Source organism: Paramisgurnus dabryanus, chromosome 2 (assembly GCF_030506205.2).
Source record: "Paramisgurnus dabryanus chromosome 2, PD_genome_1.1, whole genome shotgun sequence".
NCBI classification, from domain to species: Eukaryota; Metazoa; Chordata; class Actinopteri; order Cypriniformes; family Cobitidae; genus Paramisgurnus; species Paramisgurnus dabryanus.
This window is the reverse complement of record NC_133338.1, coordinates 15,100,946-15,173,034: the sequence shown is the minus strand read 5'-3', so window position 1 is coordinate 15,173,034 and position 72,089 is coordinate 15,100,946. Positions and strand designations below refer to the sequence as shown.

At 36.6% G+C, this 72,089-nt stretch overlaps 4 protein-coding genes and 1 non-coding gene across 10 annotated transcripts; 3 read left to right on the top strand and 2 right to left on the bottom strand.

Moving 5' to 3' along the window:
• Positions 1 to 5,919: 5,919 nt before the first annotated feature.
• On the bottom strand, positions 5,920 to 9,986 carry b4gat1 (beta-1,4-glucuronyltransferase 1). Its single transcript, XM_065294365.2, has 2 exons — positions 8,320 to 9,986; positions 5,920 to 7,922 (listed from the first exon to the last, which is right to left on the bottom strand). Exons 1-2 carry the CDS (start codon positions 9,421 to 9,423, stop codon positions 7,731 to 7,733), a joined length of 1,296 nt encoding a protein of 431 aa, XP_065150437.1. The 5' UTR covers positions 9,424 to 9,986; the 3' UTR covers positions 5,920 to 7,730.
• Positions 9,987 to 10,561: 575 nt separating this feature from the next.
• trnas-gcu (transfer RNA serine (anticodon GCU)) lies at positions 10,562 to 10,643 on the top strand. Its single transcript has one exon. It is a non-coding gene; the product is annotated as a tRNA-Ser (tRNA).
• Positions 10,644 to 12,994: 2,351 nt separating this feature from the next.
• On the bottom strand, positions 12,995 to 21,542 carry pfdn2 (prefoldin subunit 2). Its single transcript, XM_065294364.2, has 4 exons — positions 21,386 to 21,542; positions 20,693 to 20,781; positions 13,906 to 14,029; positions 12,995 to 13,795 (listed from the first exon to the last, which is right to left on the bottom strand). Exons 1-4 carry the CDS (start codon positions 21,458 to 21,460, stop codon positions 13,607 to 13,609), a joined length of 477 nt encoding a protein of 158 aa, XP_065150436.1. The 5' UTR covers positions 21,461 to 21,542; the 3' UTR covers positions 12,995 to 13,606.
• Positions 21,543 to 23,213: 1,671 nt separating this feature from the next.
• nit1 (nitrilase 1) lies at positions 23,214 to 28,637 on the top strand. Of its 2 annotated transcripts, XM_065294363.1 has the most exons (7): positions 23,214 to 23,297; positions 23,534 to 23,614; positions 24,106 to 24,336; positions 24,799 to 24,902; positions 25,415 to 25,551; positions 25,665 to 25,790; positions 26,702 to 28,637. In XM_065294363.1, exons 3-7 carry the CDS (start codon positions 24,107 to 24,109, stop codon positions 26,960 to 26,962), a joined length of 858 nt encoding a protein of 285 aa, XP_065150435.1. In that variant the 5' UTR covers positions 23,214 to 23,297; positions 23,534 to 23,614; position 24,106; the 3' UTR covers positions 26,963 to 28,637. The 2 variants fall into 2 exon arrangements, with proteins under 2 accessions (XP_065150435.1, XP_065150433.1); XM_065294361.1 differs by having other exon boundaries at positions 23,219 to 23,614.
• Positions 28,638 to 29,091: 454 nt separating this feature from the next.
• On the top strand, positions 29,092 to 70,038 carry clcn3 (chloride channel 3). 5 transcript variants are annotated; one of them, XM_065294359.2, is made up of 16 exons: positions 29,092 to 29,244; positions 36,438 to 36,613; positions 46,778 to 46,944; positions 47,226 to 47,325; positions 53,205 to 53,392; positions 53,488 to 53,610; positions 53,851 to 54,057; positions 54,194 to 54,274; positions 54,851 to 55,103; positions 55,317 to 55,606; positions 55,922 to 56,108; positions 56,213 to 56,611; positions 59,708 to 59,924; positions 62,235 to 62,310; positions 65,014 to 65,059; positions 67,960 to 68,088. In XM_065294359.2, exons 2-15 carry the CDS (start codon positions 36,454 to 36,456, stop codon positions 65,026 to 65,028), a joined length of 2,463 nt encoding a protein of 820 aa, XP_065150431.1. In that variant the 5' UTR covers positions 29,092 to 29,244; positions 36,438 to 36,453; the 3' UTR covers positions 65,029 to 65,059; positions 67,960 to 68,088. The 5 variants fall into 5 exon arrangements, with proteins under 5 accessions (XP_065150431.1, XP_065150428.1, XP_065150430.1 ...); XM_065294356.2 differs by lacking the exon at positions 65,014 to 65,059 and having other exon boundaries at positions 67,960 to 70,038; XM_065294358.2 differs by lacking the exons at positions 62,235 to 62,310; positions 65,014 to 65,059 and having other exon boundaries at positions 67,960 to 70,038.
• Positions 70,039 to 72,089: the final 2,051 nt, after the last annotated feature.

The window sequence follows — 72,089 nt, the reverse complement described above, 5'->3', positions numbered from 1 at the left end:
CTGCTGACTGTGTAGCCATCTTTACGAATCAGCTTAAAACCCATCTTTTATCCACTTGCTAATGTCTGTTTTCCTATCTTTATCTTTTCTGTCATAAAAAATAACCCTTGATTAGTATAGTGTGTTAGACTTTATGAATTCTAGTGCATTTATGTATTGCTGTTCTTGTGTTGCTGTAATTGCTTCTATTGGACAAAAAGCGTCTGCTAAATGGCTATGTAAATGTACAGAATACTTTTTGTGATCAAGCATGTTGCATCATTCGTATTGCAAGATAGCTATGTTTGTTTCTAGGAAATAAACAGTTGCACTTTTTGCAACTTATTCCAATCACATGGCAATGCAAGTCTACCACAGAGGGATACCATAAAGCTTATAGGATTTTGGATATATATAGTAGAGTAATGCCATGAGGTCCATAATACAAACTGCTGTCTATTTTATCAGGGGTCATTATATCATATCAATTGTTTCTCCAAAGGCTCGATTTAGCAGCCCAAAAGAGGAATTAGTGTATCGATTGATCCACAGACTGTCAGGTTTGCTCAGGCACTCATGTGTGTTTGGGTGTGAGAAAGAGAGAGAGAGAGAGAGAAGTGTTAATGCCGTTTCATTTAACCAATTATCCTCTATGCATTCACAATAAAATGACTTAAATAATTCAATATTTTAAACTATTAATGTGTTGGGTCAATGGACCTGGGTGTCCATCTGTGTTTGTGTAAAATCCCATGAAGCAAAAACTATAAGACTGCTTGACTTTTCTCGTGTGTCGCTCCTGCTGTTTTAGTGTCATGTTTCATTAGAGCTGCCCTGCACATGATCACAGTATTAGCAGGATCGGTTTAAAACACAGACAGCCAAAGCATCTATTGACACATGTCTCAATGCCCTACTGAGGTGAGACTTGATGTTTGTTGTCTAACATGGCTGAACTGTGGAAAGGTTATAGGTTTTAATTAAGTAGCCTACATAGACAAGTAGATCAATCTATTTAAAGATTTGTGCATTGTGTTAATAACTCATATCCATTTACACACAGTATACACAATGTAAAGTTATACTGTTTATTTTAAGTAAGGGATAATGTATAGGCAGCTGCCTGTACAATATACTACTTATTACACGTCTTTTAACCTAAAAAGTAAGGTAAGGAACATTAAATATTTATATATTTTTAATGAATACAGACCTTCCGTGAGGAAAACCCCTTTACCATTGGTTTTAAGATAAGACGAGTGTTATGAACACATTATATGGTTTAATAATTTGTAATGCAGGATATGTTATTAAAATACATAGTTTGTGTAATATTCATCTGTACCTGTCAAAATGATTTGCAGCAACTGGCCAATCAGAATCTATAATATGATATATACCATGGGGCTGTTGAATGCTTTATTCTGATTGGTTGGGAAATGATCCTTGGGTGTTGATCATATCTCTGTAAAACACACACATGGTATAAGAGTTATAATTGACTCCAGTCCTTGAAAGGGGACTTTTTTAAGATGTCAAATAAATCTTTGGTGTCCCCAGAGTACATATGTGAAATTTTAGCTCAAAATACCATATAGATTATTTATTATGTTAAAATTGCCATTTTGTAGGTCTGAGCAAAATGTGCCATTTTGGATGTGTCCTTTTAAATGCAAATGAGCTGATTTCTGCACTAAATAGCAGTGCTGTGGTTGAAAAGTGGATATTAAAGGGCGGTATTATCCCCTTCTGACATCACAAGGGGAGACACATTTCAATGACCTTATTTTTCCCATGCTTGCAAAGAATGATTTTCCAAAACTAAGTTACTGGGTTGATCTTTTTCATATTTTCTAGGTGGATTGAATCACTGAAGACCCAATAATAGCACTTAAACATGGAAAAAGTCAGATTTTCATGATATGTACCCTTTAAATTATTCGAAAATAATGCACTACCGCATTACCACCTTGGCTGTGCATTATCTTTGAATAATTAAACGGCCCATCGTCAATTATTCCTTATACTTATACCATGGTCCTGTTGAATGCTTTTTTGTGATTGTTTGAGAAATGTTCCACAGGTGTTGATCATTTTTCTGTAAAAAGCACACCTAACCTGTTAAATCTCCACCAGAGCTTAAGTGGAATGAATGACTCTGGTCCGCTTCGCATTGTGCCACATTACTGGGTGTGCACTATTTTTGAATAATTCAAAGGCCTGTCGTCCATTATTTCTTACATAATTTAAGGGCCAAACTCTTATGCCACGGTTACCACAAACATTGCTAACTCCTAACTCTGGTGGTTATTTTAAGACATTTGACAGGTCAGGTGTGCATTTATCAATAAATAATGCATACCAATTTGCTGAAGGTCTACTTGCAGTCCATTACAAATGTTTTGGACTTGATTGTATGGTTGCATGTGCAGAGAAACAATTCGGTCAACTGGATCAAGCTACTTGGCTCAAACCCCCTCACAGGGCTCAGAGGCACAGGGAGCGACCATCTTTTTCTCCTGGTTCAGGGCAGCTAATCTGAGGGCTGCCTCCCTCCTGCTAGTACCAGTGCTAATTGCTTGTGTCATAAAGCTCTGTGACCCAAATAAGCCTCACTCCCCAAAGCTGCTGGGATAAGCCCCACTTTACCTCACCAAACCTGCTTAATAAAACGCCTTATATCCACAGCAACCCCCTCACCCATCATGCCTTCTGCTTCCTTGCACACATTTCTTTAGGTCAGAGGAGAAAGAGCGAATACAACTCAGTATGGAAAACTATTAAAGCACAATAGAGTTTACAAGTTTGAAAAATGGCCATGTTTACAACACAGTTTGAGCACTGTGCCATAATGTCACTTACCACAGAGAAGATTTCTCATAACGTATTGATAAAACACAAAAACTGCTTATGGATTCAATCATGGAAATCTAATATTTAAAGAAAGAACGCTATTCCGTACAAGTTTTCAACAAGTAAAACACAGATTATAAACTTGTTTACTTTTGTGACATCATGTTAAAACAAAGAAAGAGGTTTGAATTTAAAGTTGTAAAATTGACTGTACTTTTTATATATATATATGAAGAGTTTTGTTGCAAAACGAGATAACTCTGTTTTTAAAATTTTTGTCAAAACATGTTTATTATTATGTTATCATGTTATTATTTTGTTTTATGGTGCTACTTAGCTGTATTTTTTTAGTTATGAAGGTTTAAATCAAAACAATACAACTGCAGTTAAATTGATATTAATTGGAATGCACAACCAAAAAACGAGATTTCTGAAAAAAACGGAGTTATTTCGTTTTGCAACAAAACTCCTGATATATGTAATTAGAAATGTTAGTTATGATATTGTCTTTGTAGATGTTTTACATTTAATAAAAACTTTCTGACTCTGACAGAGCAAACAACCATATGTTATTCATCCATGTTATGAGCATTCACTTGTTTTACAAAAGTTGTAGAAAAGGTTTAAAAAGGTACAAATATTTACTCTTGTCATCAAACACAACGGTTTACTTTAATTATTCATTTACATTTAGCAGCATAGATGTTAATTGCATTAAGCTGTTACTTTGCCCTCTTGTAACCTGTCTGTACTGAAGGCAGAGCTAATAAGCAGAGGTAAAGATAGCAAACATTTTGATGACACATAAATACAGACTGATGTGTGGACAGAAGACAAAGTTGCAGGTTGCAAACTTCACAAATGGAACCAACATCCCAAACACACACCACTATAGCATACTATAACATACTGTGCTGTAACATTGCCCTTCACTCTTAAAGGAGTAGTCCACTTTAAAGATGGGGCCCATTGACTTAACATAATATTTTTTTTCCTACTATGAAAAGTCAATGGACTCCATCTTCAAAGTGGACTACTCCTTAAATAAAGATGCTTAAAAGTTCTTCACATCGATGCCATAGAAGAACCATTTTATTTCATACTTTTTATAATCTAAAGAACTTTAATCACCTAAAGAATATTTTGTGAAACAGAAAGGTTCTTCAAATGTTAAAGGTCAGCCAAAAATGGTTCTTATAGCATTGGCACCCACCCACTACACCTTTGTGGCAAATGCCACTCACATTTTCAGCAAAACACAAAAGCAAATAATGAATCCCAATTGCAAATTCATCGTAAACCAATTCTTGTGAACTTAATTGGCTTAATGGTTTAAACTTAAGTAAATTTTCATTTATTTCAACTGATCAGAGTCACGCAATGAGCATTCAAAAGGTGACTGTCATTTTTCAGTTTAATTTATAATTGTACACTGTAAAACATTTCAAGCTGGTTAAACAAAAGTTCATCTGCTGCCTTAAAAATGTGAGTTAAATATACTTGAAGATATGCTTTGTTTCAACTCAAGTAGTTAAGCCAATGTGTAACTTTACGTTGAACTTTTTGGAAACTTACAAACATGAGTTTAATATCTAAAACTTTCCATGATTATTTGAAATAAATAGAAAGAGTAAGTACACATCACTTATTGAGGCTTTCATCTTTTACAGTGTACAGCCTTTTGCTTATAATGTTATGGTAGACAATTGTAACCAAGGAATTGCAGCATAATTGTGCATTTGGCATAAACATATTGTTTTTATTTGTATGTCACTCTGTGTTTGGTAAATTACTGAAATTCTTTAGATCAATGATAGTCATGTATGTTAGTGCCACCCAATCACAAATAAGGAAATTTCCGGCATCCCTTCCTCACTATACTCTAATTAATCAACACAATGGCAATTCTCATTTGTAAGTTGTTGTATACCGATGTTGGGTTTAGGTGTTGGGATTCATTATTTCTTTTCTCTAATAAACTTACGGTTTTATATGATTTACATCACAAAGTGATGTCACCAGTGCATTCATACAAATATAAAAGTTCACGTTCTCCCTGATCCCGACTTTAGTTGGTGTGTAATAATGTTGCTGTTAGAGCATAAATAATACCTGCAAAAATGATAAAGCTCAAAGTTCACTACCAGGCGATACATACATACATACATATTTACAGAAGCGCTATAAAACATTTCAAAAGATGTAAACAACACTGGTGCAGAAGCACTTCCTGTTTCAGTTTTTTAACACGAGATAAACGTTGGGATAAATTACAACCATCAGAACATATAGAACTGAATCAAAAAGTTAAACAAACATCATAAAGATTATGATATATGTGAAAAAAAAAACAGAAACAGAAAGTGTTTCTGGACCAGTGTTGTTTACATCTTTTGAAATGGTCTATAGAGATAAGTAAATTGTGTGAAACATACCATGTTTTTTACACGTGAAACATGAACACATGCTATATTGCGCACTGTAAACACAATCAATGCTTCAAAAACACAGAAAGAATGGGACCTTTAAATAAAGTTGGTCTTAGAGAGAACTCTCACACCTGACACACAGCTGGCTTTGGTTGTTGCGTTGGAACAGTGTGCCCCTTACTGGTTCACTGCTGTACAGCATTTTATTCGTAAGAACATGTGTGACTTTAAACTTTAAACATCAAGTTAAGATCCAATCGTTAGGCTAATGTTTTTTTTATTGATTTTATAAATGAACATTTATTTTTATTGATTTATAAATGGAGAGCTCGGAGCTCTGAATATTATCTTGAACCCAGAGTCTCCCCACTCTTTAACTGGGATAGGTGAGGTGAAGGACCTCCTCACATTGATTGGTTGGATAACATGACCATGGTTATAAACTTGATTTAATGTAGTCTCGGTTGTATTTTATTTAAACTTTTTTTGTTTTTTTTGATGGTTTTCCAGGATATAAGGGGAAATCTCAAACATGTTCATACTGTTATCTCTCTAATATTGATAACGTCAATAAACCCTTTTCATCAAAATAGCATATAGCTTGGTGTAAGTAACAAAACATATGTAGGGAACAGATCTCCTCAATTTATAAAACTGATAAAAGTGTTTTATTTTTGAAGATCACAGTTAATTGCAAACAATTTTTCCATTGCAATCCACCAGCTAAAACACTGACCTTAGAACAGCAAATCCCTATCAGTATTACAATAAATATTATTCACCTTAAAACCTGCACTAAAAGTAGTAAGACAAAAACAAACTTAAAACTTGCAGTTCACCAAAACAATTAAAGTTCTGTCATCATTTACTCTCATGTTATTACAAACCTGTATAAATGTATTTGTTCTGATGAACGTGAAGGAAGATATTTTGAGGAATGTTCATAATAAAACAAAAGGCTTGGTTACAAACATTCCTCAAAATATCTTCCTTCGTGTTCATCAGAACAAAAAAATGTATACAGTTTTGTAACAACATGAGAGTGAGTAAATGACAAAATGTAATTTTTTGGGTGAACTATCTAGATAAAGTGAACAAAAACCTAGTGGATTTATGTAACAAGATCAGAACTAACATGTCAGTAATAATAAATAACTCAGGAGTTATTTTCTTGTTCAGGTTAACATTAAGCGTTTTAGTTTTGATTGACTATACATTACAATATAGTCATATGAAACACTTTACAATCATTTTTTGTAGTACCACAAAAGTTCCTTGACTTACAGTATTTCTCCAGTGTTCAAACAACACAACATGCTTCATTATTACACGACACAAAAGTAAACCATTAAAAAAGCTGATATGGCAAACATACATTTTGGCAAAATAATACTACTAATGGAAACTATAAGAAAAATGCATTCAGTCAACACCAGGCTAAAGTTTTTCATAACACTTTATAATTAGGTTTTTAAAAAATAAATATTTAATGCATACCAACAATGAGCAAAGTGTTTTACAGCTTTCTTTAGAAACATTGTTCACTGTTAGTTTAGGTTAACTTATATAATTAAAGTTAACATATGAAACCATATCATAAAGTGTTATTGATTTTTAAACACTAAATATTGTTCATTTTGCCAGCAGAAACAAAAAGTAGGGTTAGTTTTTCAATTAAGCTAAACAAATCATTTTGTGTTACAAATAATCATTACAGTTCAAGTAAACATCTGCGTCACAGTGTGCGCTTAAACAATCACTAAGATCTCAACCTGCAAATTCCTGCATTATCTAATTTAGTTTATCCTCATCTACCTTTTAAACCACAAGTCAGAAATAACTAAAACACTCTGTCAGTATTTTCAAGCCTCTTGAGATCCATTATTAGCATAAAAGTGACCTATTAACCTTAATAGCTGTGAATCTATATGAAAGATGAGTGATGCAAACCAACATATGGATACAGTCACAACATCAGATAGCTGCACAAGATAAAAACTCTACATATACAAACTTTACTTGGCTGAAAGTTTAACAAAGGTGCAATACACCTTTATTTATGCCATTTGTGTAGTGTATGTGAATAGCAGAAATTGCATTTCTTGTGTTAAGAATGGATAAAAAGAAATAAAAATATGCTAAACTTTAGTGAACATTGCAATGGTGAACTTGCATAAAAATAAATGTAAATAAATTAGCTTTGACTCAAGACATCAAGATATAAAATAACCTTGTTGGCTGCTCTCAAATCCCAAAGGATCATGTTTCTAAACTTAATAAATAAAAATACTACATCTATACTGGTCATGTGACAGTCCAGCTGTGCTAGGCTGTTTTATGACTTTATAAGAAAAAATAGAAATGTGGACCGAGTTCCAGTTTTCTGCAGCTGTAAAATCCAAGCTGGAAGAATAGTGATTAAGGTTTGATTGCAGTTTAGTTGACTTTGTGTCTCTGGCAGTCATTTTCTTAGCAGCGTCGAGGTGAGTTGGGGTACTTGGCCTTTAGGCTCTCCTTAAAGCTACGGAAAAGGAGGCGGTTCTTACGGTTTTCCTCATCTTTCCTACTGTGGAACTCGCCGTGGACCTTAAACCCCTTGTGCACCACAAAGGCATTGCTCACCACAGAGAATCTGTAACCTGCTATATGAAGCTCACAGGCCTACGAAGAAAAAGAAGGTCACAAATGAGTAAATAACTAAGGCTAAGTTTACATGACAATGGTGTAGTAAAAAACAGAAAACATTTACCTTTGCATGTTTAAAAATTGCCACATACACATGCTGTCAAAAAAATCTGTGATTACGTGGATCTGTGATAGTGACTTGCATACCAACAATTAAGATGGCAAAATCATTGAGCAATTTTGTTTGTAATTATTATTACCTTGTACCTATTAAGGACAATTAGAAGACATTTTAAAAGGAAAAGATGAAGCCGAACCGTGGGAGAAAACGCAAACACACTAAAAGGCAGGCATGTGATTTTGGACCAGTATTGTGTATAGACACATATACACAGTAAGCCAAGCATGGACGTAAGCATCCCCACACACTCACCTGACTGATGCGGTTGAAGCCATATTGCCTGAAATTCTCATCGTAGAGAGGGACCGATCGAGCCCCAATGTAGAAAGGCTCCCATGGGTCCGCCCAGTTGATGGTGTATGCCACCTCCAGAGGCCCAGAGCTTTTGATAGGCATATTGACCCATTGGGAGTAGTTAGTTGGAGCCTGACAGCGAGGGCAAAGTTCATCATAGAACGGTCGCACCTCCCCAACCTGATAGAGTTGCAGCAGCTCAGATTTTGAAGCAGGCATTTTCCGAGTGTGTCTGATTTCGAAAGCAGGAAGCACGAGGACTTCATCCACAGCCGGTTCTCGTTTCATCAGCAAGGTCACAAACTGGTGGTGTAAATTAGCACTGGGTATCATGTCGATGTCTATCATTAAGATGTAGGCAGCATCTGTGCCGCTACGGGCCACGTTTCGGAGAAGATTGTTGGGATAGGAGACGTTGCCGCTGATGGCATAGTTCTTATACTTGTCTCGATAAGATTCAAGTTTGGCGAATACACCAGGACAACCTTTTTCCTCAAGCCCAATGAAATGCTCTCTGTCCTGATCTGGAAAGCTGGCCATTTCCCCTGAGTGGCAGACGAGATGGAAGTCCACCAGAGCTTTAATCTGAGGGCAGAAGTGGCTAAGGGCATAGACGAAGGCTGTGGCAAACTTGACATCTTGGTTATGGGCGAATATAGCCACAGACAGAGGATTCTGCCAGCGCTCCAACAGTGAGTCCAAGTGATGAAGGTTATTAATAGTTGTATGGGTGGCCAAAGCAAGGTGGTGAGATCTCGGATCTGCACCCGGCTTCTGATTGGTCGAGAAGTCACTTTTGATTAGGTTCTTATATACACGATATTGTCCGCTCTCATCAAAGATACCACCTGTGGACAACGAGTATCTGAAATGTTCTCGTCTGGGGTTCTTCTCTTCTTGCTGGGATGTCTTTTTGGAGCCGAAGAGCTCTGAATACTTGTAGCGCTGCTGTTTGCCATGCAATTTTGAGAGGAAGGACAGATAAAAAAGCTGCAATAACGCAACAATAAGAAGGGCACTGAGCACCACCTTAAAAACTGAACATTTTTTGGAGAGATGCATTACAATACTTGCTACTTTTCAGTCAATACAAATGAAATAGATCCAGAGACAAAGTGCTATGCTGTAAGTCATTCAGGGTTAGCCAGTGTGCTGCTATTTAGCTATGTATCCCGCGTGCATGCATCAGACGGGACTTGCATTGCAGCAAGCTGTAGTGAAGGTTAGCTTGATGATAATATTTAAGAGAGAATTCAGTTACATGTTTGGTTCCGTGAGAAATAATGCTCGTAAGCGAGAAGAGATGAGCGTTCTTAAAGATCGGACACTGCGCATGTTTATACGATGCATGCTTACCGTAAATACTGATGGGCGATTTCGAAGCACGCTTCATTAGGCTTCGAAACATTTACGAATCTTTTGTTTCGAATCATTGGTTCGGAGCTTGTTTCAAACTGGCCAAAGTCACGTGATTCTAGGCTTCATTACGTCATAACTGTTTCGAAACGTTTCGAAAATCCGACGATTCACCACTAGGGGGAGTTGGTCACAAATTACCAGTGTAGGTGAACTCGGGTCAGTTTTATTATAAAAGTTCATAAAACATTCATCCTTCTGACTAATAACACTACCAATTTGTCTACTTTTTGTTTATAGACAGATTTAATGACAAAATGTGCGGAATTAAAAAGAGAGTTCCTTTTAATGATGTGTTTGCCATAAATAAAACCAAAAACACAGAATACACGTTCAATTATGTCTTAATTAAATTAAATACTTTATTTTTCTTAAAAACATATTTTTAGAACAATCTTGATATTATTTTGTAAAAAGTGTAAAAATGTTTGGACATATCTTGCTGCTTTTACACTATTTTGACCAGCAGATGTCGCCAGCGTGTAGGGTGTTTCGAACGCTTCGAAAAACGGAATCAATTTGTGAAGCAAATGGTTCAAGTGATTCGAAGCTTCGAAAAGCTTTGTTTCTCCCATCACTAACCGTAAACTCTCTACAATTGGCTCTTATAAAACTTGTAGTAACTTGGTGGTGTTGCATTCGCGTGCGTACGATTTTGTATACACATATACTCTTCTTATAAACCGTCAGAAATACCATAAAATAAGTAGTAAGGAAAAGAAAAGCACCATTACAGGATACCATTATATATAAAATCACACCATTTCAGATCACGCCGTCGTGAGACGAGGTGGCCGAGTGGTTAAGGCGATGGACTGCTAATCCATTGTGCTCTGCACGCGTGGGTTCGAATCCCATCCTCGTCGAAAATCGCATTTTTTTCTCCGAGTCATAATATCTTGAAAATCAAGGCTTTTAATAATTTCTTCGTGCCTGACCGAACTATTAAAATGATGAAGTATTTTTCTGCATCCAAATTCGCGTATTAAATAGTATTTTGGTCGAAACTATATTTAGAATGTCTCATCTCTTTCGAACCACTCAAATGTCTGTTTTTGTATTTAGAATTCGAGGCGAGCGGCCATCTTGGTAAACCCAAACGGCAGGGGGCGTCATTGACTTACAATTCAAAATCATGAGCTAAATTCACCCGGCCTATCAGTCACACAAAAATATTTTTTTAGGATATTTGTACGTAAATTAATGGTTAATTCTGGTGTTATTTGCATGTTTTAATCGGACAGGAGAGATTCATAAAAAACCGCTAAGGTATCTGCTGCATTGACTCTGTTAATGACATTAAGCTACACGGTCAGCGTTATTTCTTTGAATAATTTTAGGTAACTTGTAAACACAACATAATTACAAAACCAGTTAATTATTACATGCACATACGGTACAAAGCATGATTATTTATTCAGATTTCAGAATGAGCACCTTTGTCATGAATACTAAATATGCTGCGGTCTATCCGCTGATCTGATACTGTAATGAAGATGAATGTATAGTAATTTACTGTTTAAAAAGCAAAATGTACAACATTCAGTAAATAACTATGTATAATAGGACGTTTGCCTTGTAATAATGTAGAGGGAGACTTCAGATTTAAAAAGGGAGACTAGTAAAGTGATGTTTTATCATTAAAATCTGATAATGTCCATTGACTTAATAGAATGTTTGGGCATACCAACATGGCCGGCGGTGGCTTCACAATTGTGACGTCATGCGCAACCCAGTAATTTATGTAGATCAGTGCATTCTAGGAGTTAAAGGATGTCTTATTTGGTTGTTATTACTCTGTTAAAAATTTAAAAGACAAGTATTTTCTTGTAAATTCATTTATTTTTCTAGCTAAGTTTTTTTGTACACAAGTGTAAATTTTTATCTGTCAAATCGCTTTTTATTATTTTCTGCAATGACCTAAAATCTTATTTGGGTATCCTTCTTCCAAAAATGCCAAAGCTTTAAAGTCAGTTACATTGGGAACCAAGTATAATATTTATTCTTTTCTATAATGAAAACCAAAGGATCTCGAGGCACTTTTATCTCTCTCGAACTTATTTCAAATTTTATCTTTCCCCTGGCTTAATTTTATTTTATATTATTATTATTTTTATTTATTTTTTTATATATATTACTTTTTTCTTATTTTTGTCTATTTTATTTCCTTTTCACTGTTCTTGTTCTTCATCTACTGTTTATAGTTGTTGAATTTGTATTTGCTGCTATGCTAGTTCAATAAAAAAAGAAATAAAAATAGATCAGTGCATTCTAGGATATACTTGATTATACATTTTACACAGTAACGTTAGCTCAGTGTAGTTTTTGATGAACTTTAGCTATGATTAAACTAAGGTAATTAATCTACTTGTTTATTTTGCTTTTCATCAGAAATAAAATACTCTAAAGGACTGTTGTTATTGATTCTTAAGGAAAGTTTCTCAGTTATGTTTGTTTATATTACTGGAAGTAGTAATATTAGGACATTTAAGTAATTTTTACAAACAAACCTTACAAAAACAATACTGGTCTGCATCTTGAGACAAAACAATAGCACTGATATAGGTTAAGAAACGTAAGCACAAGGCGGTTTTAAGTTAATTTAAAAACACCAGTTAATTATAGCATGTTATGTGTATTAGTATTCATTAATTTAATATAATGCAAAATAATTAATCGATAAGGCGTCTGTGGGTGCCAAGTGGGCAAGACTGTGCCTCCTTCAGCCAATCTGTATTATGTCCATTTTTTTTGCATGTGTGTCATCTGAACCCCCTTAATTTGAATTATTTATTTTAAGATTTTAGGCAAATATTTTAATAATTTAAAAGCACATCTACTTTTAAAAACACTTATTTTTCATTGGTTTAAAAATGTTAACAGTATATTTTACATACAATTAAAACATTGTTTTTATTACCCATTATTGAATCTTTGTCTGGTAATTGTTCATTGGTACATAAAACTTACTGTCCATTTAGGATGAAATCAGTTTTCTGATATATTGTACTGTTGTACTGAAAGTGAAAGATTAAACAAAATAAATATTTTTGATACCTTTTTTAGTTTTAAATATTTTTTTACATTTTATGATTTTATTGTAATCATTTACAAACCTTATGCAATTCCCCCGCCAACCACCAAGTGTTTGTGATATACTTATATTTGTGTGAATTTAGTGGCGGACACAACATACAACACTGTAATGAGATCTTGCTCAAGTTTGTATTTTTAATTCATTAAACAAAACAACCACAAAAACATAAAAAGGTGTCGTCCACACAGGCATACAGTCGTGACGTAATAAATGACTGAGTAGGGTCATGTTCAACAGTCCTGGTATGAGTCAGTCAGCAGTCTTTACTGTAATAGTCAAGAACAGCACCAACAGCTATATATTATTTCTTCCCGAGTGCAGAAGAAAGTGAAAGTCAAGAAAAAAACGATAAAAAAAAATAAAGTCGGCCCATTGAAATTCTGACTCAAGCATTTTGAATTATGTAATTTTATGCAATCCATTTAGACATGGCAGATTAATGGACTGAACATGAAAGTAAACATGCAGTTGCAATAAAACCACAAAAATGAGAATATGACTGCAAATGTGAACTGGTATTTATATTCAGACTGGTATAGGATATCATTGCAAGTGATGTTCCAGAATTGTAAATATACAAAATGCGCATAAAAAAAACACAAGACTTTCACTCTCTTTCCATGTACAGTGACTGGCATATCTAAGACAAAGTCATAACATGCCCTCTTAGTCTCTCAAATATTAAAGCGCTGACAAGCACAATTCCTAACCAGCTACTAAAGATTACATCCATTATGAGACAAGAACTCCAGTGCCACCTTTAGACCCTCCTCCTTCACTTTCTTTCGCTTGACTGGCATCTGCTTTGCCTTGCTTGTCATCCTCTCCAACTAATCGGATATTGTAACGTTCACGATATTCTGTCAACTCCCGTCCTTTTGCCTGCATCTGCGTGTTAAGAGACTCCACAATCTTCGAAATCTGATATTTAAAGAAAAATTATATCATCACACACAGTAGCCACAAACGTTTGATGCTTAAACTGCAATTAAAAAATGACTAAATGTGAAAATGTTTAAGCAGATTGTTACCTGTTCTTTATTGTTTTCTAACGCAGGCAGTACTTCTTTGACAGTCCTCTCCACAAGCACACCCCCGACTAAACGAAAGCACTTTCTTGAGGGGTCTACTTCCTTTAGTGTGTCAATCACAAGGCTGAAGAGAGAAAGTGATTAGCATTAGACCAAGAATGTACAAACAATGGGTGTATCTTTATAAAAAAATATATGTGTATCAGAAAATTATTTCAATGGCACTAGACTTATAAACATTACTTTGATTTTATGTTCTGTATACTTCTATTTTTTATTATTATTATTATTATTAAAATATGGCCTTATGTTGTTCCACACAACCCTGTATGATTTTTTTTTATTCTGCTGAACAGAATATAAGATATTTAATAAATGATGGACTTCCATGTTATGAAAGTCAGTGGGTATCTTCAACTGTATGGTTGCCATAATTTATCAAAATATCTTATATTGTGTCACAGAACAATATGTAGGTGAGTGAATTAAGACATAAAACCCCAACATTAACCCCTTTCACACATAAAGCCCTTCCCAATAGTTTTTAGCAAATGACAGGATTACCAGCATAATTTCTGTGTTTTTTACAGATTAGCACTAGAATGCTGGCAGCATTCTAGTGCTAATCTGTAAAAAACACAGAAATCGGCTGCATGTGTATTTGATCAATTTACAGTCAAGGTTAGGCCTTTATGTTATCTTCTTAGATTTCAAGCTAATACATTGGCATGCACTATTTTTTAATTGTTACACATTAGGCTTGTTTGAGATTCAGCTTGCCTTGCCTAGAATTTACATGAGAGCAGACGGCTGCAGTGAGGGGAGGAGTGAAAAAGTGCAGGCAAGCCGGACGCTTCATAAATCTCGCTGTGTTGTGGACTGCAAACGTCAGCAATGGAAGAGATTGCGTTTAACGTATTTTATCGTTGATTAAACAGATGCAACTGAAATACCAACAAATGCATTTACATTAAGATGTTTATAAGGAGAATCAACAAAGGTGAACTGTTCATTACTGGAAAAGGCTACTTTGTAGCCTAAATGTTGGGATGTAATCTCAGTCTAGCAAATTCGTTTCTGTGTGAAATATAAACAGCTCACAGTACAAATAATTCAACACCAATTCAAAAGTTTTAAAGGAATTTATTAAAAATATAAATGTCATAAGTCAAGAACAAGTTGAAAAATATAAAACTACTAGAGGAAGTGTAGTTTTTAGAATTAAGAAGTCATCAGCTGACATCCCCGGGCCAATGAGCATTAAACTGTGTCGTCAGCAAGCAGGGATTAAAGTGAAAAAAATTCTTCTGACTGAAATTTTTTTCAGGCCAAGTCATATTCCTTTAACTTACACTTTATCTAGGCGAGACCAATAACATTTTAGGGGAGATTTTTTTTGCCATTAATTCCATATTAAAGTCTCCTGTAGTATATAGGTAGCTGTAGTTTACAGGGAATTTCAGATTAAGGCGAAACAGCTAAATAACTCACTATATAAAAAGAAAACATGAATATCACCACCTTTAATGAATCTTTTATTAATTATTAATTAATTAATTGTAAATGTATTAATTTGAGCATTTACTAATATTTTTTTAAAATCAAAGTTGAATTACTGTAATGACATAAACAAGAATGCTTATATACTCTATATTTTCATTGTTTGTTCATGTTATATAATGCATTTACTAATGTAAACAAATACAACTTTTTCATATCATATTATTCAGTACACAAACAAATAATCCAGGGTCTGTTCTGTTCACAAAACAGCTTACAGTCACAGCTCTTATACAGTAACGTTATGTATGAATATAAATCCTAAACGAGTAACTGGAGTCAAACTCGTGTACAATAAGCACAGGATGTCTGTAACCATAGTGAAAGATGTAAAATGAATGACTGTACCTTTATCAACAAATTATTATGTTACAATAGAGGCAGCGCTGATGTGCTATTTTGTGCGCAATGTTTCTGCTGTTTACTTTCTCCTAAGACCTAAATGGCCGTGTTTATATGAGGATATTTGCAAAGACTGGATTTTTGACGCATATGTTTATTTAAGGCCAATAAAGCGGCAAAAATACTCACACAATGAGATGCGAATGCGCGACTTTGCGTGCCCATCTGACACAGAAACAGCGGCCGCATTTTGCACTGTTGTTTGACTTTGAATGGCTTAAATCACTTGTTTTTAAACTGTGGTGCTTAAATATGTGTACAAATGTTACGTTTTTGTGAACACACGCAAATGCAACTGCAAGAACCGACATGTGGTTGACATCAAAGTCCCGCGAAAGCATTTCGGAAGCAGTCTCCTCTTATGATTCCTCGAATCGCTCTCACGGGATTTGGATGTCATCTGCCTCCTGGTTCTTGTGGCGCCACATGAAGTTTACCCACGAGTTTAACAAACCCGTTGTATCAGCCACTGGTTAGATCAGCAGTCAAAAACGGGACGCGGGTGATCACGTACAGGGGAAATCATTTACCCCCAAAATACAGCACCCCTAGTCATACTGTGCAAAGACACGCAAGTTACCTGGCTTTTTGGTTTTCTTAGCCCACGAACTGAAAGCCTTGCCAATCTTCATCATTTCGCTAAGTCAATCTCCAGGTCTTTTACACCTTTATCAATCTCCAAAACATCGGAGCCTTCCTGCATTATAAGTTTGTCCATGCTAGCTGAAATAAAGTTTTACCTCAGCTTAACGTGATACAGCCAGAAAACCCGGAGTGGATCCGGTGCGTGGTGGTTACAGAACGCTTACAGTGGAGAGAGGAACGTGATTTGGCTCCACTCCAGGCTTTGATCACATCCCACTTAAAAAGGTGAATACACGTCGTCTTTATGAAAAGTGAATTTAATAATTTTTCAATTGACGGAAATCCGTCTAGCGACGGAAAACTTTAATCCATGAGCAAGTCTTTTCCCATCGTGCTTTTCGTCAATGCAGTCGGTGGAGAGCAACTGCGCCCGACTGCAGAATCCGACGAGAGTTTTTTGGCACACGTCAGCGTGACATCATAGCAAGTCGGACGTAACTCGGACACTTTTTTGGCGTCATGCATCTCACGGCAATCGATTCTGCACAGAATTTGCTCATCTCAAACAAGCCTAATGTTGTGTACAAGTTGGTGCAAGAACTGCAACATGCTAACATGTAATGTAGTGCTGCACAATTAATCGCATCGCAATCGCGATGTCAGCCTGTGCAATTATATGACAGCAAAATGTTGCAATTATATTACATAAATAAACTTGTTAACACAAACTTTCTGATAACAGTTTGATGATTTTCCTTGCTGTTTAAAAAAAAGAAAGAAAAATGAACAAAAAAGGCAGTGCACGTGTGGCATGCACGTGTGTGGTGTGCTTCGTCACTTATACCAGAGCGAAGATGGATGCAGAGGAGGTTGACCGTGATCTGGTAGCTAAAAAAAAACTCTATGTCTGTTGTATGGCGGTATTTTGGATTTAGGATTACTGACACTGAGCAGTTGCTACATCACGTGGCAATACGAAAACATTTCTAGTTTTACAAATACAAATTTTAGCTAAACTGTGTGTGGATTTTCTTTAAAACCCATCAAGTTGACTCATGATACCATTTAGTATAATCGCAATCGCACATCGCAATTTTAGCATCAATAACCGCAATGGAAAAAATTACCCAAATCGTGCAGCCCTAATGTAATAGAACCCAACATTGTTGCCTTTACAACACCGTGACTGTCGTCATGAAATCAAAATCTAGAATTCTTATATGTACATTTCTGTGCATTTCATTATTTTTTTTTTAAATCATGTGCCTTAATAATCTAAAATTAAATCTAAAAATAATCTAAAAATAAATAAAAACCAGTAATCTCCTCCCTTCCTCTTTACTTCCTGTCACGAGGAAAAGGACAGAGGGCAGGACTTGTTTCTGCCCCAAAAAAGATTGCAGGCCCAATTCCAACAATACAATCAGTTCTCGATGAATGCCACCATACATTTTGTCATCACGGGAGTTATCGGGAATATATGGGAATTAATGGGAATAAACTGGAACTTTGAAAACAAGGGACAGCTGCCTGTAACAGGTAACTTAAATATACTTAAACTTATTTTTAACTTAAAAATAACTTAAAAAATCTTGCAGCATCAATTTGTTTAAAACAACAAGACTTACTGCAATTTCAGTTAAATTTCTTCCCGGCACATTACTTAAGTCACATGCACACAGCACACTGCTTACTGAAGGGCCACACCCCCTCTGCATATACTTGCATTATTTCATAACATGCACACATTTCTTGATTCCTGCACACAAAATAATGTCAAAATATCCATCTTAGTTAGCCTGGTTAGCCAGACCTACATCAAGATGTAAGGTCTGGCAACTCTTCACACAAACGGCTCAATGCAAGGGGCGGGATATAAGGTTGTCCCTCAAAATGCCTCTGCACGCAATAGGATAGCGCTATGACGGATCAGAGCAACGAAGAAGGTGACGTAGTTACTGTAACCAGTCGGCAAAACTCCAAACACATCTTTCTTGCTTAAAAAGGACTTCAGTAGGGTTTATTTGCTCTTCTCTCAAAGAAAAACATAAGTCTAAGTCCTCCAGAGTCGCGGCCAAAGCCGCTTCAAAAGATAGCTGTTCGCCAGCAGCAGCAGCCATTCTCTGTTTTCAAGTAGGAACCGTTGCAGCTCTGTCGTCATCATGTTAAGCCCGCCCCACAGACGCTACACACGATGTGATTGGCCTGACCAAATTTTGGTTTTTGGACCGGTTAAGTGTATTGTGAGTGCCTAGACTAAACCCTGGCAGCAAATATATTTTGCGGCCGCTAGGGTGCGTCTAGATTTCTAGGCTACATCTTAGTATGTATTCTCGTAAATTACATAAATTTGTTTAAAACTTCTATGGTATTATATTTTGACTAGCAAATACCAAAATGCGTTTATACAGTAGCTAGCTAGTAGCCACCCATTAAATCAGATATCTTAAATTTAAGTTAACACTATTATACACATTGTATTACCTTGCATGCATGCATGGCTGCTTATGACCAAATAAAATGTTTATGTATGTTACTATATGATAGTTTATATACATTTCCCTAAATGTTCAAGTAATTGCCATAATTTCCAAGAAAAATTCCATAAATTCCTGTTAAGTTTCCAATTTGGAATATTTCCAAAGTTCCCCAGATTAAGTTCCCAAGGCAAATTTCTATAAATTTGCCCCTTTGTAACCCTACTTGTGGGTAGGCATGGGCAGGTATAAGATTCTGGCAATGTGATAACCTTTGGCAAAATATCACGGTTTCACAGTGTTGCGGTATAGCCATTGCAACACTAAAATGTGTTATTTTCAAATGCCATGTAAAAATAAAGCCTTTAAATATAATATGCTTTCAAAAATACATAATATTTTCGTAATGTATATTAAATGTAAACATCAAATCAAATCACATGATTGAATGAATTTTGTATAAACACAGCTCATACCTTAGAGACGGTATAACAGAATATTTTAGTGGTTTTGAAACCTTGACTGTTTTAAACCTCGGTATACCTTGAAACCGGTAACCGGCCCATGCCTACTTGTGGGTAATATCAGCCGTGTATTTGCACATCAAATTTTGACCTGTAGTAGTACACTAGCCGGGTATATTAAAGCACAATCAATTTCCAAATGGTCATATATTTCCAAATGAAATGTAATTGGAAGTGGAAAATAGCAGGAACAGCTTGTGTTTTTCACTGTAAATTGATTGGATACAGAAAAGTAGGCGTTTCATTCAGAAATGGAACTCAGCAGACTGCCAATTGGAGAGGGCGGGGTTAAGAGATGCTCTGGAGTCACACTGACTTCACAAGAGGGAGGAAGTACATTTTCAGATTTTGACCCACATGGATAAATTAGGGATGCATCGATACCGATACTGGTATCGGCCTCGATACCACATTTTCTAAAGTACTCGTACTCGTTAAAAGTCCCCCGATACCAGGGATCGATACCACGGTCTGAGAAATGTCTATGTTTGAGTGCCGTGTAAGGGGTTAATGCCTCTTGTGTTGTCCAAAGAGGCAGAGTTTACAAAAAACTGGAAAACTAGTCACTTGTTTTTTTTGTTAAATTATATGACTAAAGCTGTTACCTGTAAATTTGAATCATGTTTTTTATTAAGTACTCAGTATCGGTATCGGCAAGTACTGAAATGCAAGTACTCGTACTCGTATTCCAAAAAAGTGGTATCGGCGCATCCCTAGGATAAATAGTTTAAAATGAACACAGGAATTTTCAATAAAAAAATTAACTGTCAGTTTTTATTTCATAGGGACTTAAATGACACTAATTTCATACTACTACGATTTGGGACATACTAATTCCTATTTCAAACACTGTGTTGAACAGATATTCGGTAAATTGGGACTTTAGCTGGGGCCACACCTAATGATTTTTGCACAGATTATGAATATAAATTGACTAATTATGCCTTGTCTTTGTTTATAAAATCACATATAAAAAAATAGGCAAAACACTATGTGTGTGTTGAGTCCAATCTTAGAATGTTTCAGCAAGTTGTTAGGTGTGTCCCCAGCTTAAGGGTTTGTGTTAAACTAAAGAAAAGAAGTAATTTACATCTCAGATGAAATAAATGTATTATGAGAGAATTTTCATAAGTGGGTGAATGATTTCTTTGTTAATCCAATAAAAAAAAAACAGGCACAAATAAGCCACATAAAATATATAACAATAGTATTTTGTGAATAGAGAAAACACAAACACACCTGTGCTCATTGATCTCCATATCAAACTCGGCAGCCTTGGAGGCCATACTGCGCTGCTCTTGACGCATCCTCTGGAAAGTAGCCACAACCTAATACCCAGAGAACAATATACATTAATTATGGGAAGTGGAGACAAAATTACCACTAAATGTATATATTTTTCTAACCACTATTTTCTCAGGATCATGATTCATTTTGCATTAAAAAAAACACACTTAACTGACAAAACAATAGATGCATCCGTAATCTTAGCAATAACTAATATCCATTATTACAATAATCCTCATTTGGGAAGTTCTGCTATTAGCATGGCAAGAATAGTGGCAGACGTACACATGATACACATTCCTTATATAGACAACCAGGGACTGTACTTCCTCCTCATGAATGGACACTACCTTCTCTTAACTACCACAATTTGTTGGCGTTTATAGATTTACAGCATTATAAGCCGATACATGCTCATTTTCTTATACAAGAGCATAGGTTTTCACTGCTACATTACAACTTTACCAATTGCACCGTTTAAAACACAATGATAGGCACACGATATACTATACGACCAACGTAGAGTCGCTGTAGTGCAGCTTTCCTGTGTGCATCGATTTGAGAATTCACGATTTGACGCATCAATCATTCGCCAAGCAAATACGAAGTTAGTGAACTACTTTAACATTCCCAATGCCCCGTTACCTGCTCCGCGGAGGGAGTGGACTGCTTTCCCCCACCGCTTTTACCGCTCGTGTTGTTGCTACTGTTCGCTGCCATGATGAAGTGAACAGCACCTTTCTCCTTAGGACCTCAACACGTGACATTTGCGAGTGACGGCGAACATGCCTGTCTAAAATGTATGCGATCTCCGAATACTTATTTAAACGAGTTTAGTGTGCGATTTATTTAATATGAAAACCAAAATGTCAGGGCACGTAAAGGGATCGATGGACACCAGCCTCTATATCAAGCCGATTTAACATTAATCATTCTCAGATTATACATTTTTGACATCAACAATTCAATTTTCACTGGTGAAGAATAATTGTGATAGCAAAAATGCATATCCGGGGCGGATATGAGTGTGCGACCCAGTAGTCTCTCAGTCGTTTGTTTGTTTGTTTGTTTGAATTGTGTTCTGTAATTGTTTTTTAAACTACGTTTTAACTGTGGTGTGAAGTTGATATACGAGTAATGTCGTCCTTGATATTAAGAATTCGCATTTTACTACTGATGTCTTTCCTGATATCAGGAAATATAGTTGAAACATGGAAATTACTAATAAAGTCATCGCAGTGATGCTTCTTACTCCTGTCCAGTCTGTGGCGGTGATGCAGCAAAAGCTGGCTTGCCAATCGCTAATAACAGAAGAAGAAACTAATCCAATCAGAGACAACATCCGGGTTGTTATAGGCCGTTTCTCAATCCGAAGGCTGCAGACTGCGGAGGTAGCATATGCGGGCTGCATACGTCATAAAGTCTGGTTTATTTAATTTAACTAAGCAAGTCATAAGCATATTACAATAATTTACTTTTAACTAAGAATAATAGTCAACTGTATAATCGTTAATATTCTGAAAGAAGAATTATAAATGATGTATGCAGCCTACATATGCGACCTCAGTAGACTGCAACCTTCGGCCATATAATGAGAAACGAAGCACCATACACGCTGGCGACACCAGCTGGTCAAAATGTGTAAAGGCCCAAACACACTGTGATGACACCTTCTACAAACAATTGCAAATACACATGTTCACAACAGTGTAATGCTTTCCATAAATTTACAAATCATTAAATGATATCATTATTGCGGTATGTCAGGGGATTACATAGACTTAACAATATTGTTTTCCAAAATCTCAAAATGTTCCCAAACAATCGCCCTTGACTTTTATTTTATTATTATTTTTAGCGAATCAAGGGATTTTTCATCGAAATTAGGGCTTTCCGTCACTCGTTTTCGATGCCATATATTCAAAATGCGCAAAAAATCGTGGTGATGGGGGAAAAATAATAAATAAATAAAATTGGTGATGGAAACATGGCTACTGATTCGAGTTCATTTTTACATCAACACCCCCTAGTGGTGAACCATCGGAGTATGACGTAAGAAAATATGTGTTCGACTTTATGTGGCGCTGCAAGAACCGACTGCCGGATGACGTCGAAGTACCGCGAGAGCGATTGGTAATTAGACTTCTAAGTGTGATTTCTCGACTCGCTCTCGCGGTACGTTGACGTCATTCGCCTGTCGGCTCTCGCAGCACCACACGAAGTCGAAGATGCCTAAAGCCTCGCTAAAATCACGTAACTTGGCCAGTTTGAAACACGCTCCGATCCAATGATTCGAAAAAATCTTGGAAATAAGGATAATGTAACAAAAAAGCTTTAATAAATGTTTTACTCCACACTGGTCTTTATTCGAGGATATAAACTATGAGGGAAAGTTCTTCAAATGAACTGTGGAGGGCAGTAATACACCATTGAAGTGTCTAAACTGCCGCAAATTATACAAGAAGAAGAAGAAGAAGATTCGCAACAAATGATTCGCAACAAATGATTCGCAAAGGTTTCGAAGCCTCACGAAGCAGTGTTTTGAAAGCGACCATCAGTAGGTTGTTTTAGCAGTACCCATTTTATGTCCCACTTGGATCTTCCAATTTGTGTTTCGCCACTCAATTAAATAAAATAGTTAATGTTTATTTCTATGCGTATTGTGCCAGAATGGCTAAATGGTGTGTTTTCGCAATACGCCAGCAGTAAGATTAGTTATTAGCTTGGCAGAAAGTGCAATGGGTTTAAAGTGCAATCTGTTATAAAACAAAAACGGTTCTGTGTTATGTCAAGACTATTGTTCGCCGCAGTGAAGGGGCAACTACCACCGGGTCCATTGGCTTTGAAATTCTGGAGAGTGCAAGGACAAATCAGGTAACGTTACTGTTTCTCAAATATAGTAACTTAACAGCTCTCACAATATACAGCAGTCTACAAAATATAATATAGAGCAGAATAAAAAAGCAGCTGTTATTTGAACTTGACAAGCTTTAGCAGTTTCACATTTTCATAGGTTTATTTCATTAGGTTTTGTTTTTTAAATCGTTTTTTATAAACAACGCTTTATGTACATAAAGCTTAACTTTGCTTAAATGGATATGTTTACTTTATAGTATATGTAGTATATTCTCAAACTGTTGGCTTACAATGAATGTCATATGCTTGGTCCAATTTTTTGTTACCAAAGATCAGAGAGCCATTATTCCAGATAAAGCATCCAGTGACAGAACATATGTGGTGGTGTAAAAATGACTGATTAATAAAATAATATGCTTTCTTTTGTAATGTTGTTAAAAATAAAGTTAGCATATTTTATATAACCTCACTAAATAATACTGTACTCTTTTTATTTTTTATTTTGTCAGGATGTTGTCATCACTTCCAGTAGCAGCAGTTTGTCAAATGACTTCCACCCCAGACAAAGAAGCCAACTTTACAGCATGTAGGCGATTGGTTGAGCAGGCTAAAGAGGGTGGAGCAAGTATGGTCTTTCTGCCTGAAGGCTTTGATTATATTGGCTCAAGCCGAGAGGAGACCTTACAGCTTTCGGAGAGTCTTGATGGTGACATCATAACCCGCTACACTCACCTGGCCAAGTAGTTTGATGTTCGCTGAGAAAATAATTCATTTACTGTAAACTGTATTCTTGTACCAATGTAAGATGAAAGATAGAGGTTTGGCATTAAACATGAGGATTTAAAGCACGGTTGGGTTAAAATTTTCCTTTAACCTCTTAAGACCTGGTGTGTCCACATACATGGACATCACATTTGTTGTTGTTTACACCATAATTCTTAATTCTGTGTTATTGGAACCTTGTTGTACATAAACATGAAAAACTGCTTCATGTTCAAAGAAAAATATTATAGTGATTTTTATATTTATTGGGTCTTCCTAACCCCAAATAGCTGGAAGAAATCTAAAATGCAAGCCAAACCAAAGTCCGGGTCTTAGGAGTTTAAACTGGATGCCAAAGAAAATTTGTTATTGTCTCCGTCAATAATAATGACAAAGTATGCAATTCAGGAAACACATTACATGAGTTTTGTGTCTTTTAGAAAACTGGATGTGTGGTTATCTTTGGGTGGATTCCATGAAAGAGGTCATGACTGGAAAACTGATCAAAGAATTTATAACAGCCATATTATAATAAACGGACAAGGTACCCTTTTAATTTCTTTCTTAGTTACCTTAGTTGATACTATTTTTCCCAAAATAGTTCTTTTTGTCACATTTTCATTGCCATGTGACACTTATGTCCTTTGACCTATGACATAATCAGAACAACCTTAATCATAAGTTAATTAAGAACTGTTAAACCTTGGTTGGTACCTAAATAACTTAAAATGCCACCTGATTCATAGATTTCCAGTATTGAATTTTTCGTTTTTGGAATTTGGCGGCTCATAAGCTCGCGTGGCACGACAGGACTGTAAAATTTCCATCAAATGGACACTTAAAAATCCACCCGGAAGTTAATGAAATGAGAGTAGACCTTTCCAGTGCTAAACCCGCTGCTGTGATGACAGGCTGTTTGGCGGTTTTGTTGTGGTTGCTAGGTGGTTTCCTGGGTGGCTCATGGCACAAATGCTTTTCGAGTGTATTTTTTATTAGCATGATGAAACCAAATAAAAAATTAAGAACTAACAACGTGCTGTGTTTTCCTACCCCCAGGTACAATTGTGTCTGTGTACAGAAAGGGACACTTGTTTGATGTTGAGTTAACAAGTAAAGGTGTGTCCCTTAAAGAGAGCGCTTTCACTATACCTGGACCCCGCCTAGTCCCTCCAGTACAGACACCCATCGGAAAGGTTGTACCAGAACAATCATAGCACAACAAGTAGTAGAAATATACCTTAAAAGTTTATATTTTTTAATACTTCTGCTTTTTTTTAAAGATTTTAATGATTTATATTTATGGTAGGTTGGCCTTGGTGTCTGCTATGATCTGCGTTTTCCTGAGCTGTCGACAGCCCTGCAGAGACAGGGTGCAGAAATCCTTACATACCCTTCAGCCTTCACTGTTGCAACAGGGACTGCACACTGGGAGGTACAACACATTTATGACATCATCACCAATTAATGCAGTATGATGTTACAAAAATTTATTTTGTCCAAACTTTCATGAGTGGAAAACTCAATAAATCTTTGTTTTGTCAAGATTTTAATCGCATATAAAAAAATGTATGTACTGTCTGAAGTTAATACTAAAAGCAAAACAGATCAATGATGAATGGTCTGTTCATGCCAAGAATGTAAAATTTGAGTCCTATTAAGGAAAGTCTGTTCATTTGACCTTCTTGGCAATGTTGCTGGACAGCTTTTTTCCAGTTACACTAGTAAAGCTTTAAACTACCTAAATGGGGAGAATCTGGAACCCCTCCCCTCAGGTTAAAAAAAATCTGCATTGGATTTCCTCATATGCATTTCCGCTTGCAAATGTAAAAACAAAGATGGACCGAGTTGAGTAGCTATATTTATTAACTTTAGCTGCACTGTCCATTTACTCCATCACTGCTGATGCATTTACAACAACGTACACAACAAGCAGCTTCTACTTCGGCTTTTGCCTTGAAACTGTAACATGCCCATGAACATTGCCTACTAGCGATCGGATGTATAATTGCAATTTATGCGAACAACGATGTTCTAACCTACGGCGTAGAGTCTAAAGAGTAGGGCAAAAGTATAAACTACGGTTTACCTATGCCGTAGATGCAATGCAAAAGTCAGACGCAAAAGTATCAATCATGATTTTGACCTAATCACTGAGAATATTTATTGGGCTGCTTGGGTTGATCAACAACCAAAATTTAAGGTGCATTTTTTAGCTGATAATTTTTTGAATGTTTATGCACAAATATTTTTAGTGTGTTTTTAATCCAAAGACCTTCAGTTTAAAGGAATAACTCGATAAACTGTGTGATTGAGTTTCCGGAATCGTTTTTTTTTTTTTTGCAGGTGCTTCTTCGAGCCAGAGCAATCGAGACACAGTGTTTCGTTATTGCTGCTGCACAGGTTGGGGTTCATCATGCCAAGAGGACGTCTTATGGACATGCTCTAGCTGTGGATCCATGGGGCGTGGTGCTCGGGGACTGTGGGGGATCTGATGTAGGCATAGCTATGGTTCAGATTGACCTGCAGGGACTACATAATGTCAGGAGAGACATGCCGGTACAACAGCATCGAAGAGCAAAGGAGTATTACTGCAGCTTGGATTAAATTGACTGTAATACACTGAAAAAATTATAAAATCAGCACTTTGTTTGCCCCCATTTTTCATGAGATGAACTCAAAGGTCTAAACAAAAGGCCAATTTCTCTCAAATATTGTTCACTATTCTTCGCAGAGATAATCCATCAACCTCAAATGTGTGGCATATCAAGATGCTAATTAGACAGAATGATTATTGCACAGGTGTGCCTTAGGCTGGCCACAATAAAAGGCCAGTCTAAAAATATGCAGTTTTATCACACATCTCAATGCCACAGATGTCGTACGTTTTGAGGGAGTATGCGATTGGCATGCTGAATCATGCTTAATCAGAATTTATTCGGCAAATGCATTTCCATCTCCCATTATTCGCATTTACTCTTTTTTCGCAAAAGTCTAACGGTACATTGGCATGGGGCGTAAGTGTTAAAGCTTCTCATTAACTTTTAACGTGTGATGTCATGTGTTGCCGAACTGAATTGTGGATCTGTCAACGTCGCGTCACTACCATTGCTCGAGAACTTTAAAATTTTATACTTTTCAAGCGCCAACGCATGCGTCAGCCAATCAGATTGCCTTATGCAAATAATCTAATGCAGGCCAGCCAATTCTGTTTATGCAAGACCAGAGCATGTGTTGCGGACACTGTGATTGGCTGTTGGCCAGGCTTCAGACAAGCCTTCCGTCGAACGTTAACGGTTTCGCCCCCGTGTGAATGTAGCGCAAAAACCTCAAGCGAGCTTAAAAACGTTTTTTTATTTGAAATCTTACATTTTCATCACTCGTTTTTGATGCGATACTTTAAAATGTGCATAAATTATGGTAATGCAAACATAGCTAGTGTTATAATTTTGTTCAGTGTAAATATGTCAAATGGAACATGTTGTATACATATTATAGCCAGCGCAAAAACACCTCAAGCGAGCATAAAAACGGTTTTGATTTGAAATCGGCCTTTTTCATCCCTCGTTTTTGATGCGATACATTAACATGCGCATAAATTATTGTTATGGAAAAATAGCTAGTGTTATAATTTTGTTCAGTGTAAATATGTCAAATGGAACATGTTGTATACATATTATACATTATTATACATACATCAAGGTATGAGTGTGCATAACCTTTAAATTAATTTTTAAAAATGCTTTTCATTAGGTTACAAGTGTTGCAGGGTTGATGTTCTAGGGGGTTTCCCAGACAGGACTTAAGCCTAGTCCCAGACTAACATAAATGTTAAAAAGTGTTGTCTTGATTGAAAACAACTTGCTCTGACATATCTTAAAATATATCAGTGTTGTGTCTCAAGATGCACACTAGTAATGTTTTTTTATTATATATATATATATATATATATAAATTATGCCTTTGAAAATGACTTAATGACTGATGACTGATTTAACTAAGGCATAGTCATGGCTTAAACTAATCCCTGTCTGGGAAACTGCCCCCTAGTGTGCATTTGGATATAATTGAATCTTTAATCTCAAATAAATATTAAACTAAATTATTTTCTGTATATATTTATGGATTTTACATGTATTTTTAAAGAATACCATAGAACCATGTCAAAAATATGGTTATATCACTGTATGGTAAATTTTTGCCTGAGTATTTGATCAGTTCACATATGAAACCTTCAAATACACAAATGAAACCTAAAATATAAAAAAATGCTAAATGTCAACTGCCTTTTGACTCTCTTTGTTTGTTTATCCTATTGTTCATGCTTAAGATATTATATTATACCAGGAGCTTTTAGTCCCAAATCCTTTTGATAGACAGAGAGAATTTAATTTAGGGCTGGCCTATAATAGCATGCAGACAATATTGTAATAATATATTTACATTCTTATAATGCTTGCGTTGGGAAGCCTTAAACAGTAATATTTAAATCATATATTTGCCTTCATTAAATTTTACATTGTGACACTAGCAATGAAACAAAACTTTTAAGCCTAGATACTGTTGGTTATTACTAAGAAATTATTAACTATATATAATATTTGTTGGATATCATAATTATTTAATGAATCAGGTGGGTTACGTGCAAAATAACAGCAATAAAGGCATTGAGATGAAGCTGTAAAGATCGGATCACTTCAAAGCTTCTGCGCTGTGCAGGAGGCGGAGGGGGCACCGGAAGTGAACGTCACATACACAGGAATGGCCCAAAACAAGCCGCACCGGAGCAGAATGATAAACAATTTTTAGGAGAAAAATGCATTTTTACTTTATGTTTGTGTTGAAGGGATGAGTTATTTCTTCAGAGGTCGTTTCGAGACATTACAGAGGTAAGTTTGTCACGTCCGTGCTCAAGCGCGTGCGATACACATAGCTTGCGCGCAGGTTCACATGATCAGTTTCTCTTAAAACGCATTTAAAAGCCACTGTCACTTTGAGCACTATATCGTGCTTTACTATTTGTTGCTGTAGAAATATTATTTTGGTGTAATTTTGTGTTGTTCTAGCGCATGGCTATTTTTCATTCAGTTTATTCAACACCAGTGAGATACACTTGTAGTCACTGCTATTCTTTTATGACGTTTAGCTAAGCATTTTAGTTTGACGTGGGTATTTTTTCATTAAGCAGAATATCACTTTACTGTGTTTATAAGATGCCCACATATAATGATTCTTTATATACACACGCTTGTGTCAGTGTCATATGGCTTATTGCATGCATTGTCACTTAAAGTATGTCAGTCTGACTGCTTTTCCTTTAAGTTACAGCAGTGCACGTGGACACACACAGACTGCTTCAGATACTATATTTACATTAGACATCAAGTGATGACTTAACACAGTAAAATGAACAAAAATGTCCTCAAAAATCTGAACTTTTGGTAAACACAATATAAAATTAAATTTTCCAGAAAATCTAAATTAAAGATATATGTTTAATAACTTTCAAATCTAGGAACCATGCCCTTGAGAAAGTAAACCATGGTAACTCTATTTAAACCATGGCTAATACAAAATGACCATGGTTTGGCAACAACAAAACACGGATTAACCACTTTTGTTGTTGTAAAACAGATATTGCTAGCCGATACAATGAAACATGATTACCTTGTGTAAGGGTGGTTGGAGACGAGAACCCTGATCTATCTGCTCGTGTACTCATACAAGTTCACAACATTATACTTTGGTAGATATACCCATTTATAAAACCGTTAGTTCCAATCCTTGATTCTGATTGGTCAATAGATGTGCTATATTCAGGCTCATACACGGGAATGACCATAGATATGTATATAAAGGCTAGATGGCTCAAGGCGGAGTCAGCTGTGTCGTCACTTGGCGGCCATCTTAGGTCAGTGCTGCCATAGTGCTGCTCCCTGCTGCTGTGGACGGAAGGTGAGTGACATACGCCAACTAAAATGCTCGTAACTTGCTGAATTCTTGACGGATTTACAAACGGTTTGGTTTTTTACAAACGTTATTAACGTGGCTATAATTCTGGATGCTTTAACATGTTTCATGAATTTTTTATTTATTTTTAGTATACGTATTCAGTGTCATAGGTACATCTTTGACGTTTATAACAAACCAATCCGTTTGAAAATCGGTAAAAAATTAAGCAAGTTATGGTCATTTAAAAGTACCTGCATCATTAAAACTCAATGCTACGAGTGAGCGAGCGCCCTGTCCTAAGATGGCCGCCAAAATGCGGACGTTCCACTCAATTGGCCATCAGCGCGGACGAGCCATCTAGCCTTTATATACATATCTATGGGAATGACCGCTTCACTCAATGGTTCTATTTATCACTGCGCCTTTAGCAACACCCTTAGCAACCACATGTATCAGTTTGAGAACAATTTGTTGTTTTTATTTGAGCTTTCATGCATATTACACATTGAAATGTTGTTGTTCACGGCCAGGGACTATTTTTTTTCTAGCGGAAGGAATGCTTTTATTGATTTATCTTCATGAAAGTTGCACTAATAATTATTTTTTACGTTAATATAGTGAGGTAACCATTTTATAAAAGCAATAAAGTGCTCGAGGCAAGTGCTGTATTGTGAATAAGTAACGGCTGACCTTGTTGCAGGCACTCTGCTTCGCGTTACTTATTCACAATACAGCACAGCCCTTGTACCTTATTGCTTACTTAAAATGTACCGTCTTCTGTTGAGATGAATGTACATTTTAATGGAAAGCTCTTTTAAAGTATTACAGACGTACTTGTTTTTTATGTTCTGGATATTATATAGATGAATGAAAACTTAGCCGTAAGCTGTAAATATGACCATGTTCCTTTTTGAGTTGAAACTTCCTTTTGTAGGGAGTTTCATCTGACAGAAATGACTGAAAACGGCAAAAGCTGCAGACAGAAATCTTGTTACTGCATATTCTCCTCAAGGGCTTTAAACTTGGCACAGTGTTGCTGGTTTTGAACACAATTTGAATGCAATTTAAGAGCTCATAATGCAAGAAATTCTCCCAAAAAAATCAGTTGTTACTGAATTCACAAATATTTAATATTTTTTTTAAATTCAGACTGTGATTTCATTTCTGGAGCTATGCCTGTGTGTAATAAAAGTGCGTTCTCATATAATTTTTAACTGCTGCATAAAACTTTTAAAAAAGTCAAGAAAGACTGCAGCAACAGTAAAAGTGTGTGTCAAGTGAAGTTGGATAGACTTCAAACATATGATCTGCACCATATAGCACATCTGACCTGTTACATTAATATTTGACATCACAAGATATCGGTCTGTATATGATATGGAGGTATTTTCTATGACTTTTTGTTTATGCATATGTTTATACTTATATTGTTCATCTTTATTAAAACTATAGTGAGCATTGACTTGTAAGCATAACTTTTTCAAAAACAACTGTCTACACATAATAGAGTTAATTTTGCTTACTTTTTTGTATTCATTTTAGGATGGGTTTAATGACAGACTTTACAATGTGACTGTTTATAATCACTTTTTGTGGTATTGTTTATCAGCTGTATCAATGTTGTCTTAACTAGCAGTTAGGAAAACAAGTGATAGTGAGAACCCATCATTTCATGCAGATCTGAAAATGCTGATTCATCTCTAAGCAACTATCACCTTGGCAATACTACCATGACAACGGAGTGAAAGCGAGTGATGGTTAAAATTGTGTAACAGTGTTTGAGGCTTTATGTTTCAAAATGCAGTATTTTTTTTAAACAATAGGTTGTGTACAAACCAGGGTTCCCTTAGACATGGAAAAAATACACATATTTTGACAGTAAACGTGTACAATTGTAAAAGTCATGTCTCATCAATTTTTATACTAAAAATTTAAATGCATAAACCCAAAGGATTGTAACCTGACCCACAAATTAAAGTCCCAGAGGAATCAATAGGATTTCTTAAAAGAATCCTTAGTTATCGTTAACAACTGAAAAATCATTAGAATCTATTCATCAAAAAGTGTGTTAACCCTAATCATTTTTACGTAAAATCAGGTCGTAATAAACAAAAATATTGATAAGGCATTTAACTGTTTTCTCAGTATATCTCCTATCAGCATCATTTTAGCGTGTTCAGCTGTCGCCGCACTATATTTACAATCTGTTTACCCACCTTTCTTCTTGCTGACCTTAAGTTGTGGAATTGTTGCTATGGTGACCTAATTGACTCGCCTGTCAGAGATTTTGATTGATGCTGATGTCACATGCACAGCCTGTCAGTCATCAATGTGGCGAGATCTAGAAAGCTTAGGCAGCTGACTTGTTGCCTTGCTTCCTCATGAGGCAATGACTTTGAAGACATGAAGGCAGCTACGAGAAACGCATTTGGACATCCTTCATAGGCAGCTTAAATGGAATTCTGTTTAAAATATAAACAGAGTGCGCCTTTCTAATAACTGATCCAATATTTGAAAACTACCCAATTTGTTTGCTAGAAATGCAATCAAAAGGTGTAAAAAAGTGAAACTTTATTTACACAAAATTTGTGCTCCATCCGCTTTCTTGTCCGCCATCTTATTTTTTGAACTCGACCAGGCTCGACCAATCACGTTCCCCGCGCAAACACACGCATAGAATTGTGGGACGATGAAGGTATCTCAGGAGTCAGGAAGTAAAGTAAGCATTTGATTCGCATGTGCCTTGATGCATTCCTGCCTTTGAATACCGTCTCCGAAGGCAGCATTTTAGAGATTTTTAATGACGTTATTTCACACTGCTGGGCATGACCTGCTTAATTTAAATATTTGAAGTAATTTTGTTTTGATTCAACATTAATACTGACGACACACCTAACAACTTGCTGAAACATTCTAAGATTGGACTTAACACATTTAAATAGTGTTTCTTGCATGATTTTTAACTGTGATTGTAAATAAAGACTGAGCACAACTAGAAAAGACTAGACATGATCAGTCCTTATGATCGAATTTCATTCATAATCTGTGCTTTATTTAGTCTAAATATTTGATTTGTGCGCTTTTTATAACTTTGACCTTAGAATAAAAAAACACATTGAAGCAAATAAATTGAATTTCTTGTTGTAATTTGATACAACTTAAACATTTCCTCAGATAGTTGATCAATTGAGGCTATTGTGCCCTGTAGCTACTTTTCTGGGTTTCATAATTTGTTTGTGAAATCATAGTTTGAAACACAGATTTTAATTAAATAGAAATGAAATGCTTTAAATGATCTCAAAGAAATAAAGACAAAGTGTGTATTGATGGAATTTTTTTAAACCGCTTTGTGACGTATGAGCATGTTGCAATATAGCAACATAAGTGTATGTGTTTCACACTCTAATGGCCAAAGGGGTGCGTTTGCGGTGCATTGGCAGAGTCTTTGCAGTCCATGCCCATTGTTTTTCACACCGGCTGCACGATGACGGCACTGCTGCTGTTTGTGAATTTTCTAACCTGTTAACATAGGTGTCAAAGGTGCAGGACTATCTGTTTATTTGACCCATGAAATAGGGGTGGCTAGGGCTGTTGAGGGATTTCTTTAAGAACAGTCAATAGTTTTGCAAAACTTCAAACTTTTCTGTTTTCAAACGAGTGTTGAGAGAAACAGATGCTGCCATTGTCGAGTTAATTATTTGCAATATGTGATCTCAGTTCAAATAGAGCCCTGTTCACCACACCGTGACTCATGACTCATGATTACAGATCAAGAGATTTCAAAAACAGACTAGAAAGGAAATTAAGAAAGGAGAAAAACAGAGACAGGATGGAGGAGTGTTTTTTTAAGCGAAAAACTTTGTAAAAATGACTTGGAAATTATGCGAATATTTGTCATTTTGTGAAACGATTAGAGCAGCAGGGAAACTTTATGGCCTGTTTCTCTTAAATGGCTAGAGTACAAAGAGCACTTGATGTTGTAATTTCCCATATTAATTTTTACTTGAGTGTTGCATCAGACTCTCTCTCTTTTGACTGATGTTTCAATCTCTCCAATAGGGGGTAGTAGTGATAAGGAATTCTAGTACTATTACTATGGAAATTCATAGCACAGTAACTCCATAAACATATCTCCATAACAGTAGGGTTCCAAAAGGGTGGTACATTTCCTAAAACTTTCCATGGTAACACAGTCTTGGGAACTTTGGAAATATTCCAAGTTGGAAACTTAACAGGGATTTATGGGAATTTATGACAATGTATATACATTTTATCATTTACAAATGTAAATATAAACATTTTGTTTGGCCATAAGCAGACATGCAACTTAATGTATAAAAAATACATATTAGATATTGATTTAATTGTAAGTAGAAGTTTAATTGATTCTTTCAATGAGCAACCTGAAAGCATGTTGAATGTAATAAACAAGCTCAATATGATTGTATAAAATAAAACCATCCCCCTTCCAAAAAAGTCCCATTTATGTAACTATTTTGCAACCTGTGATGCATTTTTTTAGGACTCTTTGAAAAGTTTCAAAGAAAAGCAGATAAAAAAATTTTTTGCCATCACACATTCTTGTTAAATTTACTCACAAAGGTATTAAATGTACTCAGCTTTGAATACATTATATTTTAAAAAGTGCTGGGAAAAATAAAAGTGATTTTTTTTGCATAATATATGAGTGTGTGCTGTGTGTAATTATTATGTATATATAAATATACACACACATTCATGTATGTATTTAAGAACCATTTACGTGTGTGTGTGTGTGTGTGTGTGTGTGTATATATATATATTTATTTATATTTTATATATTCTATATTATATATAAATAAATAAAAATAATATATAAATAAAAAAATCTGAAATTACTATATGTATGTGTGTGTGGTTGAATATACATAATAATTACACTCAGTACAAAGTGTTGCAAAAAATCACTTTTATTTTGAATGTGATTAATCGCAATTAATCTATTCCCAGCACTAATTTTAAAGTATATTAATGAAATAGAAAACTATTATTGTAATAATATTACACAATATTATTAATACAGATAAAATAAAGGCTTGAACTTTTTACCTGTATACTGTACTTCTGTATGTTAACAAAAACTGCCAAGCAAATGTATGTAAAATTTACGATTATCATTAAAAAATTAACAAAACCCCGTCACAGGGGCAAAGCCAAATCATGTAATGTATGAATGTGGTCATATGAATTAATACGACTTCATAAAACCCGTACGAATTTCCATGAGATAGCGTTGGTGTAGCCACTTTTGGACAGTTTAGTTCTGGTACTAATTTTTAGGAACTAGTACTGGAGCAATTACCCAAGAACTAAATAGCTGCAGCATTCACACAATGATGGGCGATACAGAAAGCATACAGACAAGAATCTTCCCTAATTTTTAAGCTTTTGTTCCTATAATACACATTGGCAACTTGCTTTATACTGTCGCCATATTCATACTGTTACCATATTTTGTCAAACATATTTGTTTATTTATTTTGATAATATCATAATCCCCTGCACAATTAAGGGGACATATCATGAAAATCTGACTTTTCCATGTTTAAGTGCTATAATTGGGTCCCCAGTGTTTATGTCAACCTAGAAAACGTAAAAAAGAACAACCCAGTTACTTTGTTTTGGTAAACCATTGGCATGTGAAAAAAAGATCATTAAGATTTTGCTCCCTATGTGACATAGAAAAGGGATCTTATTATAATAATAATACCGACCCTTAATCTGCATTATACCAGATGCCTGCAAAGAGGGAGAAAGAGAATAATTGACAGCACAATTGAGTTTTAATTTCAACACCGTTATGGTGATCAGTGTTTGCATTTTATCAGCTCATTTGCATTTAAAGGGACACACCCTAAAACGACCCATTTTGGGGTATATTAAGCTAAAACTTCACATGCACACTCTGGGGACACTGAAGACTTATTTTACATCTTAAAATAAAATAAAATGTCCCTTTTAAGTAACAGTGATTTTTGAGCTGATGATGCTTACTTTTCTTTGTCCAAGATTGTAAAGTGTGGTTATCCCTAGCAGATTATTGATTCTCATGACCTGATTTTCTGTGTCTATTTGTGTTATGGTTTCTCAGGGTGTTGTCTTGCTAAATGGAGTCTGAGCAGTTGTTCAACAGAGGCTACGGCAGGAACAGCTACAATAGCATCACCAGTGCCAGCAGTGACGAAGAGCTCCTTGATGGTGCTGGAGTCATCATGGACTTCCACACCACAGAGGACGACAACCTGCTCGACGGGGACGCGTCCCCAGGTAGGCCATTCTTGACGTAGATTGAGAATTAGGTGAGATTCTCCTAATTTACATTAGTTGTTATTCACTTGAAGTAAAGATGGATGATATGACATTAGCAATTTTGGATTTTTGCATTTACTTACTGCTTGCCAGAGCTCTGCTTTCAGCTAAATGTATCCATTCACTTCCATGCATTTCTTTTTTTCCCTTCTTTAGTTAAGTTTGGTTGACTTATCCTTGTTTGTGATTTGTAATAGTTTGCCTCCTTTCTCTAAACCATATAAGAAGTACCTGCTTAGTTTGTAGTAATATTGTAATAATGGAAGGCATAACTGTCACGTGATGTGCGCTCACATAGATTTTGTCAAAATAAAATGTTTTGATTTTCTGTATAGATTCCTGGCAAATATATATATTTTTTTAATATTACAATTTATTAGTTTTATGATTCTTTGATTTTTTTAATGTAACTTTGTTTGACAAAAATGCAATAGAATATCTGTGGTGTGCAAAGACCTTACATCAGGGCTGCCCAGTCCTGCTCCTGGTGATCGACTCGACGGTCCTGCGAAGTTTAGCTCCAACCTAAATCAAGTCCTCAATCACCCCCTCCCGAAAAGTTGTAGATGTCTCCTCCTTATTTTACACACCTGATTCAACTTATCAGCCTCCTTCCAAAATGATAAACATATCTCCCTAACAAGCTGATGAGTTAAATCAGGTGTGTTAAATAAGGAGACATCTATAACTTTTAGGGAGGGGGTGCTCGAGGACCAGGATTGGGAAACACTTCCTTAGAATGAGCCGTTTTTTTTCTAGATACACAGAGAGTCCTACATGGAAGTTGCCATTATGGACCTCCCTATATCTACATTAGCCCTAAACTGCTCTATAGAACGCATTTTGTTACTTTGTTGTCTCTCAGATGGCATGTTTGTCCTGTGAGGGTTACTGTAGCTTCAGTGAACAATTAGTTGCAAATCGCAATATCACCGCTAGACGCTGCAAAAATCTACACACAGCACCTTTAAGAAAATTGTGGTGCTTCATGCAGGATCAACTGAAAAATACAATCATTCCAGCTACTTGAAGCCAACATGTTTCAACCAAAAATAAATGTGTTTTGTTACTAAAAAAAATGTGTTGTACTTTATAACAGCTTGTTGACACAGGACACAGATGCTACATAAACCATAGTTGTTACATTGAATGTTTTACAAGTCTGTGTATTTCATTTTGTGTTTTACTGAACAAATACCAGCAAACTTTAGACCAACAGTAAATAATGACAGAATTCTTGTGCATCTAATAATACAATTAAATTCTTCTTTTTGGAGAAAATAAAATTTGAATCAGACAGCATAAGCTTGTTGTTTTCTGTCCTTGGCCTACACAGCATTGCAAATGGGTTTCTAACTGTAGAACACAAAGCTCCTTGTATTAATATCTTATTTTTTTTTAGAATAGGGTGGGTGAAAAATGAAAAGTTTTAGCAACAAAGAGTTGATTTATAACATACTAATTTCACTGGATGTTGTGCAGTATTTGGAGGTCATGAAAAAAGTCCTGTTCTGTCATTAGTAAATTCATTATTCATTAGCATCTCAGTGCAAGCGTAGCGGTTGGCCTCACAAACCTTCACTGGATCACGCACACAAGTAGAGTCTTTGTAGCTGTGTAATGGGAGGTATCACCTTTCATTGTCATTCAACAATCTCTGTCCTATCAAATTCTTTGACTCTCTTCGGCCGCTCTGACACTGGAAAGTTACCTGTCCGACACAAGCCTGTGCTGACATCACAATAGAGGCTGATAAAGGAAACCAGAAAGTAGTCATACTCAAATTTGTTGCTTGACTCATGATACTAGAATGATGGATAACCAGAGGAATGTTCATGTCATTGAAAGGCTCTGTATGACATAACCGGCTAGTTGACCAGCAGGTTTGTACATTCAGTTTGTGTGAATGAAATGACGTGGCTTATGAGAGAGGCAACATATAGGAACCAGTTTGACAGACCTGCCAATTGAAGGGAACAAATAGGAAATTTGTACCGACTTACACCAGTTGTTGGTTTCACAGCTTGGTGGTTTCTGTTTTTAAACTTCGGGAAGAGTAGGGTCTCTAGGGCTGCCTTCTCACAAGTGTACTCTTTAAATACTCTGTGTTTCCAATGAGATGTGTGCATGGGACCGATGATGTCACTCGAACCTGAAAACTACAAACAAAACATCAGACTAAGCTATGAAAGCTGTTTTGATTTTCAACATAGTCATATTACATCATAACAGAGGCAATGACTGACCTCATCGCATGGTCCAGAACAGTTACTTGGCAACTGGAGGATTATTGACAAGGTAAATGGTAGAAGATAATGTGATGGTGTGCATGCGTGCAGTGCTGTAGTTATGTTTGTATACGCTACTCAATCTGGAGGCAATCCATGAGCTTATTTTGATGTGCTCTACTTTATACTTTATATTTCACATCTGATATAGAGTGGCAGATGTTTGTGTGTGTGATAACAAGTAAGTAATAATAGACTTGTCACCTGGTGAGCACAGCTAATGTGAAAGGTTTGCGGGTCTCTCACTGTACTAGGGCTTAAATAGTTAAATTTACTTCAAAATAAAAATATTAGAAACGTGCTCTTTTCTGATATGGATGTTATTTAAATACATACTAAATGAGTTTTCGCGTTTTAAGACATTGCAAAAGGGGAGAGATTTCAGCAGCTACTTAACATAGCATTCGTGAGTCTGCGTCGCCTTGTACGCGATGACGTCACGGGGTGCCGCATTGACGTGCTGGAGAGACGCACGCGCTCATATGCGCAAACGCAGCTACGCTGTTTATGGCTAATAACGCTGATGTGAGAGTTGATCTGTGAATCGTTCATTGATATGGAGGAAGACTCCGCCGACCCTTATTTACCGTACGACGGCGGAGGGGACACGATTCCCCTGCATGAAATAAGAAAGAAAGGTACGCGGCCATTTTTGGCTTTTTGCTTATTTACTCCTCACATTATATCCGCGACAGGTTGAATAATCGAGCCAAGTGTCGTCCAGTTAATAATCTGAGACGATGACGAGGGTTTTATCGAAAGCGCTTGGGAAAATATAATGTGGTTTATTTTTGTGCTGAATTTGTGTTTGTCATGAATGTGTTGCAATGCGAAGGACTGTTTGTGAAGACACGGGTGTGAACAAAACAGCAAAGATGACTATTATGGTATGTGTGTGTGTATGTATGTATGGACGTGTGCATGAACCATTAATGAATGAATGCTATGTATATATTTATCGGTACGTTGCATTTTGTGTGTTTGTCAAAGTATGTATGTATGTATGTATGTATGTATGTATGTAATGCTGAAGGATATCATCACAAATTCTTTATAGCAGCATTAGTCGTTTGTATGTACGTATACATGTATGTATGCGTATGCATGCATGCGTGTGTGAGCAGTCAAGTAAAGTAACGTTACTAGTCAAGAACGTTCTGTTGACACTTACATGATATTACTTAAATGAGATAAATTTACCTAAATTATTAAAGAAAGAAACTTGCCTTCATGTCAGTGTAAATATAAAATTAAATGAGGATCTGCTTTCAAGCTCTAAAACTGACAAAAGCACACAATTCAAGTTTCATAATTAAATGTATTTTATGTATTAATTTAATGTACTAAATGTATGTTATGGTTGAAGTCCAATCAAATCTGTTGATGACAACAAGTCTGTGTGAGTGTAAATGTATTGCACAGAAAAATTGTTTTGTCCAAAATTAAGAGAGTCTGGGAGGTCCTCACTAATATAGTCTCTAAAATGTTTGTGAGTGGTGAATTTCTTTTTGATCGCTGTGTAATTTATTGATGCGGGAAAAACTGGAACTTTTATTTAAATATTTTGTCTTACTTTACCCATGCAGTCCTGTTTATTAGATCTTTGTGTGCTAGTGAAGAAGGAATCAGTAAGCTATGAACTTATCACACGTTGTGTGCTAAGCATCTGATGCCCATCACCCCCTAGAGCCATTGAGGTTTTCTGCTTGAGTGCTGCTGCTGCTCAGAGTGAGACTCAGAGTTGAGCTTTACATTAAAACACACATAACAGGCAACATGACTCAGCAGCACAACTAATGTGCTTTACTTCAGAGCAATCATAATCTCTTTGTCTCTAGTACCTCTCTCAAATAGACGCAAACAGTTTTTTTTACTAATCCGTCATAGAAACCGAATACACTTAACTCCTTCATGTAATTGAATTTTAGTGCTTGAAGTAGATATGAATATAGATGTGAGGTTTATATATTTTCCCTTATTATTTAACATATTCTACATTTGTTTTTTACTCTTTTAAGGTGTGATGTTCATGTTAATGACTTCTTGACTCAGATGTTGTAGCTTCCTGAGTGCACTTGAATCTCTAAAATCTAGGCCTAACATTATGGGTTTCAGGTCATTGCATAATTTCTCTCATTTCCCTTTTTTAGACAGTTACAGAATCATTCAGTGTATTCACACTAATAGACTCTGATCTTTGTCTCTGTTGTGACAATATCTCAGATGCAAAAGCATCCTGAGATGTTTTCTTATAAATGAGCATTTTTTAATCACTCTCTGTGTATTCTGCCAACAAACCACTATTTCTGAATGTTGTTATCTAATTTTTGCCAGAGGGGGTGTTTAGTGGCTTTTGCATCTGAGTTGCTCCTTAGGGCGGTAACAACTAATTGATCAAATTGATAATGAAATTCGATGTCAACAGGTTTCTGTATTTTGATGTTTTTTCTGCAAGAGAGAGATTGAAGGATTTGGTTCATTAGTAGTTGGTATTGGGCTGTGAATATTCATTGGGATGCTTTTGTTACGGGGATCTGGCAACCCTGACAGGACTATGACAGAAGCAAGTTTACATTTCGTCCTTTAATATAAGTGAGTTTGTATTTGTTTAATTTTTTTGGGGTTTCCATAAAATTAGCATTGAACCACAAACTAAGCATCTATTTTAAAGTTTTATTTTTGTAATAATGCATGTATATCACTTGCACATCATATGGTTTGTTCATTTTGCTAATAATAATGTTAAGTCTCATCAAGGTCTAAAAATGAGTTTATTCATCTGTGGCAAGATTTCCTCATCACTACATCCCTTGTTTGTTTATATTTAAGCTGCACAAACTTTTTTTATTTAAGGCTTAAAATATCACAATCAAAAATATTATATTAGTAAAACACTGTAGAATTGTGTGGCTTTATCACTTTTTAAAGTACACTTCTGTGAATACCCTAATTTAGTTCCTTCTTTAACTAAAATAATAAGTGAAAAATCGAACTGAGTAATGTTTATGTTTTTTATCCGATTAGTGATTAATCCATTATGAAGATAATCATTAGTTGCAGCTCTACTCCTCATATGCTAGCCTAGCTTATCTGTCAATTTTTTTTTTTTGTCGGAAAATAACAACACCATTATGATAAAATTAAATGCAATAAAACAATAACAACTTAAAGGGGACATGCTAGCAAACAGAACACCCAAGTATCACCCAAGTTGGACAGGACAATGGCATGATGTTGCTTTATTTTCCTTTTTATAAAACATGGATGGGGAACAGTGCTGCGCATCTCATTAAACGTGGTTGTTACATGTTGACATCAGAAACATGTCAGAGCAGATTATTCTTGAGAAAGCATACCTTTTTCCTTGGTTCAGTGTTGAACATCCCGCAGCACAAACAAACACGTCTTTGTGATATTTAGTAACTACATAACAACATGCATCTTACCTGTCACTTTACCGCAGTTTAACATCTCACAAAAACTGAAGAGTTGTAGGCCTGAACTTTACAAGAAAACATGTATGAGCTGCAGTTGCCTGATGAAGTAGAATGAAAGTCGCATCTAGTATATGCATTAAATCTAGGTGCCTAGGAAATTGCTAGGTTTTAGTCTTTGTGGATAAAGTCCTCTTACACAATTATGTCCTTCCTTTATTGTATAGCCCAAGGTTGAAATTGGTGCTACATTTACACAACAATGATGAAATGATGTGAACTTTGATGTGAACTTTTGAGAATACACTTTGTATCTCTTGAGCAGTTTCGTAGGCCAGTATCGTTTTTTGGTTTATACTCGTGCATGCCTATAGACTAAATTAACATACATTATGTCACCTTTCTCATAGATTCGAGGTTATGAAGTTTAGACAGTGGCAACAAGGCATTGTTTTAAAAACAACTTCCAATTTTGCCATGGTTATACCTGGTATTAAGATGCGTTTTGTTCGATAGGTTCACAAATGGACAGCGCTAAATACAGATGTAAACGGGGTGTAAAAAGTTTTGAGCTCATCCACTTTCAGAGGTAGTCGAAAACACATTTGACCAGGTTGTGGTGTAGATGTGCATGTGGTGAAATGTGTTTGAACAGCCACAAAATTCAGCCTACACGCTGCTTATTGATTTAATGTGTAATGTATTGAGCACAATGTTTTAATATAGGACATGACTTCTAGCACAAACACACTGTGTGCAGTGCTATTTGTAGGCTTTCATTTATAAAACTGAAATGAAAGCTTCTTACATTTTGGTTTCATTTTGCTAGCATATGAAAGTTGCATGAGCTTATCTCATCAATTGTTCTGAAATATCAGAGAAAGATGTTTACTAACAACACAAGCAGCGGACTCTGACATAATATTAGTTTGCGTCAATTTAAACCTGCCATTTCTCCCGCTTGCATTTAAACGAAAGCAGACAGATTCGCCCACAGACCACACCAAGGCTTTGAACCGGTTCACGGAATGAAAACGAAAACCAGAAACTTTTGATGTTTTGCAAGGAACAGAAACGAAACCAGAAACTTTTACAAAATATAAGTTCCGGAACAGAAATGTTCATTTAAAATAATGGTAGCCGGTTAATACCGCTATTTTTTTTTTATTCTTTGACAAGATTTCTGTCTAATGACTCGGTGAAGTTTACTTCCGGTAATCGTTGATTCATCGGAGAAATGAGCTGCTTGCCACCAGCAAGTAGCCTACTCAAGCCCAAGTCTCTAATGCTCAATCATAAGAGGGAAATATTGTAGGCTAACAAGTTTCTTAAGATGTTTGTTTTTTAAATACTAGTTAGTGGTGTAACGGATCACAGTTCATCCGTGATCCATACAGATCACTACTTACAGTTTGGCTCGGATGTGATTTGCGGATTAATATGCAAATTTAAATTGGATGAAAGCTGATAATTTGCACGTGTTTCAAAGGCTTGCAAATGTTAACACCTAAGTGATTTTAAAATATTTAACCACAAAAATGGGCTACAGTGAGCAATTTTCTGTACGCACAGATACACATGCGGTTGAATGTGTCTGGTCCAACTCCAATCAAACGTGATCATCCCTATTCCCTTCAAAGATCAGAACTCTTGCTGTGTTAACTTGAGCGAGAGTTGCGCTACTGTGTCTCATACTGTAGTCCATTAAAATACATTTGCAGAATAAAGCAATAAAAAACAAGGTAATTTTCACTTTATGTGGAGCGACTGTTTATGCTGCATCTTCTTCCCGAAGAATTTTGAATTCGTCCTCCGTCTGTGTGTGTGCGCGTGTTTAAGTGTACTCAACAAACTTACATAATGTAGCCTTTTTTAATGTTTGATGACAAGATAGAGACTTTTTTCAGCAAAGTCACTGATTATTACGCCAGTTTATTTCAATTTTATTAGCACAATGCTAATGGTCTAATCAGATTTAATGGATTGTGCTAAGCTATGCTAAAAGTGCTAGCGCCAGACCCGAAGATCAGAATGGATTCCAAAACAGTAAGAATCAAATGTTTAACTCTAGGAGAGCTGGAAAATGAGCATATTTAAAAAAAAAATGTGGAATGTCCCTTTTCTTTTTGACTATTCTTTACAAATTGTCTATAAATTATGAAGTGTTTTAGCCACTAATCCACACAGTTCACTATAGCAATCAGCCACCTGCTAAAAGCATGCACTTCCACAGTTTTTGTATAAACACATTCTTTTCATTTTCTTTTTTTGCTGAATGCATGATCTGGAAGGAAGTGCTGGAAGTGAAATCGACATTTACACAGATGCAAAAGGCAGAAGAAAACTCAAGGCGCAGTTTTTTACAGCCAGTTAGCTTTTACAGCTTACAGTTTTTTTTTACGAAATTAGACAATAAATTGGAATAGCCTAGCATAGTCTTTTATACAGTATATCCACTACATTAGATACTGACAGTAAAAAAAATTAAAATACAGGTTTGGCTTTTGAATAAGCAGAGAATCAGACTGGCAACAGACGATTTGCAAGCCTCAGGGCTGCCCTGCTCTTTCTGTGTACCAGGTTTATGTGGCGCAAGACGGCAGGGATGATTAAATTTATTCGGCCTGAAACATTATGTTCCTTCAGCCTAAATGCAGTCTTTGCCCTTTATTTTAAGCTTTTTTTTATCTTTTTGCTTTCAATACATTTATATTTGGTACTTGCCGTTTTAATACATTAAAGCTGAACTTTTTGCCCATTCTCAATATAGAGTGATGGCTATTCTTAGGTTGATTTCTCTGTAGAAATTTTAACCACTGACTGTGGTTTGTTTGAGCATCGTGACTACTAGTGCTTCCGCTAGTCATTATATTGGTAGTCAAGTAATCTGGTGATGATTTTTATGATTAATTAAGCAGTCCCACTCACACAAAGTTGATATTCTTTCTTTTTGTTGCATGTTTTTCTAACATATCCTCTTTATGGAACTACTGTAGTGTACTATAAATGCGCTCCATGTCTGCTCATTTCTGGCTAGCTACATATGCTGGATCTGGAAAGCTGATTAGCTGATTATCAGCTGATGTGCTACAGTTACAGCTGATCTCAGAACAGAACACACATTCGGTCTGTTCACCAGATTATCCGCTTTCATTAAACGAGTCAGTGTGAATGATGAAAATGTGGCCATAATGATTGTTGAATGTGCTGTTACTCTTAGTGCCTCATAGTAGAATGAATTTATGATTTTGCACTGTTTGTGTTTTGGTGAAAGGGTGTTTACATGTTTGTTCTTTACCATATTCATAAAATTGGTGTGTGAGGAAATATTTTTACTCAGATTTAGCTGACCTGAAGTAACTTAGGTTCTTTCTCATGGGTTGGTTGGTGATCACCCCTGGCAAATTTCATACATACCACATATTGACCCAAGCCCCATGAAGACGTAGAATCATCCAACGTGTAATTGTAAGATAATTCTCAAAGTATGAAATGATTTTTGAGCTGCAGAACACATTTGCATATGCTTAAATAATAACCAGATGCTTAAAAAACACACAACATTGCTTACACACAACATTGTTCTGGTGCTGGTCAGATGCAAAAACCAAAGAACTGCAAAACTGGATTTCCTTTTATTACTGATAATCTCCTCGGCCACAGCACTAATTTTTACACGTTTTTGTGCTTTTCATGTTACACACGATGGTGCAACCGAATCACACAGCAACACTTGTTATTGACTGTTTGCTTGTCACTCGTGGCACACTCCTATATCAGGGCATATAATAGGCTTTTTGAGATCTAGGAATGGCAATGTAAAGTAGTCCTATGCAGTTTTAGCCATGCATTAACAGGCGTCATATCGAAAGCCCCCCCATCGTTATAGATAAAGGTGCATCGACAGTACATATCGATATGGTTTTATCGCCCAGCCCAAGATATATGGGATTTAATGCGCTTTCATGTGAAACAGAGGGAGGACACGCTTAAATTTTCACTCTATGATATTAAACTTAAACAGGTGTGTTCCTTTTATATGGATATTAGATCAACTATAATCCATCACAGCACTAATAATGGTTACAAAACAAACTATTTTCTCATAATGGCCAGCTACCTAAGTTTGTTAGAATCGATACAGAAGGTTGAAGTATCGATGTGCACATCACCAGAATGTTTCACCGTATCGATATTTTGAACACAACGCTATTTCCAATAAATAAATGGTTCTTAGGATGGCCATTAGGCTTTTCTCTGTGTACACATATCCCTACCTTTAAATGGGTCTTGTCTTACCCACATATAATGTTTCTGATGCCTATGCATTTTAAATATCCATTTTTAATAAAAATAAGGCCCAACATTTGTATAACTACATTTCATCTTTGTTTCTTTAGGGTCAAACTACGCCATGTCTAACGGTGGAGGTGGAGGAGGGGCCAGTAGCTCCACACACCTGCTGGACCTACTGGATGAGCCCATTCCAGGTGTGGGAACCTATGATGATTTCCACACTATCGACTGGGTCAGAGAAAAGTGCAAAGACAGAGAGCGCCACCGCAAGGTAACACATCTGTTACATATCATAAAAAAAGAAATATAGAAACAAAAAGAAAGAAAGGGCGCACTCATTTAGTTTTTTCTCATTTTGAATTTCAAGTCATTTGAATTGAGTCATTTGCTAGAACGTGAATGACTTTAAAAGGATCATTTGTATGAAAGTATTTAGGCAAATTAGCTTTCTGCTTTACAGTTTTTTTTTTACTGTGGTTTCAAAAGTGATCAATTGTGGGGATTTTTGTTTGATCAGAAGATATGCGTCTTATTTGCATTTTCCTTTTTTAGATAAACAGTAGGAAGAAGGAATCGGCGTGGGAGTTCACCAAGAGTCTTTATGATGCCTGGTCAGGGTGGCTGGTGGTCACACTTACAGGACTTGCGTCAGGTAAACCCACACACTGCAAAGATCATTGATAATTTTAAAATATTCACTTTCTTGTTAACATAAAATAACTGTGGATATGCCGATTGTGAGCAATGCTCCCTATCATTTTTTACACTAATGTCACTCACCATTCGGATTTGTATAGCTGCTCAATACATTGAGTATAAAAGACTATATTAGAATATAACTCAACCTTAACTTGTATGAGGGCTATATGTCACTAAAAGGCATCAATAGAGTATAGTCGATCTAAAAGGTAACTCTGGGATCTGAGTAGTGTCAATAATGCAGAACACACAGCAGAAAGTTGGCCAACATTTGCAATCTAACATTGGCCGAAGGCCGACCATTGGGTTGCTGTGTCATGGCCTTTGTTTTGGCCCAAAGTTGCATGGTTTGTATGTAAACATCATTACAATAGGGTTGTGCAATATTGGCAAAAAAAACCCTATCTGGATAATATCTTCGAATATTTTGAACAAAAATGTGTTTTGAGAAAAGTATTTTATTGCTCTAGCTTCATCCTACAACAGATGGGTATGATTAAGGTTAATGTTGGTGTTATTAACCAAGCAAGAGGTATTTATGAATTAAAATATAAGCATTCAAGTAAACAGTACTAAACAGTAGCATACGTGAAGCAAAAATAACATTGTAATACAGTATGTCAGAAAATTTTCATTAACGCAGCATAAGAAGTGATGCACAGCTTTACATAATGTAGTGAGTTCCTCTTTAGCCATTTCACACTGTATTGTTTATAATAGTTCATAATGGTGACCTTATAGTCCATATGAAAATATTCCTACGAACTGACTGTATTCGTCAGTAACTTCTCTTTACCTGTTGTTGTTTTCTGGGCAGGTGCATGTGTTTCCTCACACGCGTCCCCCCGCTCGTGACCGACATAAGAAAAAGCGCGGCCGGCACTTCCTCCGCTCGCGACATAGAAATAGCAAAGAGTGCCACCGACTACAGTATTAAAAATTAATTTGACGTTGATTTTTACAGGCACACATGCCGCAATCAAATGTGCTGCTACATCACGCTCTGAAAGCACATGCTAATTTAATTTATGTGCACTGATATAATAAATATAATTTTGCACATACTACGATATTGCCACAAACGATATATCTCTTGCGCACCCCTACATTACAGCGCTGATAACAGAAAAGCAACAAGAGCTGATGTAGGCTAAGTCAGCTGCTTATATACACACACACGTCACGTTTTTGTCCTGCATGTCACGTGACAGCTTGTTGTGCCAAAATGGCACATTTTAAACTCGATTTGTGAAACTTTCCTAGGAACTTTTCAACATATTGCAAACTAAATCGTATTGTTTACAGTCCGTTTGCATTCAACCTTTGAACATAATAATTTCCCATAGAGAATTCTCAGAAAGGTGTCTTGGCTAAATTTAACTAAACAACTTTGCTCTGCAAATATTGCTGGGGGCAATGGGGTAATGCCAGTCATGAAATCCGACTATAACAAAGCTTTTGCAGATTGTCCAGAACAGTTACAGAGAAGTTAATTAAATTTAGTAAATTAATTGCTAAATTCAGCCTGGGGCAATCTTTGAATAATGAATCATAATAACCAGGTATCCTGCTGCACAGATGTTCAAGCTAACAGCTATTTAACCAAACCATATAGAGATTTATTAGGTATCCAAGCACGAAATGGGAAATGTGTTTAGTATTAAGCAGTGTCCTACTGTTCTTGTTCTGACTTTAAATGCAAGCAGAGGTTTATAGGTTAAGTAACTTTATAGGGGCTGTTTACACCTGGAATAAAGATGCATCTTTGTTGATCGGATCACAAGTGGATGAAGCTAAAGACGGGTGTAAACAGTGTTTAAAACTTTTGAGCTCGTCCCCTTTCGACCACATTCAGAGGTAGTTGAAAACACATTTGACTGGATTGGTATTGTGGTTTAAATGTGCTTGTGGTCGAGCAGCCAGAAAAAACACCTACTCTTGTCCAAGACTAAAATGCTTGTTAGAGTTGTCCATACTGAAATCAGCTTGCCCTGACATATCTTAAAATATATCAATGCCATTGTTTGGTCTCAAGATGCACACCAGAAATGTTTTTTGTTTTTTTAAATACTACTTAAATATCCTAATATAACTAAGTAGAGGTTGATTGATAAAGTTTTTTCTCATGCCGATTCGAATATTTAGAAATCGGGGCAGCCGGTGGCCGATATATGATGCCGATTTTCTATTTGTAATAATAATCAAAATTGCTGTTATTTAGTTTAGCGTGTTATTTAGGGCAAATCTTTCTAAACACATTTAGATTCTCATTTCTGAGGTGCTATGACTGACTGATTGTGCTGACAGTGATGTCTTGTGAGTTCAGTGTTGGACAGATCTGTTGTTTCAACCATTTATTCAAACGAATCGGTTCAAAGGAGTCATTTCGCGCATCGGACGCATTGTGTGCGCTAATCCAGGCTGAGCAATGCAAAACTGTAAACAAAGTGTTACTGTAACAACACAAAAACATTTCCTCTCAAGATATGATTTGGTCTTCCGACCTTTCGCCATCGTGTCAGTTTTGTTTTGAGTAATATGCGCGAGGGAGAAAGCAGAGAGACAGTTTAAAGACCGAAAAGGTGTGCGCGCAGCTCTGCTCACTCGGTCACGCAGACAAAGATCATCACTTATTAATCACATGAAATAAGCCCAATCTTTGTGACTGCACGGACGGTGCACCGCGAGACATAAGCCCGTCACGCTGTTGTGCTGGCTGCTTAATTCGCGCAATCCTGAGACCGATTACAAAAGCTGTTTGTGAACAAGGCACGGCTGCAGAGTCTCTCACAAACCCTCAGGGAGCGATCTGCTTGTTGCAGCAAGAGGCGGCGTCACAAGTTCTACAACAACGCTTAGGTGCCCGCAGATGAGGCTGCCTATTAATCGGCCTAATTTTGCAATTTTTTAAAAAATATGTCAAAAATCGGCCTGCCCGATAAATTGGTTGACCTCTTTAACTAAGGTCTACTCCTGGATTAATCTAAACCCTGTCTGGGAAACCGCCCCATAGTTTACTTGTTTGTTGGTATGATTTGGGATGCAAAAGCGTATGCTTTTGAAACGTTTTTTTGAAACACCATTGGTAAACATCAAGCAAGTCCTGTACTCTATTTTCTAATTCCTGCATGTTTTAAAACTGAAACCAAACTGTCAGGCATGCAAGTGGATGGACACACATTCTTTGTGTATTAGAATAGGATTTAGGATGGTACACCTATCAGATGTATCATTTTAGATGTTCAACGACCATTTAGAGCATTGGATTCGCTAGACGAAGGTTTAATATTAGGGATGCACGATCTTGATTTTTCATGGCCGGTTTTTATACCCATTTTCTTAACAAGCAAATTGGCCGATTCCGATCCGATTTCCGTTTTTTTTTTCTTATCAAGCAACAAACAAGAAAGAATGAAAGTATACATAAACAATATGTTTATTTGGTATTTAACAGGCTAAACTTGGTTTGGCTATTGAAAACAATAACTGTAACCATCTAAAATTGACAGCAGTAAGTGTGCAGTAGGCCATGTTCAATACAAACATAAGTGGTTAAATTAGACCATGACATGGATGGTTAAGTGTGGGTTGATGGTCTTGCCTGTTTTTCATTATCAACAGACTTTTGATACTTATTGTGTTCTATCAGGTGATGAACTTAAATGTCTGACCAAGTTTGTTGTGGCAAATGCAGGGCTCTAAGGTTTTAATTTTTAAAGTTTGGAGTGAGATAACATCTGTTAGTGGAGAGACCCCTCTGCCCCACCAAATTCTCAAGTTTTTGCTAGCAGTTCAATGTTACCTATTATTCATAACTGACCAGCACAAATATAAATTATAACAATTGGTAAGTCTGATAAAAGACGGACAAATTTATCCAAATTAAATAAATTGCTCTACATATTAAAAAATAAAAATGTATAAAAATTATATACAGTAGGATTGCAGCACTTGCCATCAGCGTTCATTTTAAGCTGTGTTTAAGAGAGAGATAAGGTTACATGTTCAGTACTACATGGCAATAATAATAAAAATACATCTCTGGTCCTTTCATTAATTTCAGGAAGCCTCTACGTTAGTTTCAGGTAAGCTAAAGCTTCTGATTGCAAAGCAGCTGTAGAGTTTTTTTAATAAATCAAGCATAATTTAAAGGAACAGTATGTAAGAAATTTATATCAATTAATCATAAAATGGCCCTGATATGTCACTAGACATTAAGAAATCCTTTTTTCGTTTTAAATACTTATATCACTGACAACGGTGGTCTGGCCAGGATATTGTGATTTTAAAAAGTGGAGTTGCAGCCCTCAACTGATGTTTATGTTGTCATTTTGTCTATTGGCCACCAGTTGTGTGATTGCAATACCAGTTTTAGCCACAAGTTTTGTGATTGCAATACCAATTTTGGCCACAATCCTACATACTGTTCCTTTAACACGTATTTGGCTATATTAAAGAAACCTGCGTTATTTACAGCATTTATCGGATCTTGCTCTTCTTACTTTCACTCTGTGCGTGGACGTGCCTCACATCCAAGTGATTGACATCAGAGGAGTGCGAGGAAAAACTCGAGACAGCTAAACTCGACAGATAACTTCCCTGCGCCTCGTCCATTAATTGTATATAGCAGGAAAAGTTATCAGTCTCTTAGAAATACAAGGTGTGAGTGTGTAAACTGACTGAAATGCGTGTATCTCACAGTCAATGCATGAAACCTGAGAGCCCTGCGAATATACTGTTGTTTCTCCGCGATTAACTTGTCCTTTACAGACATTGCAGCTTGCAATCTTAATGTCCTGCGCACAGATTTCGAAATGCTTTTACACAAAAGACATGTTTGCGAATGATAAAAATGAAGTCTGTGCACGCGGGTGCACCTCTGGAAAAATCGGCCGAAAAAATTCAAAAAATGGCCGGTGCCTCCCTATTTAATATTCTTATTTTTATAAAAACCTCTCACTCATTTAGACAGCATAGGTCACAGTCTAAGGCTGTATCTCAATTTTTTTCTATCATGGGTCAAACAGAAATTATTAACACGTTAATTTTGACAGCCCTAGTTATAATTAACCACGAAATTTGGAACTTGACTATCGAGCACTGCAATTTAAATTTTTGCTTAATTTTCCTAATTAAAAGACTGTTTTAGTCATAATATTTTGTATTTATATTCTCTCTTTTAATTGTAACATCATTTTAATATTCCCCCCACATAACAAATCCCAATTTAACTTTTTTGCATTTGTTACATAAGTAAATGCATTCGCTAACATGAACTGACAATGAGTAATGTAGTTTATCTGCATTAATTCATTTTTGTTCATTTTAGTTATGTCAATACAATTGTTCATGTTAGTTTCCTTCAGGGCTCATCGCTAAAGATTTTAATTGGTCCAGTGGACCAGATTTTTTCTGGCCCTGCCAAAGTTTTCACTGGCCTTGAAATCAAACAGGCCTGATGGTTGTTTTTAAACCATGTAACCTTAATAAATAAGGTTAAACACCAAAAACTACTAGCCTACCTCATATAAATTTCAAATATTGTTAAAGAAAAGTAAACAGTTAGTAATAATCACATTATGAGCAATGGCACAAATAAATACAACAGAACAAAGGTAAAAATATATAAATGAAATATTGTATCATGTTTTTCTGAATGATCTAACAGTACTGTACTTCTCAGGTACATGCATTTAAGTGATAGTAATTCAGTATAAAGGAATACTGCATTGTTTTCACCCTTTAAAGATAGGGATGACTTTTCTTCAGTAGAAGAAAAAAAACCTGAAATCAGAAGTGAAGCATTTATTGGTCTTTGTCTTGTTTCATCAGGAGCATTAGCGGGTGTCATAGACATTGCTGCTGACTGGATGAACGACCTAAAGGAGGGCGTTTGTCTCAGTGCCATGTGGTTCAATCATGAGCAGTGCTGCTGGGGCTCCAACGAGACCACCTTTGCTGAGAGAGACAAGTGTCCTCAGTGGAAGACATGGGCCGAACTCATCCTGGGTCAGGCTGAGGTCAGAACAATATAAAACTGACTCTGGATTAGTATTCATGTGCACCAGATGGTGCTTCACTTAAAGATCTCTGATCTTTTTGTTGTGTCCTCTAGGGTCCTGGTTCCTATATAATGAACTACTTCATGTTCACGTTTTGGGCGCTGTCCTTTGCTTTCCTGGCAGTCTCTCTCGTGAAAGTGTTTGCACCTTACGCCTGCGGGTCTGGAATACCCGAGGTAACCTTATGAATTGTAGGCAATATGTCCATGCCGTGTGTTTTTTGTGTATTTATTAGCCATTAATCAAGAGCCAGGGATATATCAACTCATCGTCCAGTGCCATAAGCATCGAGCGGCGAGCATCAAATGTATCGGACTTCTGCTCCAAAACTCAGTTTTAACATTATGAAATACAGTTGCCCTTTATCTTTGTTGTACTTTGCGATCATCTTACTCTTTCTGTCTCTTCTCCATCAGATTAAAACCATTTTGAGTGGCTTCATTATTCGGGGGTACCTGGGGAAGTGGACCCTTCTGATAAAGACCATCACTCTGGTACTAGCTGTGGCATCAGGTCTCAGTCTTGGAAAGGAGGGTCCGCTGGTCCACGTGGCCTGTTGCTGTGGCAACATCTTTTCCTACCTCTTCCCTAAATACAGCAAAAACGAAGCCAAGAAACGAGAGGTCAGACATCAGTACCAGAACAGTGTGGGGGTTAGGATATAGTCTGGGTATTGATTGTAGTTTAGCAACAGACATATCGGAAACAAGATACTTAGGATACCTTTTTTTATGGCTCTGTGTATTTCTCTTGTTGCAGGTTCTGTCTGCCGCGTCTGCTGCTGGCGTGTCTGTTGCTTTTGGAGCTCCTATAGGAGGCGTACTCTTCAGTTTAGAGGAGGTGAGTTTCCTCACATCATGTGAAATGAGTATAATTCGCCTGTATTGTGTGTAGGGATGTCAAAAAGACTGCTATTTTGCTATAAGGATGATGCCAGTATTCACTTCCATAGTATTCTTTTTCCTACTATGGAAGTGTATGAGGTTCACGAACGGTTTGGTTACAAACATTCCTCTAAATATCTTCCTTTGTGTTCATCAGAACAAAGAAATTTATACAGGTTTGTAACAACATGAGAGTGAGTAAATGATGACAGAACTTTCATTTTTGGGTGAACTATCCCTTTAAGACTATTTACAAAGAAAGGCATCAATATATACACATAAGAGGATGGAATTTTTTTTAGATGGGCCTGTAAACAACCACTCAAAACACCAAAACAACTGCAACCAATTAGATCACCTTAAACGGGTATTTAGCCTAACATATGTGCAATATGGCTGCCGTCGCATCATCCAGGTGGATGCTGCACATTGGTGGTGGTTGAGGAGATTCCCCCATTCATATGTAAAGCGCTTTGAGCATTGGAAAAGCGCTATATAAATGTAACTAATTATAAATTATGTTTTCCCTCAGGTCAGTTACTACTTCCCTCTAAAGACTCTGTGGCGCTCCTTCTTCGCTGCACTGGTGGCAGCGTTTGTTCTGCGCTCCATAAACCCATTCGGGAACAGTCGGCTGGTGCTGTTCTACGTTGAGTATCACACTCCCTGGTACCTTTTTGAGCTTTTCCCCTTCATCCTGCTGGGAGTTTTCGGTGGCCTATGGGGGGCCTTTTTCATCCGGGCCAATATTGCGTGGTGCCGGCGCCGCAAATCCACCCGCTTTGGTAAAAATGAACTATGTTATGTGTTTTTTAAGAAATATTGCACAAAAAAATCTCTGAAACATTAACTTCCCATCCCAGATATCCATGACTTCTTTTCTTAGGCTACACATGAAATCTTTGTTTAGAATTTTTTTTGGTGCAATACTGTGAAAAATTATTCAATTGCAGTGATATCATGAGGCAAATAATGTAAACATCTTACTGTTACACCAGGAAAGTATCCCGTTTTAGAAGTGATCACTGTGGCTGCTATCACGGCCATCGTTGCATTTCCAAATCCGTACACGCGGCAGAACACCAGTGAGCTGATTAAGGAGCTATTCACAGACTGTGGCCCGCTGGAGTCATCACAACTCTGCCAGTACAGAAGTCAGATGAACGGCAGTCAAGCTTACCCAGAAGGATCCGAGGCCGCCACGCCAGGTGTTTACTCAGCCATGTGGCAGCTTAGCCTGGCACTCATCTTTAAAATCATCATGACCATCTTTACCTTCGGCCTAAAGGTGAGTATCCAGCATCTCTGCCTTTTGGCAGTTTACACTAAGCATTATTTCAGTTGCACATTAACATCTGCCAGCATGTAAAAAAGTTCCTAGCCAATGCAAGCATTTTTTATGATTTTCATAAAAGTTTAATGTTTATATTAAAAGTTTCTATATATATATATATATATATATATATATATATATATATATATATATATATATATATATATATATATATATATATATATATATATATATATATATATATATATATAGAATATAGATACACAATGGCCTAAAAAAATTTATTTGGTTTTGTTACGGTATTTACAGGTGCCGTCAGGTCTATTCATTCCCAGCATGGCTATTGGTGCAATCGCTGGACGCATTGTGGGCATCGCTGTAGAGCAGCTGGCATATTATCACCACGATTGGTTCCTGTTCAGAGAGTGGTGTGAGGTGGGTGCTGACTGCATCACGCCTGGACTGTACGCTATGGTGGGGGCGGCAGCCTGCCTTGGTAAGTGTGCATGCGTGCTTTGTTCCTGCTTTGTCCTTTGCATCTGTCATGGTGTGTTTTTGCTGTTGTCTTTGAACTAATTAGTAGCATTATGCCCACTGTAGGTGGTGTGACTCGTATGACCGTGTCTCTGGTGGTCATCGTGTTTGAATTGACCGGCGGGCTGGAATACATTGTTCCTTTAATGGCAGCCGTGATGACCAGTAAATGGGTGGGTGATGCATTCGGGAGAGAGGGAATATATGAGGCCCATATCCGTTTGAACGGATACCCCTTCCTGGACGCTAAAGAAGAGTTCACGCACACCACGTTAGCACGGGAAGTGATGCGTCCACGTCGCAGTGACCCACCGTTGGCCGTGCTGACGCAGGATGACATGACGCTCGGCGAGCTGCAGGCCATGATCGCAGAAACGAGCTACAATGGCTTCCCGGTCATTGTCTCCAAAGAGTCACAGAGACTGGTGGGCTTTGCCCTGCGTAGGGATATAACGATTGCCATAGGTAACAAAAATGCACTTTCTTGTCTGTTCTCGAACATTGTCTGTCTGGTTTTGTTTTCCCTTCACACTGCAGCAAAATTCTGTTGTCACTTCATCTTTTAGTGCTTAATCCTGTTCTCTACACACACACACACACACACACACGTAATAATATATTGTAAATATTAATAAATATTTAGACAGTCTATCTTCTGTATGCACAGTGCAGAACGTCATCGAGGTATAATGATTGTTTGCTTACTAGTGTTGCCAGATCTTGTACGAAAAAAACATTCAACAAGAAAAAGCCTGTGATAAACAGACATAAATCCAAATTCTTTACCTTAGAAGACCAAAATAGTGTGATAGGCACCTTTCCACTTAAAAACTTCATCGCTTTATGACCCAAGGCCCAATGTTCCCTTTAAGCTGCGCGCGTGCGCGGCCGCGCAGGCCAGTCAAAGTGGCCGCGCAATAGATTTGTCAGACCGCGCACATTTTTCAGACCGCACATAAACATTGATGCATTTGCTGTTGTAAAAGAATTAAGAGAGAGTGAAGGCGAGTGTTCTAGAAGGAGAAGAAACTTTCAACCAATCGCTGATCTTGTTACGGTGACAGACACTTTTATGAGCCAATGGTAGCAGCGCATTCAGTTCACACAGGTGCCGCTTCCAGCACGAGCACAAAGTGAGAGCGAGTCAGATGAGCGAGTCAGATGAGCAGCTGCACGGGCGATCTCAAGAAACTAAAATATTTATTAAGAGGAAAAAGTTCAGATTCAAAACAGTGATTTAAAACAAATTATTGGATTCCTGAAGTGATGTGATAACTTGGAAAAGCTGTCGCTAGAGTGAGAAGAGAGCAAAATAGAGAATTAGAACGGAGGCAGATTCAGAATCACAGAGCATCAAAACACTTCGAATGAACTTCTTCTTTTAACTTAAATAAGAAGTTAAAATTTATGCTTTGGTGAGTTATATTCTAAATATTAACTTGACATTGTGGCATAAGTGTTGCAAATTTGGCAGCAAACTATGAGTTTTATTAGTTTGTTTACATTGGCCGTTGGTATATAACGAACGAGCTGAAACTATTTACATTTGAAAGTTAACAGTCAAGTAACGTAAATGTGATTAAAAAATAACATTTTAAGTGTCAATATGTTCAATAAGTGTTGAAACCCTGAGTTAGGTTGTTATTTGAAATGTTTACATGATGCTTATTGATAAATCTGTTGAATTGAATATTAATTACTGTTCTGCCTTGTGTTTTTACAAGGCTGGGTTTTTTTGTGAGAATTGCGAACATCTGTAAAGTTCTCCTGCTCCATCTTGGACACGCGAGACAATTAAGTATACTGAAGGTGTATACAAAAAGGCGAGCCAACCAGAAGTGTGCTTTGAATTCATCAGATCTGGTAGGAGGATATTTTTCCTTTTTGTTTCGGACAACTACTAGGACGTGAATTCGCTGAAACTTCATTTTCCGTATTTTCTTGGATTTTCTTCAAAGGACACTTACTTTGAACTGAACTATTTAAACTATTTAAAGGAACGGTCCTTTGAACCGAGTCAATTGATTCATGAATTCAACCCAACTTAGTCATTTAAGTGAATCATTAATTTGGATTACAAACAAAATGAAACAGTGTTACACTTTTACAAGTATTTTATTTATTTATTTATATATTTGCTCTGTAGTATATTAGAACTGATTTTCAGCTTGAGTTGAACGGTTCAATCTGCTAAACCCAGGTACCTGGTAAATTTCAAAGAGAGGAGTATTGGGATTTATTGCATATTGTTTCTTGTATTTGAGATTTATATTCCTAAAGCAAGATACAGAAAAGAGAAACACTTTCTTAAATTAATATTTTCAATATAAATCTACAAATAATCAGAAACCAAGACTCTGTGTTGATCTTTTACTTACCTGTCATACTGCTCTCCTCTCTCCAGTAGCCGTGCCTTTCTCTTCTGATACACAGGCCCACATTGAACATTATACGTGTGTATACATACACTCTCTCTCTTGTCATCTCTTTGAATCTCCTATGGTTAACGCAAGCTCGTGGTCATTTTCGGCAGGTCGTGTGGTTGCAAATTGCTCACAGTAATAAAAATGTGTGCTCAGAAAAAAAAGAATTTGCTCAGTGCTGAAAAAAATTAGAGGGAACATTGCCAAGGCCACAATGGCACCACAGTGGGATGGTTAAGCCCAAAAATACGTGGACATGACAACACTGCAGGACAGTGCTCAGCCTTACATACATGTACAATACACAACACCAAGAAGGTGGTTAATTAAAATGAAACACAATGTTGTAATGTTACTTCAAAACAGCAAATGGTAAACACGCAAGACAGCAAACGGTAAACATGCGAGTTAGCAAACATTTCAATGTGGTTGCCAGTGCTGAAACTTTCCATTGTGTACGGGGCTATCGTTTACATTGAGATGATTGACACAGAGGTAACGAGAGCAACGTTCTGTCCTCTCACATGTTCAGCATTAATTGCATTAATCCAAAGTAATATTACAGCATTATTTTTTGCTATTTTAACTTAGACTATGTTTGTAAACATGCTTTGCAGAGCGTGCTCTGGGTTGCCATGTCCATGTATTATAACCATTGTTTGGGTTTGCCTTACAAAGCTATCAACTTTTTAGGGTTATTAAAACCAGGCAGGTGCGGTGTGTGATATTTTGGACTGTAAAGGATTTGGATTTATTTCTGTTAATTATGGGCTTGTTCTTGTTTGCTGTCTTTGAAGATCTGGCAACATGTAAACATGAGTATGCTCGTGGCTTTTTTTGTATTTGAATGCGGCTGTCACTCCCAAAAATACCTAAACTGTGTGTGTAGAAAAATAGGATTATAAACTAAAAGGTGAAATTACAACCAAATTCAGCTGCAGGGTGTATGGGGCCAATGTTACCCAAAATAAAACGCAACAAACAAAATGGTGAATTTGGCTGAACGTGTTACATAATAGCATGTTCAAGTTTAATTTCAGGGAAACATCCAAGGCAATAAGCTTTGATTTGTTCAGCTTCATTTTTGTACTTTGTGTTTTATGTTCATTTTTCTTTGCTCTTTTTTTACTCTCTTCAGAAAATGCCCGCCGTAAGCAGGAGGGAATTGTGATGAATTCACGAGTTTATTTTACTCCGCACGCCCCGACCCTTCCGGCCGACAGCCCGCGGCCTCTGAAACTCCGCAGCATCCTCGACATGAGCCCCTTCACCGTCACAGACCACACACCCATGGAGATTGTGGTCGACATTTTCCGCAAGCTCGGCCTGCGCCAGTGCCTTGTGACGCACAACGGGTGAGTGTCCACTTGGACGCAGGAGCATGAAATGTGTTCCCTCCCCAGTGTTCTTTGTGAAATAGTTTTCAACTAACATGCATCCCATCAGTAGAGCGCTGATGGCTCTGTGGTGTCACTCATCTGGGGATTCACACACTGAACCTTGTGACTCTCAGCTGCTTGTCTCCTGCTCACCCATGGTTGAAGCCACACTCATACACGCACGCACAAAAAACAAAGATTTAATTCCTTGTGCGGTTTCTATCCCCTTGTGTGCATAATCACGTTTCAAAAAATATAGCTTTAAATATTAAAAAAGCCACACCAGCAATATTGTCTTTAAAAGTACAGTGAATGTAAAATGGTGTAACTATTTTGCTTTGCATATTTATTAGCTTTAAGTTTCTTTTAAAAGGCTCCACTGAATCCGCTTGGTCATGTGAAGAGATATGCGTTATGAGTTATTTTAGTCAGCCGTTGCATTGCTTTGCAGCGCACCCTGCTGGGTAGACGATGTACTACAATCTATAAATGATTAGAGTCGTTTGAAATAGGAATGTATAAAAAAATCTTTCATCCTTTATCTGCTTTCATGTTGACCCAAATAACCATAACAACAGGCTAAATTATTTCCCCAATCCTAAACATTTGCCTTCATCTTAGTATTTCATCTGGCCTGAACCTATCTAATTTGCAGGTCTTGTGATGTCATGTGGTAGCTTTGTTTAAGAAACCGACCAAAATGTGAATTTAACTAAAAACTTTTCCTTCACTATAACATTTAATATCCATTTCCATAAATTGAGATGCAAGCTCAAGACGCATCTAAATGGTTCAGGTACCAGTGGCAAGGCAGGCTCATTACCATTAGACCTGGTGTGACCCATCTTTAAACATCTTTTTCTTTTATGAGGCAAAGTCAGTCATGTGGGTTTGGAATAACATGAAGTGCAGTAAAGTATGACAGTACTTATGTTTTTGTCTAATAGCAGTAGTGCTTTCTGGGCTTTAAAAGAACACTCCCTTTAAGCCTAGACCTTTTTTTTATAAGGCTACATTCACACTGCACAATCAGATATGCAAAAAAATAAGATAGGGACTTGTTGTTTTTGTTACAATGTAATTATGTACTTAACATAGAAATAGGATTATGGTTTGCTTTAGGGATAGTTTCATGTAATTATGCATAATATACTGTTACTATAGACCAGGGGTCTCAAACCTTTTTGTGAGCAAGGACTACCACAATGGATTAAAAAAAATCTGGAGGGCTACTTTTTTGATATAGTCTACTCAAAACATTTTTGTTTTACTTATTGATTTTATTTTACTTGTTGATATGTTTTTTATCGTTCTTTAAAATGTTAACATACATAAAAGAAGCCAAGCTAATATAAAAATATGTAATAAATATTAAAATTGGGGTTATTTGTAAAATTAGGTTATTAGTAGTACCATGTTGGAGACCACTGCTATAGACCCTTTTAGGTCCTATGTCATGATTACGTCACAGGGCGAGCTGGAGGCAAATACAAATTAGCATAGAGTCGGCTACAAAAGGAACGCATACCTTAAAATTTTATCGCATACCTACTGCCACTGCCAGACAAAACAACGACAACAGCAGTGGTTAAATGCTATAAAACGACAGAAACGATCATGAAAAAGACTTGCACACTTCATGTTCGCCCCCATCCAGCACATAGTTATCGACATCTAAGAATTTATAATCCCTCAATTTCTTTGAAATATACACATTAGGTGTAGATATCAGGCCACTTACTTAATTGGAGGTAATCATATCACATCAAACTACATTGCTTATTAGTAATTCATGTTAGCTAATGCATTTAATAATGTTAACAAATACAACGTGTCATAGTGTTACTTAGCAAACAAACGTAGTAAAGTGATCAGCGGTCGGTTTTTCCTCCACCTAAACTCCGCCCACAAAAAAACGTCACAATGTTTACTAACAGTTAAAGGGTCTGTAGTAAGTAAATATAATGTTTAACAAAGACACTGTAAAACAAACATTAGTTTGACTAGTTAAAGTAGTTTTTGTAGTAGTTTTGATAAAATTACTTTCTTAATCATAATTAATCATATTTTTTTATTTGGTGGTGGTGGCTAATATTTACAATTTAATTAATTTGGTTGTGTTCAGTTTATTTCATTTCATTGCACCTGTTAATTTTGATGATCTGTTCATATTGCTTCTGTTGCCTTTATTACTCTTATGTTGTTTTTTAATTTCTGTTTGTTTGTACTTCAGTTGTCGGTGTAATTTTTGTTGCTAAGTGATGGTCGTCACGGTGTGTGTTTCAGGATTGTATTGGGCATCATCACAAAGAAGAATATTTTAGAACATCTGGAAGAGATCAAGCAGCAAGTGGAGCCTTTGGTGATTAGCCCCGCACATGCCCCCCATTCTACCTCTTAGGAGGGACGCATGAAACTTGAGTGAAAAAATAGACACGTCTGAGTTCCCTTAAAAAACAAATAAGAGACAATTCTATATGTCACTACATTCAGTTCAAATTATAAATTTATTTAACACCATCTTTTTTTAATATTTTACCATGTTCTTACCTCAACTTAGGTATGTAATAATTTATCAATCTTTTTTCAATGCCTGCCCTTAATCTTTGTACAGTCCATTGTGTATGTGTTAGCATTTAGCCTAGCCCCATTCATTCCTTAGGATCCAAACAGTGATGAATTTAGAAGCCAACAAACACTATTTAAACAAGCAAGTATGGTGGCACAAAACAAAACGTGGCGATTTTTTAAGCCTTTTTTTTTTTAAATGAGAACTATATTGTATGGTAAAAGAGCACTTTGACCGCAGCGCGCAGTAACATAATCACTCCTAACTACTCCCACTCTCGCTCAAACTTCTGTCAATATTATCGAGGTCCCATACTAGGGCTGAACGATACATCGAATTTTCATCGTCATCGCGATATGAACTCACGCAATGAACAACAGACAGCCTTGACGCGATGAATGAAGGGAAAACTGTAAGCGCATGTAATAATTGTTTGACCTATCACGTTTAGTCATGCCCTGCGCCCCAAACCGCATACTTCCATACTATATAGTAGGCGAAAGCACTACTTCTCGTACTCTTTGCATACTAGATAGTATGGAAGTAGGCAGTTTGGGACGCACGGATGGTTTGCGCGTCCATGCTATTAGGCCAATCAGGGGAACCCCCAAGTCAGCTACGCTCAGATTGATTTGTGAGGTGTCAGTTGCGACGCTGTGCCTGTTAGCAAAAACGATGGCGGAGAAAAGAGAGAAGAGTGAGGAAAATGTGTTGTCAGACGAAGACCTTATTTTGGATTTAGGAGAGCTGACGCCGCAAACACAGGTACTGTGGAAGCGGTGATTCACATATTGCGTCTATTGCGCGCTCAAGTTCATTATTTTAAATGTAGGCGCGCAGTATGTGCGCTCTGGAAGCGTCGCGGTCGCGACTCGCATGTGGTGCGACGCGCTCGTTTTTCCAGGCTTTTCAAAAACATTTAAACTTTTCAGAATGACACAAGCGCAGCGTGCAGATCATGTGACAATAACCTACGTGTCTAAGCGTTTTCCACGCGTTTTTAGGCACGACATATACATGGCCCTTAAAACATGAAAAAATATACAATATTTATCGCAACTCACATCGTCATCGCAACATTAAACAATGTCACCGCACATCGCAACTTTTCCTCACATCGTGCAGCCCTATCCCATACTTACTCGTGTAACTACTCATGTAACAGTCTTTAAATAGGGAAAACATGTAAGTGTTTGGTGACTTCTAAATTCATCCCTGTTTGGATCCTAAGGAACGAATGAGGCTAGGCTAAATGCTAACACATCCACAACGCACTTTACAAAGATTAAGAGCACGCATTGAATACATATGGGTTTGTATTCATTTATGTCTAAGTTGAAGTAAGAACATATATTTAAATATTGAAAAACGGTGGTGTTTTCCTTTAATGAATGTCTGTAGAAGGATTTTTTGAGTCATTTTGAAATATTTAGTCAAACTTGTTGCAAATTGTGGAACTGTCCTATATGCAGGGTCCAAAAGCCTTAACAGTACCTAATGCAATAGTACAATTTGGCTTTGGCAAATAAATTATATAAAGGGTTACGCGCCAATTGGTAACTACATTTTACAAGTCAAATTGCATTGTAAACTTGATCATTCGACCATTGCATCAGTCTATTTTTGACAACAGTCGATATTCACAACATATTTTACTTGAATAATGTTTTTTCGGAGTAAAATAGAATTTTATTCTATTAACTCTTTCCCCGCCATTGATCTCATCAATTGAGAGAAAACACTTCCCAGGTGATGCTTTTACCCAACTAAAGCATCCACTTGTTTAAAAACAGTAAAAAAAAAACAGTTTGTTGCTCAAAATTAGGTATTTTTGAAGAAACCTACCCATATTTAAGAGGTGATAAATGAAAACAAGTAAAGATAGGATGAAACAGGTTCTTTGAAAGCGAAGGGTCTGTTCTTTTATTAGATATAGTGTTTCTATATTTAAAGAAGAAAATTTTCTGTAAGGCATTAACATTTTATGAAAATCATAAAAAATGCTGCCGCTGGCTGCCAACGTTTTTTTAAATGGTGGGAAAGAGTTAAATCGGGAGAGGATTCCAGAAAAGGATTTCTTGTAGACTAGACTTAGAGGCTGGCCACTGTCTACTGTCAAATAGCCAATCTTTTACTATTGCACACATCCAATAATTAAAGTCACAGAAACAAAAATTTATGATGGTTTTGGACCCTGCCTACAGGAATGCCTTATTCTTCTGCAGACGTCATATTTTCATAAGATCTGCTTTCACTCAGATTGTTGCTCCTGTCCTAGGTCATCACTGCAGAGTAGAGTAGTTTGTCACACAGCCGCAGTGTCTTTGAAACGCACTCTTATGTCGCCCTTCCCTTTCAGTTCTGCATTGTGCACGTGTACTCACAAAGCACATCTAATACACATGCCGTGATGTCCTTCATCTGAATTTTGTTTCCTTTTTTGTTTATTGCTAAATTCCTCATCGGGGCACCTGGTCTGCGTCCGCTGGGCAACAGATCGATGACATCTGACCCCTTGCGCAGCTCCGCCCTTAAATGATTGGCGAGTAACTGTCCTGTGTAGTGAATATTTTCTCATTCAGCAACATATCTATCTATTCATCTCTGTAGTAGTCGTAATATCTGTGAATAGGATGCTGTCTTGTTACCGTGTTGATTTGGTGTGGCTCTAGAAGTATAGCTCTTCCTGTAGTACCAGCTGAACCCCAAACCAACAATCCTCACTTTGTTTCAAATCCCACACCCCGCCCTTTTAAGTTTTCTGACGTTTGACCTTTTACTTCTTGTCCACAAACATTTTGCAGACATTTCACAAGCGTTTCATTCCTCTGGCACTGTTTGGACGGGCTAACACATTTCCAGCTCCTGTCAAATTGTCTAACCTTCTCTGTGTGAAACTAACTGGCATCAGACTTAAATCTCTTTTTTAAGACCAAACTCAAGAGCATAGTTCATGTAAAGAATACCATAACCTTTACGTACCTTTAGCGAGAGAAATTAGTGATTGGTTCCAGACTAAATATCTAGACAAACAGTGTTTGGGGGTAATATTTTAAAGTTAAACTCCATTACTTACTCAAATTTTCTTTAGGAAATAGTCGGCAAAACTATTTCTGCAATGTGTCACTTTTAACAATTAAACTACAGTTTGCTTGACACACTGCATTACTGTACTACTCACCAAACGGGAACCATTTCTTTACTAACTATAACAATTACGTGAGTGGTGAGATATATCATATAGAAAAAGTACAAAAGGGATAGTTTACCCAAAAAATGTAACCTTTAGTATTTTGCTCACTTGTTCTGTTTGCCAGCTACTATGCGAACAAGGGCCATTCACGCAGTTCAAAAAGCAACAAAGCGGGTTCTTGTGTGCACACTCTTGCCTATCAAAGGTTTGCATTCAGGCAACGTTTACATAACATTTTCATGCGTTTGTTTTCACAGTGTTTTGGGGTCTTGTTAAAAACTGAAGTTTTTTCTAAGTTTTCAAAACATAAATCTGTGAAAACTGTGACTTCATATGTATGCGGATTATGTCTACAGTTTACAGGCATGCGAAAGTACAAACATTGTGGATCCAAATATATGGATCTTGTTACAGTGATGTGGTGTGTACTTAAATAAGGAAAAACATATTATTGTTTTATTACTTTCATTGTTGTGTAAACCTCCCCTTAGATAGGGTATGGTGTGGGCGTGAGAACCCACATCGTTGACTTTTGAACTGTGTGAATCGTCTCACTCTAAAGTTAAAAGTATAGTCCAGTTTCTACACGTTTGCGAGGGCTCGCATACAGTGCGAGTGACGCAATTTTAGTCATCAAAAGAGTGTGCACGTACTGTACTACTTCACTGGATTTTTTTTAAACGTTGCATATGTCACACATACGCATACAGGAGTATGTAGGGCATGAGGAGTATTGCAATTTGTCTTAATGCACATGCATTGAACTTCGGTGCACATGTTTGAGTCAAATAAGTTATGCTTTGCATTCGACTGTGCACGTACACTTGCAAATGCATAAAAAATGGACTACACTTAGGGCTTAAAGGGACACTTTACTTTTTTTGAAAATATGCTCATTTTTCAGCCCCCCTAGAGTTAAACATTTGATTCTTAACGTTTTGGAATCCATTCAGCTGATCTCCTGGTCTGGCGCTACCACTTTTAGCATAGCTTAGCATAATCCATTGAATCTGATTAGACCATTAGCATCGCTTAAAAATAACCAGAGTTTTGATATTTTTCCTATTTAAAACTTGACTCTTGACTTGAAATCTGGTGTAATAATCAAGGACTTTGCTTCCGTAACATAACTGCAGGAGGATCAATGATATTATGCAGTGCCCAAAAATAGTCCTCTGCTATTGAAAGTTACCAAGGGTCCTATTTTCGTGTGCTGTGTAATATCATTGCTCCTGCTGCAGCCATGTTATAGCAGCAAAATCCTTGATTATTACACCAGAATGACAGTGTAGTTTTTAGCCATATCCGTCTAGAAAATCGCAACTTTAAATTTTCTGTCGGTCTTAGTACACAGTGTAACTACAGCAGAGTCAAGTTTTAAATAGGAAAAATATCAAAACTCTTAGGTTATTTTTGAGCGCGATGCTAATGGTCTAATCAGATTCAATGGATTGTGCTAAGCTATGCTAAAAGTAATAACGCCAGACCCGGAGATCAGCTGAACGGATTCCAAAAAGGTAAAAATCAAATGTTTAACTCTAGCGGAGCTGGAAAATGAGCATATTTTCAAAAAAGTGGAGTGTTTCTTTAAATAAGACTTAATAAGGAATTTACGCAGCTAGTTTCAGTTTCTTAAATGTTCTTTTTGGTTGCAAAGAGCAAAGAAACCCATAGTGACATTGAAAGACATAAAGTAAATAATGATTAGATGTTCATCTTTCTGTGAATTATCTCTGTAATGTTACTTCCCAACACTGTTGACAAATAATAGAAAAAACTAATAATCTGTACAAGTATGCTCTTGAATTTGTGTTGTAAAATAACCGTCTTCCCTTTTGTTCACCAAGGCCAGAGTGTGTGAAGATGGAGGCGCTTACAGTTTCACTTCCAGTTGCTTCTCACTGTATAGGTGCTGTTGGCTTATAGAAATGCTGTAGTGATTCCTGCACAATCTGGCACAATCTTCCACACTCTCTGCCCTTTTTTAACCAGAGGCTGTCAACTATCTGTTGCTCAAACTGCAGTTTTGAATTGGCGTAATCCAAATATAGCAATAATTTGACTAGGATTCAAACATTGTCAATTATAGTATAACACTTCTTAGTTTGTAAGATTCATAAAATTCTTCAAAAACAAATACTTGTGATCGATTTCTCTGCAGAACATGGCAACAGAAATGACAGTTTTCATTGCTGAAGACAAGTCACCATACCAACGAATAATATTTCTTTACCCTTTTCTCTTTGCAGGCGCCTCCTTGGTATTATTACAAAAAAAGATATCCTCCGTCATATGGCCCAGATGGCAAACCAAGACCCAGAGTCCATAATGTTCAATTAGCATCCTCCTCCTCTCGCTACGAGGAAGAAAGTGAAGAGGAGGTGCGTTTACTGGACAATTCATCCCTCTGACCACGCGTTCATTTGGTACCCTTAACCTGCCATCAAAAAAAAAAAACACTATGCCTGATGGGACCCCATCATATCTTCTGGATACATGCACAAGTTACCAGAAGGAGATACTTGAGGTAGAGTCTGGCTGCTTTGAGAAGTCTGGAGTTTGAGAAAAGTCTCGGGTTAGCGTTTACATGCTAACATGCTAAAGCTAACTCTCACACGCATGCACAAACACCCACACAAGGCACCTTTACTCTTTTACCTTCGGGCCCTCTTTATTTGGCCTCTCTTCGCTTTCTGCCTGAGGAAATGTGTCTTGAGAAGGTCAAGATGAACCGCTCGGTCGCGAGGAGGGACCTTCACTGCAAAGCGAGGGTGCTGTGGCCCCTCCCACCCTCACTGCCCAAAAAAAGAGACTGCATAACATTGTTTACCTGTTGTGTGTACATTTTGAAGGAGTGAGATTGTGTTTGTGAAAGCATCCCAACATTCCAGCCAAGATTTAATGCTCCACGTCCTGTATGTGTGTATACAGATCATGCCTGTTTATATTTATGAATCCGTGAGGATCAAAGTATTAAAATATCAAAAAGCATTAAAAAGCAGGTTTTGTGCTACCTTTGGGACAGGAGGTTAGAAGATAACAGGGCGAGTTAGTTAACTTCAATTAATCCCCTTAAACCTTGACACTACAAATGGCAGTCCAAGTGTAATATGTCAACCAAGGTTATGTGACAGGTTTTAGTGTCCACAAATCTGAGAACTCGTTTGATTTTCATTAACAAAATGTGCGGGCACTTCTTTTAAAGCTGCTGTCTTGGTTGTCCTATTTTATTGTACTAAGTATCTACTCTAACAGAATTGTGTTGGTAAACAAACGTAAATGATCAAATTGTTGGTTCTTGGTTTGTTGGTTTCTTTTTTTCTTGGAAACATTTTTGAAGACTGTGTACTGTAATACATAAGTCACTCATTGTAATACCCTAACAAAAATCTAGTTTCAGCATGAATTTAATTATAACAATTAGTTGCACAATGTACAGTTGTACTTTGCAAATGTACATTGTTAACAATTTGAATATATATTTATCACATTACAGTAATTAGAAAAAGATCTGATTTGAGTAGGCAACTGAGTTTTGGGTTAGGAAGGTTCATCAAAACCACATGTACATACAGGCTGCATATAAACCAACTCTGCAGGGTTTTATCTTAGAAATGGTGAATCATGCAGACTTGCTATTTTTGGCACAGTTGCAGAGTTTATTGTTGAGAATGTGGGAATAAATAGTTGCACTTCATGTGTGACAGTTGCTTTTGGTCACTCTGATCGTTTTTGCAAAAATACATTGGTCAGTTTTGTGCAAATTTGACTTGGCTTTTCCCTATTCTGTATGTTAAATCACATATTTATAATCTACCAGCTCCTCTTAACCTTTTGTTTTCTCCTAAAATTTCACTTTAGTTACTTGATAGCTTATGTTTTTTTCCGAAACAAGGCTGAAGTGTTGTCTTTTAACAGGTCGGTGAAATTGTCATTTTTGTTTCCATGGTGACCCTGCTGATTGATGCTAAATGAGTTTGTGCGAGTGAGGCTCTGTGTTTTCATTAGCAGTTGATGTTGCTCTGTTAATTAATATAGGAAACAATGTTGTTATATATTGATCAAATTTTTTTATTTATACTAGTGCTAGAGTTGTACAATACTGAGAATTTTACATATGATTGATGGTTTGATTGTACATTAAAAATATGTAAAAAAATAAATTGTTTTAAATTAAGTGTAGATGCTGTGTTTGCACTGTATTGCTGTCACCGATGAAGTACCGCATGTCAATTTCTGCTCTCTGGTAAATCAAAGAACAGTGGTGTGTGTTACATTCAATGGTGTGAGTTTCAACTTTATTCATTAAATAACAAGACATCACAAGATGTATAGTGTTGTCAAATGTTTGGTCACACACAAATGTTTTTGAGAGCGAGAATTATGAAATTATCATTTATTTATTAATTGTTTAAGTAATATTAAATTTTTGAAGTCCTGATCACTAGGGCTGCATAACGATTAATTGCAACTAATCGTTTGCAGAATAAACATTTTTATTTACATTATATAAATGTGTGTACTGTGTATAATAATTATGTATATATAAATACACACACATTTATGTATAACTTTAAGAAAAATATATATTTATATGTTAGGTATTTATATTCATACATAATATTAATTATATATAAATATAAAAATGTATATACACATGTAAATATTTCTTAAATATATACATGCATGTGTATGTTTTTATATATACATAATTATTATACACAGTACACACATTTATATAATGGAAATAAAAACTTATTCTGCAAACGATTAATCGTTATGCAGACCTACTGATCACTAGCCAAATATCACATTATTATTTGTGACCAAAAAAGGAACACATGAATATTTGTAGCAATGACCAAAAATATATTGTATTGGTCAAAATTATTTAAAAAAATGATTGCCAGAAATCATAAAGATATTAGATCATGTTCCATGAAGATATTTGGTAAATTTACTACCATAAAATATATAAAAAATATATTTATAAGTGTATTAATCCGCACAACTTTAAAGGCTATTTTCTATATATATATTTTGCAGCCTCAGATTCCAGATTCTCAAATAGTTGTAGTTCTGCCATACTTTTCAAATATCTCAATTTCAAGAAATTAATCCTTATAAAAATGTATACTGTGTTATCAGGGTTTGAAATTAACTTTTTCACTCACCAACTTTTCAAGTTGCCGGCCATTCAGAACTTCTCACATCTTTATTTATAAACATTTATTAAAGGGAAAGTTCCCCTTAAAATAAAAATTCATGTCATCATTAAATCACCCTCATGTTGTTCTAAACCTGTATGGATTTCTTTTTTTCTGATGAACACAAAAGAAGATATTTTGAAAAATGATGGTAAACACACGGCAGTAAGTGACCATTGACTTTCATGCACATGTGTCAACCAACCCCACCCACATTAGGACACACCACTTAAAGCAACACCAAAGAGTTTTTTTTCACCTTAAAATAACGTTTCCAATAAAGTTTCAGTGGTTCATCGCATAGATATGTATAAAGGCTAGATGTCTTACCGCCGAGTCCCTAACGGCATCACCTGGCGGCCATCTTACCACAGGGCGCTCGCTCACTCGTAGCATTGAGTAGATACTTTTTAATTACCATAACTTGCTCAATTTTCTACCGATTTTCAAACGGTTTGGTTTTTTACAAACGTTATTAACGTGGCTATAATCCTCGATGCTTTAACATGTTTCATGAATTTTTTATTTATTTTTAGTATAGGTATGCAGTGTCATAGGTACATCTTTGACGTTTATAACAAACCAAACCGTTTGAAAATCGGTAAAAAATTAAGCAATTTATGGTCATTTAAAAGTACCTGCATCATTAAAACTCAATGCTACGAGTGAGCGAGCGCCCTGTGGTAAGATGGCCGCCAAAATGCGGACGTTCCACTCAATTGCCCAGCAGCGTGGACGAGACATCTAGCCTTTATATACATATCTATGGTTCATCCACTCAAAACAGGGTGAATGGCACTTTCACATTCGCTTTGCAGCCCTCTATCGGCCAAAACCGCACTAAAGAAGTTTCCAACTGTCAGTAGTTCGAGTGAAAACTACAAAAACTTGCTTTACGGCAGACCTACAATCCAATCAGAGCCAGCTATGCCGGCCATTCCCAAACTGTGGTCCGCGGACCACTAGTGGTCCGTGAGGGTACTGCAGGTGGTCCGTGAAAAGGCAAAATAAGAATATTTATATTTTAATATACAAACTCGTTCATATTTTGGGCGAACGTGTACTGCTGCCTAATAAACGTTACTGTGAACATTCTGGTGCCTGTGAACGGCACGCTCTCTCAGTTTAACGTCGTTCAATAGGGTGCCAGATTTGTATATTCTTCCAGGCGA

Coding starts and splice junctions, on each gene's coding strand:
- nit1 (XM_065294361.1), top strand. CDS start 23,526: ATGTCAAGACTATTGTTCGCCGCAGTGAAGGGGCAACTACCACCGGGT. Junction 24,903..25,414: donor TATTATAATAAACGGACAAG/GTACCCTTTTAA, acceptor TCCTACCCCCAG/GTACAATTGTGTCTGTGTAC. Junction 25,791..26,701: donor CAGGGACTGCACACTGGGAG/GTACAACACATT, acceptor TTTTTTTTGCAG/GTGCTTCTTCGAGCCAGAGC.
- b4gat1 (XM_065294365.2), bottom strand. CDS start 9,423: ATGCATCTCTCCAAAAAATGTTCAGTTTTTAAGGTGGTGCTCAGTGCC. Junction 7,923..8,319: donor GCTTCAACCGCATCAGTCAG/GTGAGTGTGTGG, acceptor TTTTCTTCGTAG/GCCTGTGAGCTTCATATAGC.
- pfdn2 (XM_065294364.2), bottom strand. CDS start 21,460: ATGGCAGCGAACAGTAGCAACAACACGAGCGGTAAAAGCGGTGGGGGA. Junction 20,782..21,385: donor CCACTCCCTCCGCGGAGCAG/GTAACGGGGCAT, acceptor TCTGGGTATTAG/GTTGTGGCTACTTTCCAGAG. Junction 13,796..13,905: donor TAGAAAACAATAAAGAACAG/GTAACAATCTGC, acceptor TTTAAATATCAG/ATTTCGAAGATTGTGGAGTC.
- clcn3 (XM_065294356.2), top strand. CDS start 36,454: ATGGAGTCTGAGCAGTTGTTCAACAGAGGCTACGGCAGGAACAGCTAC. Junction 55,104..55,316: donor CCGCAAATCCACCCGCTTTG/GTAAAAATGAAC, acceptor CTGTTACACCAG/GAAAGTATCCCGTTTTAGAA. Junction 55,607..55,921: donor TCTTTACCTTCGGCCTAAAG/GTGAGTATCCAG, acceptor CGGTATTTACAG/GTGCCGTCAGGTCTATTCAT.